This window comes from Trichomycterus rosablanca, chromosome 1 (genome assembly GCF_030014385.1).
Source record: "Trichomycterus rosablanca isolate fTriRos1 chromosome 1, fTriRos1.hap1, whole genome shotgun sequence".
Taxonomy (NCBI): Eukaryota; Metazoa; Chordata; class Actinopteri; order Siluriformes; family Trichomycteridae; genus Trichomycterus; species Trichomycterus rosablanca.
This window is the reverse complement of record NC_085988.1, coordinates 32,641,931-32,701,918: the sequence shown is the minus strand read 5'-3', so window position 1 is coordinate 32,701,918 and position 59,988 is coordinate 32,641,931. Positions and strand designations below refer to the sequence as shown.

Here is a 59,988-nt window from a genome sequence, read left to right as displayed (position 1 = left end):
GTGTTGGGCCAAGTTTAAAATTAGGCTCATCAAAAAGGTGATTTACACCATCCAATCCTTAAATTTATTTGCAAACTGCTGCCTTCTTTGCTTATTGTAGATTTCGGCCCTGCCCCTAGAATCAAACTACAATGAATTGGCTGTCATACATGTAAAGGTGCTGATTTAAGGGCATCTTAAATCAGCATCAAGTGCTGCATATACACTATATTGCCAAAAGTATTCACTCTTCTGCCTTCACACACATATGAACTTGAGTGACGTCCCATTTTTAATCCACAGGGTTTAATATGATGTCGGCCCACCCTTTGCAGCTATAACAGCTTCAACTCTTTTGGGAAGGCTTTCCACAAGGTTTAGGAGTGTGTTTATGGGAATTTTTGACCATTCTTCCAGAAGCGCATTTGTGAGGTCAGACACTGATGTTGGACGAGAAGGTCTGGCTCGCAGTCTCTGCTCTAATTCATCCCAAAGGTGTTCTATCGGGTTGAGGTCAGGACTCTGTGCAGGCCAGTCAAGTTCTTTCACACCAAACTCACTCATCCATGTCTTTATGGACCTTGCTTTGTGCATTGGTGCGCAGTCATGTTGAAACAGGAAGGGGCCATCCCCAAACTGATCCCACAAAGTTGGGAGCATGAAATTGTCCAAAATCTCTTGGTATGCTGAAGCATTCAAAGTTCCTTTCACTGGAACTAAGGGGCCGAGCCCAACTCCTGAAAAACTGGCCCACATCATAATCCCCCCTCCACCAAACTTTACACTTGGCACAATGCAGTCAGACATCAAATTGCCAGACGGAGAAGCGTGATTCGTCACTCCAGAGAACACGTCTCCACTGCTCTAGAGTCCAGTGGTGGCGTGCTTTACACCACTGCATCTGACACTTTGCATTGAGCTTGGATGGAGCTGCTCGGCCATGGAAACCCATTACATGAAGCTCTCTACGCTCTGTTCTTGAGCTAATCTGAAGGCCACATGAAGTTTGGAGGTCTGTAGTGATTGACTCTGCAGAAAGTTGGTGACCTCTGTGCACTATGCGCCTCAGCATCCGCTGACCCCGCTCTGTCATTTTACGTGGCCTAACACTTCGTGGCTGAGTTGTTGTCGTTCCCAATCGCTTCCACTTTGTTATAATACCACTGACAGTCGACTATGGAATATTTAGTAGCAAGGAAATTTGTTGCACAGGTGGCATCCTATCACTGTACCACGCTGGTAGGTGCTTGGTTTTATACACCTGTGGCCATGGAAGTGATTGGAACACCTGAATTCAATGATTTGGATTGGCGAGTGAATACTGTTGGCAATATAGTATATATGCAATTATTATTTATTAACTATCATAATTAAGTATTTCGTTACACTTAATTTATTTTGTTTATATTTAAACACAATGTGTGTGTAAATTGTGTCAAATACTGTTTGCCTAACTATAACAAATAATAATAGTGAAGAGAAATTAAATTGTTAATTGTAATGCTATGCATCAGTCTTCCAAGAACCACTTCAATCAATATTATAAGCAATCAACATTTTACAAGTACAGTATGTAGAGGAAATGTGCACATGGATTTTTCAGTACTGTTTAAATTTAAATAAAAGACTAGGCCCAGTGAACATTTACAGACATTGAAAGGTTTATTAATTCATCATTTTTCTGTGTAAAAAATGTACATCACTCTCATACAGTATTTAAAATATGTATTTACAAATTACTGTTTCACAAAAGCTGTTCATTATGTACTGAGCCAGCAATATGGAGTGTCATGTCAGAAGAATTGTGGCTCATCCTGTGTGCACAAGTGGTTTGCACCACCACAAGCAACAGAGAATTTTAGTAACATTTTTATATTCAAGCGCAAGATCTCTGACCCTGTTTACACTTGGTCATTTTGTGTGCTTTGATCAGGATTGTATCCAGATAGTGAGTGTGCATGTAGGACATAAATGCACCCAAATGCATTAAACTCCGACTCCAGCATCAATGTTTTTTTTGCAAACAGATGGCACTATGGCATATACCAGCATGTAAGTTAAATTTTATGATCCTTGACCTTGGGTATAGTCTGGGTAAAGTTTATGTTGGCCCTTGAACATTTCAGGTAGTCTGAATCTTTCCCTCCTCCAAAAAACATGCGGGCATGTTGATTCAACAACTCGAAACTGGTCTCTTTGTGTCTGTGTGTGCGATGCCCTGAGATGAATTGAAGCTGTCTAACAGGTATTTCCACAATGTGCCCAGTGTAATCTGGGTAGGATTCTGTAACCACCACAATCTTGACCTATTGATCAGAAGGTTTAGCTGCCAATCTGCAACTGTAGGTTCCTTGAGCAAGGATCTTAACCCTTAGTTGCGTGGATTGTATCACTTCTGAAATTGCATTGAATAAAAGCATCTAGCAAAGGCATAAATGTAAAATTCTGGCGATAAAGCCAATATATAAGTTTAATCAATATCTCATAGACATGTTTGACAATTAAAAACCTCTCCATCTTTTATCAAGGTGCACATTTGTGCACATCAAGTCCATTATTTTAGCATGGTACTTGAACTGTAAATTTAAGTAGTGTACAGTCTACTGGTTATGTTGATTAATGGCTTTATAAACTATGCAGTATACGTTGTTTTTAGATTCAGTTATAACCATGGCATGAATTTAAGAGCAGAACTACTGACAATGTTAACTATGAACAGCCATATGACAATTCATCAGCTTAAACTTCATGATCAAAACAGGCCTACACAAAACTGAAGAGAAACACAACAACTCCTTTTTACTTCCAATCTAGTCGTATTCAATTACCCCATTGGATTTCGCTTCCTTTCTACTGATGTTGACCTCCGCTCCTGACTGAGGAGAGCTGACTAACACATGCCCCCTTTGACACGTGTGCAGTACCAACTCTATCTTTTCACCTGCACCAGACGAGTTCATATATGGATCAGCTTTGCGCATGGAGAGTCTCCACTATCCCCCATCTCTGCGCAGGTGCCATCAATCAGCCAGCAAAGGTTGTCACAACAACTCTTTTGAGCATATTAAATGCACTTACAGTAACAGGATTTCAATCTGGCTGCCTAGAATACCATACAATAAAAAATATAAATGTGTAATTAAATGTCTTACCAAAATACAGTCCAGATACATAACATAAAATGACCAGGTGTAATTTGGGTCTTCATAAAAGCAAAATAACACAAATAACAAAAGCAAGGAATAAAGTAGCAAGCCATGTTCTCTCCCATAGCAGGTCTTTCTCAAGCTGTCAGTGGGCATAAACAACAGTCCAACAAGACATGCTCTGTGTTGGGTTAGGTCCATGTTACCTCCTACATGGAGGTATGCTGTGTATAGAGTAAGCATGTCAGAGCCCAATTTGGGCTGTTGTATGTTTCTCAGAAAAACAAAACAAAAAAAATAACACAGCTCTTCATTGCCAACATCGCTTCCATAGTAGGCATCCTCCTGTGCCAAGTAATGCCTTTTTTGATGATAAATTGTCATTTCTGACATTCACTGGGAGTTTTGCCAAAAGGCATCATTTTACAAGTACAATATTAAAATTAAATAAGTGTTGACAATTAAGAGAGGGAACAAGTATGTTCTCCGTTATACCATCGTGTTGCTTTCACCAACTTTATCCACCAACTGGAAAAAAAAAACACAAGACATGACATTTGTTATTTTTAACATTCATTAAATATAGTAAAAGACTTCAAAGTAGTTTTTTTTAAACTAGCAGTTAGGACAATTATTACAGCAGACTGTTAGAAATATTTGACTTCTAATATTTTTGCTTAGTTGGTTAATAAAATGTTAATTATTCAGTTTTGCTTATGTTTGATAAGGGTCATGGCAGGGACTGAGTCTTTCCAGAAACACTGGGTGCAAGGTTGTAATACACTTGGAACAGCAACTCAATGCATGGTGTAACACTTACCCTTTCACTCAGTTTTACCTTGGAGAACATTTAAAATTTGAGGTGGATGGAAACCAGAGATGCAAGATTCAGAGTGTTGGAGGGGGCATGGGTACTATTATTTTTATCAGTGTAAAAAAAGCTACATAAATCAGAAGACCTCTAATTATAAGGTAACTGTTCGTACTATAGCAAATATAGTAAAATATCTACAGAAAACAGAAGAAACAAAAGTAAAGCAAGTGTATTTCTATGCGCAAGTGTTGGTCTATGTGTCGTACTTGGTGTGGGCTGCATAAGTAGTTAACCCTGTAATGACTAGCCAAAGTTCTCTGAAATCTGTGAGAAACTGTGCAACATTATGTCATCAAAACTTAACCCAACTGAATGAAAGACTGAGACACTGCCTGCAGGAGTCTGAGTGGGAGTTATTGTGCCTGTATGGAACTAAAGAGTTTAAAGCCCACAACTGCCAGGGACCTTGTGTGTTGAGAACTTGTTGTTAAACCAATCCTCCAATGGCCAATTATGAAATCAGTCATGAAACCCTACAGTAAGCTCAAGCTTTAAGATTAAGTGTACATACACAAGCCTACAGTGTCTTTCATGCTGTATACACAAGAGTAAAACGCTGGACTTTCTTATGCACAGCATCTCATGCTGAAGAAGTAAACCATCATTTCAATTTTCTTTTGACAACACAAACTATATCGACAAAGGTACTGAGACACACCTCTTAATCACTAAATTAATGTGTTTCATTTAGTCCCATTGCCACAGGTGTATAAAATCAAGCACCAGGTCATGCCTTTACCAACATTGCTCACTGAATTTCGAATGGCACTGCTGCAACAAGTCAGTTCTTCCTTCCTAGATGTTTCACGATCAACCGTGTGTGGTATTATTGACAAGTGGAAGCTTTTAGGAACCACAGTGGCTTAGCCACAATGTTATATCAAATCACATGAAGTGGTTACAGAGCACGGTCGCAGAGTGCTGAGGTGCATAGTGCATAAAAGTTTTTACAGCACTTTAATGACTCAAACCTCCTATGGCATTGACATCAGCACAAAAACTGGAAGAGGCAAAAAAAATCTCTATATGTCATGATTGAAGAGTTGCATATTGGGTTTACCAAGTATCCAAAATCAACATTAGATGCCACTTCCATGCCAACACATTATCCAGTAGGATATCCAGGAAAAAGCCTTTTTTAAAACATCCATAATTTAAATACGTAGTCCTAAAATCATTAAAAGAGCTAGCATATGTACAAATGGGTGTTTGGCTAATGTTTTAATACACAAAACTTACTGAACTGATGCCTGGGAGATTAAGCAGGGATCCAATAATTGGTATTCTTCTGATGAAGCCCACGGCCACAGGAAAGAAACCCCTAAAGCAAAAAGAGTAAGATTAGGTTAATTCTACATTATTTCTGCCCACATCCTCCTGAAACTCTTATTTTATTAGTACTTAATATTTGTATATAATCCACAATGCATGAGGTCATAGTCAGAATCTTGTTTAACATCAGAAATTATTTTAATATGTATTTAATGGTCTATGAGCATAAAACAGGCCCTTTCAGTAATGTGTCTTTAAATTAATAAAGCATACAGTGGGGTCAAAAAGTATTTAGTCAGCCACTGATTGTGCAGGTTCTCCTACTTAGAAAGATGAGAGAGGTCTGTAATTTTCATCATATGTACACTTCATCTATGAGAGACAAAATGAGAAAAAAAAATCCAGGAAATCACATTGTAGGATTTTTAAAGAATTTATTCGTAAATTATGGTGGAAAATAAGTATTTGGTCAATAACAAACAAACAAGATTTCTGGCTCTCATAGACCTGTAACTTCTTCTTTAAGAAGCTCTTCTGTCCTCCACTCGTTACCTGTATTAATGGCACCTGTTTGACCTCGTTATCTGTATAAAAGACACCTGTCCACAGCCTCAAACAGTCAGACTCCAAACTCTACCATGGCCAAGACCAAAGAGCTGTCGAAGGACACCAGGAAGAAAATTGTAGACCTGCACCAGGCTGGGAAGAGTAAATCTACAATAGGCAAGCAGGTTGGTGTGAATAAATCAACTGTGGGAGCAATTGTAAGAAAATGGAAGACATACAAGACCATTGATAATCTCCCTTGGGGTCAAGATCTCATCCCGTGGGGTCAAAATGATCATGAGAACGGTGAGCAAAAATCCCAGAACTACACGGAGGGACCTGATGAATGACCTGCAGAGAGCTGGGACCAAAGTAACAAAGGCTACCATCAGTATACACACTACGCCGAGAGGGACTCAAATCCTGCAGTGCCAGGCGTGTCCCCCTGCTTAAGCCAGTACATGTCCAGGTCCGTCTGATGTTTGCCAGAGAGCATATGGATGATCCAGAAGAGGATTGGGAGAATATCATGTGGTCAGATAAAACCAAAATGGAACTTTTTGGTAAAAACTCAACTCGTCGTGTTTGGAGGAAGAAGAAGAACCCAAGAACACCATACCTACTGTGAAGCATGGGGGTGGAAACATCATGCTTTGGGGCTGTTTTTCTGCAAAGGGGACAGGACGACTGATCCATGTTAGGGGAAGAATGAACGGGGCCATGTATCGTGAGATTTTAAGCCAAAACCTCCTTCCATCAGTGAGAGCATTGAAGATGGAACGTGGCTGGGTCTTCCAGCATGACAATGATCCCAAACATACCGCTCGGGCAACGAAGGAGTGGCTCCATAAAAAGCATTTCAAGGTCCTGGAGTGGCCTAGCCAGTCTCCAGACCTCAACCCCATAGAAAATTTGTGGAGTCCGTGTTGCCCAGCGACAGCCCCAAAACATCACTGCTCTAGAGGAGATCTGCATGGAGGAATGGGCCAAAATACCAGCTACAGTGTGTGCTAACCTGGTGAAGACTTACAGGAAACGTTTGACCTCTGTCATTGCCAACAAAGGTTATGTTACAAAGTATTGAGTTGAACTTTTGTTATTGACCAAATACTTATTTTCCACCATAATTTACAAATAAATTCTTTAAAAATCCTACATTTTCTCATGTTGTCTCTCATAGTTGAAGTGTAGCTATGATGAAAATTACAGACCTCTCTCATCTTTCTAAGTAGGAGAACTTGCATAATCAGTGGCTGACTAAATACTTTTTGGCCCCACTGTATACCTGAATTAATAAACTTACCTGAATAGGAGAAAGAAGCCATAGATTTCTAGCACCACACCAACAATCGGCCATCCAATCAACACCACACATATACCTCCCAAAAAGAAGCCTGTAGCTTTTGCTTTATGCCGCTGAAAGAAGAATCTGAATGTACGTTCCAAACCGATGACAAATGAGAGTCCTGCAACAAACAAGATCTGAACACAAACACATCACATTTAACTTAGATGGAACTTAATAGGCCATGCCGATCAGGCACAACACAAATAACACATCCTTATTTCTACACTCACTGTCCATTTTATCAGCTCCACTTACAATATAGAAGCACTTTGTAGTTCTACAATTACTGACTGTAGTCCATCTGTTTCTCTGCATGCTTTGTTAGCCCCCTTTCATGCTGTTCTTCAATGGTCAGGACCTCCACAGGATGACCACAGAGTAGGTATTATTTAGGTGGTGCAGTGAGCCCTGCAGTGACACTGACATGGTGGTGGTGTGTTAGTGTGTGTTGTGCTGGTATGAGTGGATCAGACACAGCAGCCCTGATGGAGTTTGTGAACACCTCACTGTCACTGCTGGACTGAGAATAGTCCACCAACCAAAAATATATCCAGCCAACAGCACACTGTGGGCAGCGTCCTGTGACCACTGATGAAGGTCTAGAAGATGACCAACTCGAACAGCAGCAATAGATGAGCGATCGTCTCTGACTTTACATCTACAAGGTGGACCAACTAGGTAGGAGTGTCTAATAGAGTGGACAGTGAGTGGACACAGTATTTAAAAACTCCATCAGCATTGCTGTGTCTTATCCACTCATACCAGCACAACACACACTAACACACCACCACCATGTCAGTGTCACTGCAGTGCTGAGAATGATCCACCACCCAAATAATACCTGCTTTGTGGTGGTCTTGACCATTGATGAACAGGGTGAAAGCAGGTTAAAACAGTATGTAGAGAAATAGATGAGCTACAGTCAGTAATTGTAATATCTGCAGGGCTTGATTTTTGTCCAGTGGTCACAGTATTTAATATGTCAATTAAGAAAGACTTTACGCGAAAACACAAAAGTTAAAATCTAACAATTGTAGGAAGCACTATACAAATCAATTATACTTGGCCTAAACACATCTCTGGGTGGTGTCAGCTGTTACATCACAACTGAAGCAAATCAAGGGCTGTTATCAAGTCCTAATGGTTTAATCATGTTGTAACCCAACTTTAGATCATACAGAGACCAGCAGTAGGTTTTAAGATCAGCAATATTATGTAGTGATTGAATAATAATGACATGGCAGGTATTATTCTACATTATCGTTCAACTGATGAAGACTTTATTTTATTTTAAAGGATAAGTTATCTATATGTTACACATCCTTTTGGAAAGTCATACGATTTATTTAACAGATTACTCACATTTCCTATTGCCAGCAGAGCTTTATCAAAGAACAGTATCATCCCGAAGAAAAGGAAAAACACTCCAAAGCCTGTTAGTCCCATTCCTATTTCTGTTCACACAAAGAGAGACACAGAACGAAATAGCATTAGGTAAATCAGATTCAGTCCTGAAACACTCATGCAGTGACATATTCCTATTTGCTGTAGTATATATAATAATCGGTGCATATAGTAAAGCTGTTAGTGATTTGATGGAGCTGAGGAGAGTGCTTCAGGCCACACCATAACCTCATTCATTCAAACTACAGCCGCCCAATCACACTACCAACACATTATCTTCTATTGTGTAATGAGTACTGATCACTGGCTGTCTAATAAAGATAATGAAGTATCACTTACTCTGAGAGTCTGATAAGGAAATCATGGCTGCAGCTTATGAACTTTCTTTCCTCGTTAACCAAATCCAAACTGAAACCCACACCGTTAGCATTTACCGATCGCCACGTCTTCCGGAAACACGTAGCTACGCAATGAGATTTAAAAGAGTTATTTCCGCGTACATTTTGCGCATATCCCTTCTGCGATCTACTGACACATACACGTATATCTTATCAAGTTTGTAGTATTTTATCAGAAATTTAATTCAAACTTATATAAAGTTTAAAAATAAAAACGAATTACAAATGACAAATGTTATTAACCACATGGTATATTTAAATATTTTTTATGAACTCCTAGGAGAGAGTTGACGGTCACGAAGGCTTCCCATAAGACTCTTCGCTCCTTTTGGAATTGTAGTTTTCTAATTTCAGGCACTGACTGCTGTTACCATTAAAGCACAACCGATTGGACTACAATTCCCAAAGCACACACAAAATGAAGCGAAAATGAACGTGTTCATTGAACGCTTCTGCATTCATTGTCAATATTAGAGGGTTGTTTATAACAAAATGGGAGCGTTATGATAAGTGTAATTTATATATGATATTTACACTATCGATAAATATAAATTGCATATCAAGATGAATACGTTTTTTGCAGTGACTTTAGTGTTTGCGGGCTGCTGTAGCAATGTGGTGTTTCTGGAAGTTTTAGTAAGGTGAGTGGCAACTTCTCCTTTTCTTCTTTAGATCCTTCACAAAACAACACTGTGTAGTGATCACTCTGCTTTAGATCCTTCACAATCATAACACTGTAATGACCACTATGCTTCAGATCATTCACAATCAACAACACTGTGTAGTGATCACTCTGCTTCAGATCCTTTACAATCATAACACTGTAATGACCACTATGCTTCAGATCATTCATAATCTATAACACTGTGTAGTGATCACTCTGCTTCAGATCCTTTACAATCAAAACACTGTAATGACCACTATGCTTCAGATCATTCATAATCTATAACACTGTGTAGTGATCACTCTGCCTAAAATTATTCATAATCTATAACACTGTGTAGTGATCACTCAGCTTCAGATCATTCATAATCTATAACACTGTGTGGTGATCACTCTGCTTCAGATCATTCATAATCTATAACACTGTAGTGATCACTCTGCTTCAGATCCTTTACAATCAAAACACTGTAATGACCACTATGCTTCAGATCATTCATAATCTATAACACTGTGTAGTGATCACTCTGCTTCAGATCCTTTACAATCAAAACACTGTAATGACCACTATGCTTCAGATCATTCATAATCTATAACACTGTGTAGTGATCACTCTGCCTAAAATTATTCATAATCTATAACACTGTGTAGTGATCACTCAGCTTCAGATCATTCATAATCTATAACACTGTGTGGTGATCACTCTGCTTCAGATCATTCATAATCTATAACACTGTAGTGATCACTGCTTCAGATCATTCATAATCTATAACACTGTAGTGATCACTGCTTCAGATCATTCACAATCTATAACACTGTGTAATGATCTTAATTCGAGCTACATGAATATGTATACATGTATCACAATGTGTTATAATACATCCTAATGTAAACATATTCTTCATGTAAACACTTTCTTAGTGTACCACACTGAAATTGAATTTTGTATTATTTCTGTATTGCAAATTTCAAAATTCGATGTGATGCAGCCTCCTAAACCTTTTAAATATTGTTGCAAAAAGAAAGCTTTGTATTCATTTAATTATTAATTAACTGTAGTCCATTTATGATTTATTAACATAGTGCAATAGATAAGACAGCAAAGAACTTTTAGTTTCATAAATAAAAACAGTTTATTGCCTGTGAGTATTGCTCCCAGAAATTGGCTTTGTTTTTTGTGCGTAACTCAATACTTACTAAACAGTAAAAAGTGCAACAGAAAGTGCAATCACACAGCCAGTAGCTGACAGTTAGTAGAATGTTACAGTGGACAGTTGTGGTGTGTGTTTAAGTAATATTGAGCTTTGTGGTGAAAAGTTAGTACGTTCAGAAATATTTTAAAAAGCGATGTGAGTTGTTAGGATGGTTGTTTTTTGTCAGTGTAGCTGACAGTTAACTAGCATACAAATAATTGTAAGAGACCATTTAGTTCTGTTTTCTGTTAACTTTAAAGCAGTTGAATTACATCACACTGCATTTACTTTGAGACATTTAACAATAGGGACACATACTCTTTGCAAGAAAAAAAATTTGCAACATAACAAAACATCTAAGAATTGGAACTTTGTACATACATTTTATATTCTCAACCTCGACATAAAGCAACAGATTATTTATTTGGTGGTGGTGAAAATCTGTAATGTCATTTAACTGTCATTTACCTGTTGCATGACCTTGTAATACCTTGGTAGTGATTATGATTAATTACAGTTGTTGACTTATTTGTGGCCATATATATAAAGCTAGTTTGACCTCACAAATTAAAAACTATATAAAACCGTCTTTTGCCAAGAAAAAAATTTATGCTAAGAAAAAAGGTACATTTGTTAAAATGCAACAAAATCCAATCTAAGAATGTGTTGTATTTTGAATGAGAAGTTTTCCAATTAATTGAGCATAGTAACTAAACTAAGGTTTACTCTGCTTTGATTTCACAGGAATTTCCCAGGATGTGGAAACATTGTCACATTTGCCCAGTTTGCTTTAATTGCTCTAGAGGGCTTTATTTTCGAAACTAACTTTGGGCGCAAGAAACCAGCCATACCTATCAGGTAAAAACTAAAATCCTACCTGTCAAGTGAGATAGCTCATAGCCTGTAATAAACGTAATTCATTAGCTTACTGTTACACTGGAGCGTTCCCTAGTACTAATACTATTAATACAACCACTGTCACTATACCAATAGCAGTCATATTTGATGGTTTTCTGTAAAAGTTTAATAAACATCTGTTCTGCAGTCTTGCAACCTTTATGTTACTGTTGATTAAAGTAAGTTCATTTGTAGCAGCTTTCTTAAAATGCAGACAGTCTGTCTTTCAATCCTTTTCGTTGTGGCCCAGAGGTGACTTAATAAATAAGCATTTATGACATAAATTTTAAATGAACAAAGTAATTACTGCAGTATATTTTGCCAGGAATATTACATCTATGAGTCACATAGTTTTAATTGTTGTTGTTATTTGTCCTCTTGGCAGTAACTATGTGATAATGGTGACCATGTTCTTCACTGTAAGCGTAATAAACAACTACGCCCTCAACTTCAACATCGCAATGCCACTGCACATGATCTTTAGATCTGTAAGTTCAGTGTCTTTCATGTCTTTACACATGTCTTGTAATCTTTATACTGTATAACTTTGGGTTCTTTAATTTAGTTTAATAACTGACATATGTCTTTCTTTACAGGGCTCTTTAATAGCCAACATGATACTGGGTATCATCATATTAAAGAAAAGGTAGGTTAAGTTCAGCATATCATGTCATTATTCACATCACTTTTACCTTTTATACTTTTTTATACTGGGATTCTGTTTCTGGATGTGTATAATGTGCTTTGACATTTTTGTTTTTTAATGTTCTGTAATTGCCCTTAAATCATTTATTTTTTTAAGGTTTAGATGACTACACATCTCACCAGTACAGCAAATCATTTAGTTTTTGTGACAGAACAATTCTCTTTTTTTCACGTACCTACAGTCCCTGACAGAAGTTCTGTCGCTTATCCATGTTGTGGAAACAAAAGCTTATAACCTGACTTTAAATTCATCCATTGGTTTTAGAAATGACTCATATGAAAGCTGAAACCCTCCCAAATGAGGTTTAATTTACGAAAATAAATTTGCTTCACTGCAGAAATATTGATCATTTAATGAACACAGAAAGGTCAGATTTTGGCAAGACAAAAGTTTTGTCGCCCACAGAAAGTAATGTATAAAAAATCAAACAAATAATTTACTTCAAATACAAAGATATGTTTCATAACATTGGTGAATGAAGTTGTGGTGCTATTAGAGCCATATTTAATATTTTGTGTGACTTCCATGAGCTTTAAGGACTGCATCCATGCGGTTCGACAATGATTCATACAATTTATTGATGAAGTCATCAGGAATAGCAAAGAATGCAGACTTACATGCCTCCCAGAGTTCATCAAGATTCTTTGGTTTTGTCTTCCAAGCTTCCTCTTTCATCCTACCCCAAACATGCTCAATGATGTTCATGTCTGGTGACTGGGCTGGCCAGTCCTGGAGCACCTTGATCTTCTTCGCCTTGAGGAACTTTGATGTAGAGATGGATGTATGAGATGGAGCACCATCCTGCTGCAAAATTTGACCCCTTTTATGATTGGGAATGTAAGAGGTAGCTAATACTTCTTGATATTTTAGGCTATTGATATTGTTTTCCACCTTGCAAATGTTTCGCACACCCCCATACTGAATGTATGACCATGATCTTTCCACCACCAAACTTAACAGTTTTCTGGGTGAATCTTGGATCCATACGGGCTCCAGTAGGTCTCCTGCAGTATTTGCGGCGGCTGTGGTGTAATTCAACTGAAGATTCATCTGAGAAATCCACCTTCTGCCACTTTTCCAGCGTCCATCCATTTAGCAGGCTGTGGGCCTTGGCAAATGCCACACGTTTTTTTAATTGCCTTTTGCTTAGTGCTGGCTTCTGGGCACTGATTCGACCATGGAGGCCATTTCGAGACAGAATCCTACAAACTGTTCTAGTTGACACAGATACTTGAGGTGACCAGGCCTGGTGGAGCTCTGCTGCAGTGGAAGAGGGGCTGGCTTTGGATTTTCTAACCAACAAACGTTCCTCCTTAGCAGTTGTCTTGCGGGGTCTGCTGGACCTGGGCTTGTCAAAAACATCTCCAGTCTCTTCAAATCTTTTTTTAATTCTTTGTACTTGACGCTGAGACACATTAAAGGTGCCAGCCACCTCTGCAGTGGATCTGGTCTTCAGCCTCTTGATAATCAAGGCTTTGGTCGCAGGGTGGATTTTTGGCATGTTGTCAGAGGTGAAGTTGCAGTTCAAGTGAAGGTCTGGGGTGCTGGGGTTCTTTTTATACACACCCACTAATTAACCGATCAATTAGTGTGCACAGGTGAGGCTGTAAACTAGGATTGGGTGCATTATATGACAAGGCGACAAAACTTTTGTCTTGCCAAAATCTTACCTTTCTGTGTTCATTAAATGATCAATATTTCTGCAGTGAAGCAAATTTATTTTCGTAAATTAAACCTCATTTGGGAGGGTTTCAGCTTTCATATGAGTCATTTCTAAAACCAATGGATGAATTTAAAGTCAGGTTATAAGCTTTTGTTTCCACAACATGGATAAGCGACAGAACTTCTGTCAGGGACTGTACAGTAATTAGCATTTATAAACATTAGTCTGTTTGAATGCAGACATCATAGTGGTGCAGCAGGTCATGTGGGTGCTGCACAACACAAGGACCCTAGGGATTTAAGTTCAAACTTTGCCACCAATTATTGTTTTTGACATGCTCGGCCTTTACATGGGTTTCCTTTGAGTACACTGGCTTCCTTTCACCTGCTAAAACATGCAGAAGGGGGATTGGTTGCCTCAAATTGCTCAGGTGTGAGTGAATAAATGTGAAGTCTTCTATGAAGGATTCCTGCTCTGTCCAAGTTGCTTTCTTGCGTTGCATAGAAATAATAGAATGAATGCACACTACTTATTTAAGAAACTTGTATATTAAAACCTAAATTTTTCCTTAGAACCAAACTTTACTAACTAAAATTTACACTTAAATTAAAGCTCAATGACAAGTCTCTAAAAACGACCCAAAAACCCACAAAAAAGCAAAAGCCAAACTGTGAATATATAAAATAAAATATCATTAAAATATATTTAAAAAAATTAATTGCAATTGTATCACATTGTTTAGCACATAAATGTTTAGATTGTTTTTATTGTAATAATGTACCTTACACCCATTTACTGAAATGTAAGTTCTTCTCACCACTAACACAGTGTTTTGTTTCTGGTACAGATATTCAACAAGTAAGTATCTTTCCATTGTGTTGGTATCAGTGGGTATCTTTATCTGCACCATCATGTCTGCTAAACAAGTGGTAAGTTGTATAGAGACCACTGCTGTACTTAAACCATCACTGTGACACTCTCCTGAACTGTATTCTATCAGATTTGCTTTATGTTTTATGTTTGTATGATGGCAGCTTTTAAAGTGCTTAAAATATCAGTTTACTCATTTCCTATTCTAGAGTACTGCAAAGGGGACTTCAGAAGAAGACGGAGCATATACTTTCCTGCACTGGCTTTTAGGTAAACACTTTTTGCAAGGCTGTAGCCATGAATTAAATATTGAAGTGTGGGGGTTGGGGGGCCTTCCGTTCTAAAAAATTCCTGCCATGTTAACATATGATGGGAACACTGATGGGTCCTAATATTACACAATGCTAGTGAGTGGAATGTGTTTGTTTATACTTTTTACATCTGTATATTTGGGGAGCATTTGAGCATATCTAAATATTGGTGGGGACATGTCCTGCCAATAAACACCGATCAGCCATAATATTAAAACCACCTCCTTGTTTTTACACGAACTGTCCATTTTATAAGCTCCACTTACCATATAGAAGCATTTTATAGTTCTACAATTACTGACTGTAGTCCATCTGTTTCTTTGCATGCTTTGTTAGTCACCTTTCATGCTGTTCTTCAAAGGTCAGGACCACCACAGAGCAGGTATTATTTGGGTGGTGGGTTAGTGTGTGTTGTGCTGGTATGAGTGGATAAGACACAGCAATGTCGATGGAGTTTTTAAACACCTCACTGTCACTGCTGGACTGAGAATAGTCCACCAACCAAAAACATCCAGCCAACAGTGTCATGTGACCACTGATGAAGGTCTAGAACATGACCAACTCAAACAGCAGCAATAGATGAGCGATCGTCTCTGACTTTACATCTACAAGGTGGACCAACTAGGTAGGAGTGTCTAATAGAGTGGACAGTGAGTGGACATGGTATTTAAAAACTCCAGCAGCGCTGCTGTGTCTTATCCACTCATACCAGCACAACACACACTAACACACCACCACCATGTCAGTGTCACTGCAGTGCTGAGAATGATCCACCACCCAAAAAATACCTGCTTTGTGGTGGTCCTGTGGGGGTCCTGACCATTGAAAAACATGGTGAAAGCAGGCTAAAAAAGTATGTAGAGAAAGAGATGGACTACAGTAAGTAATTGTAGAACTACAAAGTGCTCCTATATGGTAAGTGGAGCTGATAAAATGGACAGTGAGTGTAGAAACAAGGAGGTGGTTTTAATCTTATGGCTGATCGGTGTATATTGTGATTACATTCTTGACTTTTTTTCAATATTAAAATACTTGTTTTTCATTTGTAAAAGATCTAAACTTTGTGTTTTTCTTGAAGGTATTGGCATGCTGACGTTTGCCCTAATAATGTCTGCTGTAATGGGCATCTTTCAAGAGACTCTGTACAAGAAGCATGGCAAGCACTCAAAGGAGGCTCTCTTCTACAATGTTAGTGCAGTTGCATGTTTTATGCTAGATATATTTTATCTGTACTGATTTTCTTTTTTTTTTGAACAATTTCTCTTTTTTTTCAGCATTGCCTGCCATTGCCAGGGTTTCTGCTGCTCTCCACTGATATCTATAACCATGCTGTACTGTTTAGTCAAAGCAGTAAGTCAGTTCTTATGCACTTCAGTTTTAATCCACCTTTGAGTTGCTCAGACAGCTGTGTCAGGCTTTGTCATCTGAATTTAAATGAGATAACTTGCAGTTCAACTAATATCCATGTCTGCAGTCAGAACTATGTGAATGAATATATTCTCAAATGTTTTGAGTAGGTATTACTCTCCTTAGAAAATACAAAAATCATATCTTTAATCATTTCCAGAATTTTAAATATTATGACATACCCCTTATTAATATTTTAATTACATTCATATTTGCCAAAAATAAACTACATATTTTCAGTGATTCCTCATCAAACCTCTCCCCTGTAAAAAATAGATTGCAATGTCAATATATTTTACTTAAGTGATAGGGTGGCACGGTGGCTCGGTGGGTAGCACTGTTGCCTCACAGCAAGAAGGTCCTGAGTTCGATTCCCAGGTGGAGCGGTCCGGGTCCTTTCTATGTGGGGTTTGCATGTGCTCCCTGTGTCTGCGTGGGTTTCCTTCAAGAGCTCCCGTTTTCTACCACAGTCCAAAGAGGTGAATTGGAGATACAAAATTGTCCACTTGACTTGAACTGATGAATCTTGAGTAACCAGTAATTACCTGTCCTGTCATGAATGTAACCAAAGTGTGTAAAACATGAGGTTAAAATCTTAATAAATAAATACTAAATGAATACACAACCTAGAATCAAGATAACTGGATTACTGCACTACAAAAATGAAAGAGCCAGGGAGGATTAAAAGCTTCAGATTTCCAGTAGTACCTCCTTGTCAGTCAACTTGAATACATAAAATAGATAAACCCAAATCAGACAGACAACCCTTAAATCAAAGCAGAACAATCAGTATGCAAATATACTAGCCGAACAAAACACTGTCAAGGTGCTGCCAAGGTGCCTGTTTTCATTTTCACATGTTGCCATGGTCCTTTACATGCTATTTCGTGGGCTGCCATATGACTTTTACTCAACAGTGGCTTCTGTCTTGCCTATCTGCCATAAAGGCCTGATTTACTGAGTGCTGCACAGATGGCAGTTCATATATGAAGTTCTCCTGTCACTGCACATGACCTTTTTTGAGTTTTTAAGTTGTTGTGTACTTTTTTTCTCCCTGACTACGACTTTTCTTGTGTGGATGGCCAATTTGCCAGGCACCCAACTCTAGGAAGGTTTAAGGTTGAGCCAGACTTCTTTTGTTTCAAAATTACTGAGGCCATTATGATTCTGGGTACATATATTACCTTAGATATAGACCTTAGTTTTCTATCATTGCCCTGGCCTATGCCTTGTCACAATGTGATGAAGAAGAATTGCTTTATTTGTCATATATACATATACAGGTGTACAGTTCAATAAAATTATTTTTCCACATATCCCAGCTTGTTTGGAGCTGGGGTCAAACCGCAGGATCAATCATTGTATAGTGCCCTTGGAGCAGACAGGGTTAAGGGCCCAAGGGTGGCTGCATAGCAGAGCATAGATTTAAACCACCAGTCTTCCCACTGATATATAGCTCAAAGCTCTGCTTACTAGCCTTCCACTGTATTGAAGATCCACAGAAAGACAGGTTCTTGGACGTCTTGGTGTTCGTCCGGACAATGCAGTCTAAATTGTGCCTTTCCAGATGTCCAATCAATGCAGTTGCAACAAGTGGACTCCAGTTCAGTTCTAGGCACATTCCAAGGTTAATTAAAGCAAACAGGAGGCACATGACCACAATCTAGAGTGTTACAGCAAAATAACTAATTTTTTACTTCTGATGACCTTTATTCTGATTACTTGCATTGCTTTTCTCCTGTAGCTCTAGTGGAAATCCCTGTGATTGGTTATTTGGTGCCTGTCATGTGGGTGTTTTTAGCACTGAATGTCATCACACAGTATCCTTTGACATAAATTTGAAGTATACACTTTTATGATATAAAATGCAAACAGCACAAATTGTATTATTCTTCAACTCGAGTGTAAGTATCAACTCAGTGTATTGTTTTTGTTACTTTGGGTTATTTATTTTTTATCAGTATATTTGCCTTTAACTTTGCTGCTCAGATATGTGTGCATCCGGGGTGTGTTCATCCTGACCACAGAGTGTGCCTCCCTCACTGTCACGTTGGTAGTGACTCTGCGCAAATTCCTGAGCCTCATAATTTCAATACTGTACTTCCAGAACCCCTTTACAAGCTGGCACTGGGTGGGCACAGCTGTGGTATTTCTGGGCACGCTGCTCTACACTGAGGTGTGGACCAGCATCCGCACTGCTGTGAAAGGGAAGAAAATAGACGACAAAGTAAAGTAAAAACTGTGAATATGATGAAGATACCTCTTAGTGTGTGCTTGTGTGTGCTTGCAGTGGGATTTTATGACAGACAGTATGTCTGTTACCAGGTAAACAGATCAGGTCTTGATGTGTGTTTATATTTGTGTGTGTTCTATCTCTTGATCACCACATGTTTTTTGATGCCCTAAGGATGTGCTTGAGCTTGTCTGGAAGCTTGGCTCTGGCCACTTCTGTCTATTTGTTTAGGTATTGGTGCATATTCAGTATTATTATAAGACATAAAAGGGAAAAAGATGGTTTATGGTGATGGAACTGGTGTGTTATAAACATAAACTTGTATGTAAGTAGGCTACATGCTGCATTAGGCCTTTAGTAACTGAATGGAATAGAGATTTATGATTTATGAATCGAATCCCTCATGAGATTTAGAACACTTTACACTTGGAATAGGAACTGTGTAATAAAGAATAGCATTGGCTAAAGTGTATTAAATGTTTTAGGTCTCTCAGGAGTTAATTTTTACATGGTAGACTTTTAAAATGTATTCCTGCATAGTCACAGTCAGTGTTTAATTTTCACTAATCTCTGAAACAGAAATATAATTGTCTTAACAGTCCACTTTGTATCTCTCATTAAGCACTCCTTATTGCCCTTACCCATTTTGCAAGTATACAGTAAATAATGTAGGCTGCATAAATTTGAAATAGATTTTTAATAGAATTTGAAATAGACACATTTAACATTCTCAGATCAGATGTCTTTTAAATTGAAGACTCATCTCCATTTGTATACAAGCATATGTCTAAAACTTAATCTGCATAGACTTGTAAAAAGAGGACTGTTACACATTAAACATCTTTGTGATGGAACATTGGTACTACCCTTCTGTTTACTTGACTTTAAAATATGCATTGTTATGATCACTGTTCAAATATACAGGGTTATTTGATAGAAACTAATCAAGTTTAAGTGCTAAGAATTAATAAAGTTCACTTTGATTACAGTGTTTCACTATTCTTGTGTTACTGTGTTGCCCAATATATAATAAGATTTAAGATTTTCACTATGGAATAAAATAAAGTTAGCCCCTTACACAGTTCAGATAAGGAAAAGAAGCACTTTTGTTATTGATGCCATGTATATTAATGCCATGTAAGTATACAGATACAATCAGATATATTTACCCCCAAAGAAAATAAAGATATCACTTTTTTTTTCTGCAGAGGGAAATTATTTCAGTTGAATTATACAGCAATTGAACAAAGAGAATGAATTATGTAGTACTTCTGAGTAACATATTTTAATACTGTCATGTCATGGTTATTTATTCCCTACATAATATTACTGATCTTAAAACCTACTACTAGTCTGTATTAGCTAAGGTTGGGTTACAACATGAATAAACCATTTTAATGTCCTGAAGAGGCCTTCTCAGTATCTAGATTTAAATGCCACAAAAGATCTTTGGTGAGATTTGTAGAAGGCACTTCTAGCACAAAAGTCATCAAACCACAATAAGCTGGGAATCTGGTGAGATCTCAGTCCATGTAGGGCAAAGCTAAAAACCACTGTTAAATGTGTGTAAGCTTTCAGATGGCATTGCATGAGAAAACATCCCGCTACTTTGATAAATATAGCCACATGGGCTCAGGAGTACTTCAGAAAACTATTATCACTAACACAGTCTGCAACTGCATCAAGAAATACCACCTGAAACTTTTAGATTACACAAAAAGAAAGTCATGCATCAATTCTGTGCAGATGTTCTGTCTAGAATTCTCTGGGCTCAAGCTTATATCCGATGATCCAGAAGACAGTGGAAACGTATGTTTTGGGAAAAACAGACATCGGGTACCATCCAAGGACCATCCAAACTGTTATCGGTGAAAAGTGCACAAGCCAACCCAACATCTGTCATGGTATAGGGGAACATCAGTGCACATGGCATGGGTGACTTGCATATGTGTGAGGGTACTATTGATGCAGAGGCGTATATTGGGATTTAGAGAGTCGTATGCTGCCATCAAGGTGACGACTATTCCAGGGAAGTCCATAATTATTTTAGCAAGATGATGTCAGGCCTTATTTTGTATGCACTAGAATGCATGTGCTTGGCTGACCTGCCTGCAGGACCTGCCCATAACAACCCAGAGAAAACAGATTAGGGTTGAACTACAGAAACTCCTGCAAGTAGAGATGAAGACAGCAAAGATCCAGCAACAGTAAGATTCATGTCTTATCCATATTCAAATCCAATATGCAGTTACATTTTACACATAACACATTATTTCTTACTGAATCCTAATTAAATGCAGACAAAAGACTAACACAGTGGTTGTATGTGCTTTAGACTGGAAGTGGAATAGGCATGTGTGTGGCCTGAAAACCAAACTGAAGTACACATTTGTGTATGCGGTGTAATAAATTAAGTAAATAGTGGGTTTGTTGCTAGGAATATTTTTAAAAGAATAATTGTGCAAATGACAACATTGGCAAATAAATTGGTATTATGTAAATGAGGTTTTGTGAGTGCTATACTTTTCACCCTTTGATAAACATAGAAAGTTCAGCGAAGAGCCAGCACAGGCTAGAACAGAAAGAATAAATGAAAATAATTGCTTTGTAAGGCAATGGATGATTGGCTCTTCGCTTTGTGGGGAGATAAGGGCAATCCTTTCTCCCCTATCAATTATGCAATGCCAGCCAATCCTTTGCCCGGGGGTTTCAATCTGCATTCTGTAGCAGGCACACATTGTGTGGTTTTAATCAATAATGTGTTACGCAACATAAATGACAATAACTTTGTGTGCAAGAAAAACTGTTGCTGTATTATGCTCCTGATGTCTTTCTGCCACATTAGCTAAACAGTAAAATAGCCTTTATTTATGCATTCAGCATTTTCTAACCACATTTGGTCCCAGTGCATGTTTATTTGGGCAAATAGACATTTGGATGTGTTATTTTGCTTATTTGAAAATCATAATTCTTCATAGATCGTATGTGTTTTATATTCACAAGCAGTTTAAATCCTGGTCTGACCTCAGTGTACTTGTGTTATGGTATAATATATGTGTTATTTATATGTATTGTCTTTACAAAATGTAAAACCTTCCCTGAGAGTGATTGGAAACTTAAGTTTTGTTTTAATATAATTTATTTAACTCACATAATTCATTTTGCCATTAAGCTAACCTACAAGAGGCTTTTCGATTCCAAACCATTATGAAAAGAGTGAAAAGCTGGTATTCATTTCATACAGTTTTCTACCACCAGCAACAACATAAATATGTAAATATGTCTTAAAATGAATTAATATGTCTAGTTATAATTTCTCCTTATTTCTTCCTTTGTCTAGATTTTTTTCAAAAGTAAGCTCAGTTTACCTCTGTTCTGCCTACATAATGCTTTATATTATTCTCAGCTTGTTCCAAATAATTTTCATGACATATCTCTTAGCTGTACTGACGCTAGTGTATTTGGGATGACTTCAGTAGATCTAATTTGAAACAGATTCAGAAGATGTTGAAGAAAGGTAGAGATCTGGCTAAGAAGGAATCAGTCTACAAGGAGCGGATTGTAAAGCTGGAGGAAAAGGTAGAACATCATATATCAATCTAGGCAGCATGTTTGTATCAGAGAACACACTGCTACCACAGTTTTCCTTTGTTCTTTCTCTTGTTCTTTAGACTGCACAGTTCATCCGAGTTACAGCAGTAAGCTACAAACAGGGTTTGGTGGACACTCACAAACGCTTTAAGTAAATCATCTTTCGTTTTTGATTTCAGTTCTATTTTTACACTGTTGCTTAACCAGTGCTAAAAATCGCATTGAAGAAAATACAGTCCCTTGCAAAAGTATTGGAACGGTGAGGCCAATTTATTAGTATTATTTTGCTCTACACCGAACACATTTACAACCCCAAATCAGAAAAAGTTGGGACAGTATGGAAAATGCAAATCAAATAAAAATGCAGTGTTCCTTACATTTACTTTGACTTTTATTTGATTGCAGACAGTTAGAACCTGAGATATTTCATGTTTTGTCTGGTCAACTTCATTTCATTTGTTAATAAACATCCATTCCTGCATTTCAGGCCTGCAACACATTTCAAAAAAAGTTGGGACGGGGACAAATTAGGGCTAGTAGTGAAGTGAAAAAACTAAATAATGATGGGATACCAAACAGATGATGTCAACAGGTGATTGTAATCATGGTATGGGGCTGTGTCAGTGCCCTTGGCAAAGGTAATTTACACTTCTGTGATGGCAGCATTAATGCAGTAAAGTACATTTAGATCTTAAAGCAACATATGCTGCCTTCAAGACGTCGTCTTTTCCAGGGATGTCCATGCATTTTTCAACAAGAAAATGCAAAACCACATGCTGCACACATTACAAAGGCATGGCTGCGGTAGAAGAGGGTACAAGTACTGAACTAGCCTGCCTGCGGTCCTGACCTATCCCCAATAGACAATTTTAAAACGAAAAATGTGACAACGAAGACCCCGTACTGTTGCACATCTTAAGACGTGTTTGCAGGAAAAGTGGGACAGAATAAAAGCTGAAACAATAAATCACTTGGTTTCCTCGGTGCCAAAACGTCTTTTAAGTGTGGTGAAAAGTAATAGCAACATTACAAAGTGGTAAATGCTTTACAGTCCCAACTTATTTTGGAATGTGTTGCAGGCCTGAAATGCAGGAATGGATGTTTATTAACAAATGAAATGAAGTTGAGCAGATAAAACATGAAATATCTCAGGTTCATCCTGTCTGCAATCAAATAAAAGTCAAAGTAAATGTAGGAAACTCTGTGTTTTTTATTATTTGCATTTTCCATACTGTCCCAACTTTTTTTTATTTGGGGTTGTAGGTTTGTGTTTAAAAGATGAATATAATAAAAGAGTTTCAGCTTTTATTTCCTGGTATTTACATCTAGATGTGTTAAACACCATACACAGATGCCCCAATTTATCTGAGTAAAACGGAATTTAAAAAGTAGTTAATCATGTAAAGTTGTTCTTTTATTAATCACAAATTCATAGTCATTTTAGAAAGCCTGCACAGTTTGTATACATGCTTCTCTTGAACTGATCAGATTATTATTTACACATTCAGATCATTCTTTGTGAAATATGTAATTGTGTAGCCATAAGTACTTTGATTTATTACCTTACACAAATAAAAACTCAGTTGAAATATTTTGCTTGGACAGTGTAGCCAGTAATTGCTGCATGAAACTGGAAATTATAATTACAACATAATTTATGATTGCTGAAAGGATTTAAATCGAGAAGTGCACATTCAGTACTTGGGTACTCATATGAATCTAATTATGGATTTGAGACTTTAATTTACACAAATTCTTTTGAAGCCCTTTGTATTATCAGATAAGCTCTTCCAATAGGGAGTGAAGTGCAGTAACTGACTAGGAAAGATTTAATTCTACTTACTGCTGCGTTGAGCATATACAGTATAATAAATTACAAAATAACATAGTATGTAATATGCAGTTGTAATAATAATTATAATAATGTTTGTTTATGTAGCACCATGCCTTACATTTATTTTAAATATAAAAACACCTGCTCATTTAATATAGAGTCCTAAGTTTGAACCAGCCCTCCAGTCACAGTTTATGGGCTTGTTCCCCTGCGTCTGTGTGGATTTTCTCTGTTTTTTTCCACCACATAAATACATGCCAGTATGTGAGCTGAGTAATAATCGGCTGAATTTGTGATTCCCAGTGATATATTAGCATATCTGAGTTTTGGGTAGGCTCCAGGCCCACCTTAAACCTGAACAGCATGAAGAGATGAAGGAAATACTACAATGTACACAGACATGTTAGGTCAGTGAAACATAAACCTTTGTAGTGAAGTCAGCAGCTTGTTTGAAATGCCACAGTATGCAGGCTACTTATACAAAAGCCTGAACAAGAGCAGGGGTTGTACACAGCACATGGGCAACATCTCTACCGCATGTTACCTACTCTCCTATCTGTTTGATGAATGATGTCCTCCTGTTCTGATAAAACCTGAACACTCAAGGCTTTCGAAAAATAGTTTTGCATTACTTTCAGATTGAAGTGTTAACCAGTCTTTAAACATACAGTGTATCACAAAAGTGAGTACACCCCTCACATTTCTGCAGATATTTAAGTATATCTTTTCATGGGACAACACTGACAAAATGACACTTTGACACAATGAAAAGTAGTCTGTGTGCAGCTTATATAACAGTGTAAATTTATTCTTCCCTCAAAATAACTCAATATACAGCCATTAATGTCTAAACCACTGGCAACAAAAGTGAGTACACCCCTTAGTGAAAGTTCCTGAAGTGTCAATATTTTGTGTGGCCACCATTATTTCCCAGAACTGCCTTAACTCTCCTGGGCATGGAGTTTACCAGAGCTTCACAGGTTGCCACTGGAATGCTTTTCCACTCCTCCATGACGACATCACGGAGCTGGCGGATATTCGAGACTTTGCGCTCCTCCACCTTCCGCTTGAGGATGCCCCAAAGATGTTCTATTGGGTTTAGGTCTGGAGACATGCTTGGCCAGTCCATCACCTTTACCCTCAGCCTCTTCAATAAAGCAGTGGTCGTCTTAGAGGTGTGTTTGGGGTCATTATCATGCTGGAACACTGCCCTGCGACCCAGTTTCCGGAGGGAGGGGATCATGCTCTGCTTCAGTATTTCACAGTACATATTGGAGTTCATGTGTCCCTCAATGAAATGTAACTCCCTAACACCTGCTGCACTCATGCAGCCCCAGACCATGGCATTCCCACCACCATGCTTGACTGTAGGCATGACACACTTATCTTTGTACTTCTCACCTGATTGCCACCACACATGCTTGAGACCATCTGAACCAAACAAATTAATCTTGGTCTCATCAGACCATAGGACATGGTTCCAGTAATCCATGTCCTTTGTTGACATGTCTTCAGCAAACTGTTTGCGGGCTTTCTTGTGTAAAGACTTCAGAAGAGGCTTCCTTCTGGGGTGACAGCCATGCAGACCAATTTGATGTAGTGTGCGGCGTATGGTCTGAGCACTGACAGGCTGACCCCCCACCTTTTCAATCTCTGCAGCAATGCTGACAGCACTCCTGCACCTATCTTTCAAAGACAGCAGTTGGATGTGACGCTGAGCACGTGCACTCAGCTTCTTTGGACGACCAACGCGAGGTCTGTTCTGAGTGGACCCTGCTCTTTTAAAACGCTGGATGATCTTGGCCACTGTGCTGCAGCTCAGTTTCAGGGTGTTGGCAATCTTCTTGTAGCCTTGGCCATCTTCATGTAGCGCAACAATTCGTCTTTTAAGATCCTCAGAGAGTTCTTTGCCATGAGGTGCCATGTTGGAACTTTCAGTGACCAGTATGAGAGAGTGTGAGAGCTGTACTACTAAATTGAACACACCTGCTCCCTATGCATACCTGAGACCTAGTAACACTAACAAATCACATGACATTTTGGAGGGAAAATGACAAGCAGTGCTCAATTTGGACATTTAGGGGTGTAGTCTCTTAGGGGTGTACTCACTTTTGTTGCCGGTGGTTTAGACATTAATGGCTGTATTTTGAGTTATTTTGAGGGAAGAATAAATTTACACTGTTATATAAGCTGCACACAGACTACTTTTCATTGTGTCAAATTTTCATTTTGTCAGTGTTGTCCCATGAAAAGATATACTTAAATATCTGCAGAAATGTGAGGGGTGTACTCACTTTTGTGATACACTGTACATCTTACTTTCTAGGAAGTACCAGATAAACCTCGGAGCTGCAGAGTGAGATTTTGAGATATTACTTATGGAATAATGAAAATCCCCTGACTTGAATTTTTGCAAATGACTGTTGATTATATCTCAATGATTTTAGTTTTTTTTTTAAAGCAATACTAAGTGACTAATTCTGTAAATCATTTCCACACTTAAATGACTCACTATCTAATCTTAAAATATGTAATATAAGTATCACAAGAGATATCAGGAGAATCAAAGATGAAAGAACAAATGAAAAAACACAGGACAAAACCACAATTCTTTAAATATGTATCAACAAAAGAACATTAAACATCTTCATTAAACCATTTTTGTTGTTTTTGTTGTGAAAATTTTGAGATTTATATAATTTTCATATAAATTGTGTTGGAAATTTTTTGTGTTGGTGTTTTATAGGAATATCTAAACGTGTATAAAGTGTATTTACAGATGATGCTGAGTAACTCTATGTAGGTAGCATGGTGCCCTTTGCTCCAGTTACTAAATCATAATTTTTTTCCAGGAGATCTGGTTCCCTGTCTGATAGTTTATTGTAGTAGTTTATTGGTTTAATTTGAATAAGAACATGTATACAAATTTTTCTTTTAGCTGCTCTTGTATTTATTGGTCACCACACAATTGTGGACCACATACCTGATGTGGCACAGTTTTTACACGGGATACTCTTCCTAATGCAACTCTTCTTATTTTTATTTAGCCTTGGGACTGACACTCAAAGCGTGATGCATCTCTTAATGGCCAGGCTATTCGGCCATACCTCAGACATAGCCAATCATGTCTGACTGGATAAGAGCACCGCTGAGATGTGGGGTAGTGGATTAATGTGGATTAATGTGCACCACCCAAGGAACATCTCTCTGTGTGTATCACTTTAGCATAGATCCAATGCACACTTTCTTATACACCCCAGTACATTATGTACCCTCGTGTGTGTCAAATCACTTGTCTTGTTGCATCTTACCACAAGGCTGTGCTGTGGTATAAGTATTTTCACCAACATTCATTTTAGTGTACTAGTGCTTTTCAGAATACCTATAAGTGCTATGTTTATATTTATAGATCACGCAACATGCTGTTTAGTTTGCTTCTAAATAAAGTCATACATCCAGTGTGGATTCAACAATCCAAAACTGACTTAAGGTGATTGATTTAAAAATGAACAAGAAGCAGATCTTTGTTATGGTTACATTGCTGTGCACTTTCTGTGTGATGTATGATGCAACAGAATAACATATTTTTCCCATATCTGCACTACATTTTACTGTACTGTGGCACTGCACAGTTTGTTCAATCAGTTTTAAACATACAGTGGTGTCTACAGTAACCACTTTTTGCAACTGTAGTGATTAGAACAGCAGCACATCAAACCTTGAAGTGGATGGGCTACAGCAGCATCACAATGGGTTCCACTTCTACACACCAAAAACAAAAAATCTTTCATTTAAACTAGACAGATAAATATTGATAAAACATTGCATGTTCTTTATTTTTGCTGTGGCTCATAGATAGTAAAGCCAGAAACTGCATGTTCTTGGCTGACAAGAGTAATCAGGACAGTAAGTAACTGCAAAATGAATAAATGAATACATTATATTAGTTTAACAGGCACTCAGAATTAACCCAGTTCAAACCCAACAATTCAATGCAATGACAGAAATACAGACATGGCATGAAAAGACACAGTGATGTTTTCTCTCAGTGCTGCAGAGCTAGAGGGCATTGTCCCACTTTGCTGCCTCTGTATAACACTTATGTTATGATCTGATAAAGCCGGTCGATGCTCTCGCACACACCCACTCACTTGCACAGAAAAATCACGCGAGATCACACATTCTCTCTCCCCGTCCTTTCTTACTTTGATTTGCACATTTCTGCACTCACACATGCCATTCTGTACTGAAATATGTTTAATCAATTTTTGTCCTTCCCTGTACAAGCTAAAAAGAACAAGATCACTCTGACATTTAAGAGAAAAGCTTTGTAATCATATAGAGGTGACTAAGCTAATGACCTTTTTTGATTATTCTAAAAACCAAACATCAGAGTCAATAAAGGCCATGATAGGTAGATTGAATCCCTTATTACATTCTGTTATTTGCAGTTTGAATGAAATGACCTTGATCAGACAGGGAGCTGAGGCATTTTATTAGGCATGCAATATACCTGCACATGGAACAGCTGCGCTCAAAATAGAAAATGAACCCCTGCTGTTCTGTCATACGATTCTCATCTGCATTTGTCTGGGTTTTTACATGTGCAAAAATAACTTTTCTTCTAAAACATATTTCTTTTTCTGTATTTTGTACACATGTGAGTTAGACAGCAGCATTAAACATTGACTACCTACACTGATCAGCCATAACAATAAAACCACCTCCTTGTTTCTACACTCACTGTCCATTTTATCAGCTCCACTTACCATATAGGAGCACTTTGTAGTTCTACAATTACTGATCTGTTTCTCTGCTAGCTTTGTTAGCCCCTTTTCATGCCGTTCTTCAATGGTCAGGACTCCCCCAGAACCACCACAGAGCAGGTATTATTTGGGTGATGAAACATTGATTTCAATTGTGTGAAGGCAGCCAAGCTAGTAACATGTGCCATGCCTTAATACTGATCTAAAGGCTTTCCTAAATTAAGCCGTTTTACTAGGCTTGGATGTGCATCATAGGAAAGAAAACACAAGTTTGAGTAACGAATACAAAAATGCCCTTGAATGAAAGATAAAGCTGTCAGTGTATCAGTGTGGAAAATAGGGTGAATGACTAACACTTTCTAATATCCAGCAGGGCTGAAATAAACCAGACATTTGCTTTGTACACAGGTCACTTGGCTTAAGACTACATGGCAATTTCTTAATCTCAAGAGAGGGTTTTTTGTCTGCTTGCTTTTCTATCAATTACTCTAGTAAATTATGCTGACCAGTGAGATTCCTGACCAAATAGCAATATAGTATACACCGATCAGCCATAACATTAAAACCACCTCCTTGTTTCTACACTCACTGTCCATTTTATCAGCTCCACTTACCACATAGAAGCACTTTGAAGTTCTACAATTACTGACTGTAGTCCATCTGTTTCTCTACATGCTTTGTTAGCCCCCTTTCATGCTGTTCTTCAATGGTCAGGACCCCCACAGGACCATCACAGAGCAGGTGTTATTTAGGTGGTGGATCACTCTCAGCACTGCATTGACACTGACATGGTGGTGGTGTGTTAGTGTGTGTTGTGCTGGTATGAGTGGATCAGACACAGCAATGCTGCTGAAGTTTTTAATTACCGTGTCCACTCACTGTCCACTCTATTAGTAACTCCTACCTAGTTGGTCCACCTTGTAGATGTAAAGTCAGAGACGATCGCTCATCTATTGCTGCTCTTTGAGTTGGTCATCTTTAAGATCTTCATTAGTGGTCACAGGACGCTGCCTACGGGGCGCTGTTGGCTGGATATGTTTGGTTGGTGGACTATTCTCAGTCCAGCAGTGACAGTGAGGTGTTTAAAAACTCCAGCAGCACTGCTGTGTCTTATTCACTCATACCAGCACAACACACACTAACACACCACCACCATGTCAGTGTCACTGCAGTGCTGAGAATGATCCACCACCTAAATAATACCTACTCTGTAGTGGTCCTGGGAGAGTCCTGACCATTAAAGAACAGCATGAAAGAGGGCTAACAAAGTATGTAAAGAAACAGATGGACTACAGTCAGTAATTGTAGAACTACAAAGTGCTTCTATATGGTAAGTGGAGCTGATAAAATTGACAGTGAGTGTAAAAACAAGGAGGTGGTTTTAATGTTATGGTTGATCGGTGTACATAGAAGCTTGCTACTCAAAATGAAGAAAGTAAATCAGGAGGAGGACAATGAGTGTGTTTACTCGTACAGACCAAACTGATAAGTGCACAAAATTAGATTTCGGCCACTGTTGGGTTACATGCACTTCAAGAGTATAAAATAATACCATAACGATAATATAAAACGCAGAGTCTAAATGAACCAATTAATTAATAGATTTTTTATAATAGTGTGATCACTTGTTTTAAACTGCTTACTGTTCAGTCATGAGATGGCAGCACAACTGAGCAATTTGCTTATAATTAAACTAATGCATCAACGGTAGCAATAATAAACCATATTTCATTTTATTGTCTTAAAGTACATGATACAATTTTTAGGGCTACTATATTGGGGCAGCACTTCCAATTCATGTGTATTTCATTTACAACAACTGCTTACAGGTATAATAATTTAAATTTATAAAGAAATTATATATAATATAGTTTAGGGAACCCCCTTTCATGTTCTAGCAGAACTGTACCTCTGTGCACAAAGCAAGTTCTATAAATACATAAAGAAAAGCTTAAAGAAACTACAGTGGCCTGCACAAAGCCTTGACCTCTGCCCCAATAAACAGCTTTGGAATGAACTAAAACCTCAACTGAGGCTTTCCTGACCAGCATAAGTGCCCAGTCATGCAATGCTCTATTAACTAAATAGGCACAAATTCCTATAGAAATGCTTCAAAGTCTAGTAAGAAGCCTTCTCAGATTGGCTATTGTTACAGCTGAAAAGATCAAATAGAGGTCATTCTATTCTAACAAATTATTTGCTTTTGAACTATGCTCACGATCAACCCTAAGCTCATGGTCAGGTGTCCATATATAGTAGCTAAAGCTACTAAATCAACCAGTTAACCAAATTAAACTGACAATTTAATTTCACTAGCCACAAACAGGTATGATTACTGCCAGACCTGTTGAATTAAAACATCACTTAAATATAATCTGTCTGGAAATGTGATGCTCTATAGAACGTGATGCCATGTTTTACATACATTTACAGTGTATCACAAAAGTGAGTACACCCCTCACATTTCTGCAAATATTTCATTATATCTTTTCATGGGACAACACTATAGACATGAAACTTGGATATAACTTAGAGTAGTCAGTGTACAGCTTGTATAGCAGTGTAGATTTACTGTCTTCTGAAAATAACTCAACACACAGCCATTAATGTCTAAATAGCTGGCAACATAAGTGAGTACACCCCACAGTGAACATGTCCAAATTGTGCCCAAATGTGTCGTTGTCCGTCCCTGGTGTCATGTGTCAAGGTCCCAGGTGTAAATGGGGAGCAGGGCTGTTAAATTTGGTGTTTTGGGTACAATTCTCTCATACTGGCCACTGGATATTCAACATGGCACCTCATGGCAAAGAACTCTCTGAGGATGTGAGAAATAAAATTGTTGCTCTCCACAAAGATGGCCTGGGCTATAAGAAGATTGCTAACACCCTGAAACTGAGCTACAGCATGGTGGCCAAGGTCATACAGCGGTTTTCCAGGACAGGTTCCACTCGGAACAGGCTTCGCCAGGGTCGACCAAAGAAGTTGAGTCCACGTGTTCGGCGTCATATCCAGAGGTTGGCTTTAAAAAATAGACACATGAGTGCTGCCAGCATTGCTGCAGAGGTTGAAGACGTGGGAGGTCAGCCTGTCAGTGCTCAGACCATACGCCGCACACTGCATCAACTCGGTCTGCATGGTCGTCATCCCAGAAGGAAGCTGACGCACAAGAAAGCCCGCAAACAGTTTGCTGAAGACAAGCAGTCCAAGAACATGGATTACTGGAATGCCCTGTGGTCTGACGAGACCAAGATAAACTTGTTTGGCTCAGATGGTGTCCAGCATGTGTGGCGGCGCCCTGGTGAGAAGTACCAAGACAACTGTATCACTGGCCCAACTGTAACTGGGCCAGTGATAGCTCAGTGGTTAAGGTACTGGACTAGTAAACAGAAGGTTCCCGGTTCAAGCCCCGCTTACCACCAAGTTGCCACTGTTGGGTCCCTGAGCAAGGCCCTTAATCCTCAATTGCTCATTGTGTGTAAGTCGCTTTGGATAAAAGCGTCTGCTAAATGCTAAAAATGTAAATGTAAATGTAAATGTATCTTGCCTACAGTCAAGCATGGTGGTGGTAGCATCATGACCTTGGGCTGCATGAGTTTTGCTGGCACTGGGGAGCTGCAGTTCATTGAGGGAAACATGAATTCCAACATGTACTGTGACATTCTGAAACAGAGCATGATCCCCTCCCTTCGAAAACTGGGCCTCATGGCAGTTTTCCAACAGGATAACGACCCCAAACACAACCTCCAAGATGACAACTGCCTTGCTGAGGAAGCTGAAGGTAAAGGTGATGGACTAAACCCAATTGAGCACCTGTGGCGCCTCCTCAAGTGGAAGGTGGAGGAGTTCAAGGTGTCTAACATCCACCAGCTCCGTGATGTCATCATGGAGGAGTGGAAGAGGATTCCAGTAGCAACCTGTGCAGCTCTGATGAATTCCATGCCCAGGAGGGTTAAGGCAGTGCTGGATAATAATGGTGGTCACAAAAAATATTGACACTTTGGGCACAATTTGGACATGTTCACTGTGGGGTGTACTCACTTATGTTGCCAGCCATTTAGACATTAATGTCTGTGTGTTGAGTTATTTTCAGAAGACAGTAAATCTACACTGCTATACAAGTTGTACACTGACTACTCTAAGTTATATCCAAGTTTTATTTCTATAGTGTTTTCCCATGAAAAGATATAATAAAATATTTGCAGAAATGTGAGGGATGTACTCACTTTTGTGATACACTGTACATAGAATACAGTCTGGAAAGGGTTATCAAGTTATTGCTAAGGCAAACTGCAGTAAAAACCATCAATCACAAATAGAGAAAACTTGGAAAATTGGTGCACCTTGCCAGGAGTGGTTGGCCTACCCCAGTTTTACCAAGAACACATCAATAAATCATCCAGGGGGACACAAAAGAACCCAGACAAACACTTAAACATGCAGTTCATGCTTACAAACCCTCCAGTGTAGCCAAGTTTAAACAATTCTGCAAAGAAGATTTTTCTGTAGTTGTTACTGTCAATCTGGCACAATCATTTATTAGGTTTAGGGTCAATTACTTCTTCACAGGGTAGTAAAGGTTTTGAATAAATCTTTATCATTATTAAATAGAATGGTCATTTAAAGCTTTTTAATTTTATCTTATATTAAAATTAGCTGGAAAATCTGAAACATTGGGCAAATTCTTTTTTCACAGCACTGTATGTTTAATTAATCTGTTACATATACATAAAAGCTGCAGTATGTCATAATTTTTTTCTTCAGAAATGAGTACTAGTACAACCCCAAATCAGAAAAAGTTGGGACAGTATGGGAAATGCAAATAAAATAAAAATGTAGTGTTCCTTACATTTACTTTGACTTTTATTTGATTGCAGACAGTTTGAACCCAAGATATTTCATGTTTTATCTGCTCAACTTCATTTCATTTGTTAATCAACATCCATTCCTGCATCTCAGGCCTGTAACACATTCCAAAAAAAGTTGGGATGTGGGCAATTTAGGGCTAGCAATGAGGTAAAGACGTGTTTGCAGGAAGAATGAGACAAAATAAAAGCTGAAACTCTAAATCACTTGGTATCCTCGGTGCCAAAACGTCTTTTAAGTGTGGTGAAAAGAAATAGCAACATTACAAAGTGGTAAATGCTTTACTGTCCCAAGTATTTTTTGGAATGTGTTGCAGGCCTGAAATGCAGGAATGGATGTTTATTAATAAATGAAATGAAGTTGAGCAGATAAAACATGAAACATCTCAGGTTCATCCTGTCTCCAATCAAATAAAAGTCAAAGTAAATGTGAAAAACTCTGTGTTTTTTTATTATTATTTGCATTTTCCATACTGTCTCAACTTTTTCTGATTTAGGGTTGTACGTAAACATGTATTGACTAAGTACTAAGCTCATAGGAGTCTATATGCATATGATGTCTATAAAAATCCAACTGCTGCTAAGATCCATTGTTCGAATCCTTAGCAGTGCTTTCGGCTTGTGGAATGTCTACATACAGACATGACTGGCTATGTTGGCAGGGTGGTCGAGGCACCGCGATGGATTGGCACAAAGTCCAAATGTGGTACTGCATTGCGCCCAGTGATTCCAGGGAAACTGGACCCACCACGACCCTAACCAGGATAAAGCGGTGGTAAAACAGAGAAAATGTATTTCTTACTGTTTGGTTCAATTTTAAATTATCTCAGTGCTGTTGGCTTTCAGTGAGTGTGTGTTCTGACACATAGTGCTATTTTTCTTTAAGCTGTCTCTATTTTGGTCCAAACACTAAGGCTGCATTCACAAACTGTTAAACAAATCACAAACTACAGTAGTAAATAGCATTTCACTAGTGATGTTTGATGTGTGAAACATGGAGGTTTTTTGCACATATAAACACCGATCAGGCATAACATCATGACCACCTTCCTAATATTGTGTTGGTCCCCCATTTGCTGCCAAAACAGCCCTGACCCATCAATGCACTGCGTATTCTGACACCTTTCTATCAAAACCAGCATTAACTTCTTCAGCAATTTGAGCTACAGTAGCTCGTCTGTTGGATCAGACCACACAGGCCAGCCTTCGCTCCCCATGTGCATCAATGAGCCTTGGCCGCCCATGACCCTGTCACAGGTTTACCACTGTTCCTTCCTTGGACCACTTTTGATAGATACTGACCACTGAAACACCCCACAAGAGCTGTAGTTTTGGAGATGCACTGACCCAGTCATCTAGCCATCACAATTTGGCCCTTGTCAAACTCGCTCAAATCCTTATGCTTGGCCATTTTTCCTGCTTCTAACACATCAACTTTGAGCTTAAAATGTTCACTTGCTGCCTAATATATCCCACCCACTAACAGGTGCCGTGATGAAGAGATAATGAGTGTTATTCACTTCACCTGTCAGTGGTCAGAATGTTATGCCTGGTCAGTGTACGAGGGATCTTCAAAAAGTTTCCGCACTTTTATATTTTGGTTGGAAACAGTGAGGGCGGGAGTAGTAGTAATCGGTCATGTCTGAGAGACTGAGAGAGAGCTTATAGTCCGGATTTAGTGCCATCTAATTTCCACCTTTTTGTACCCCTCAAAGAAGCTTTAAGGGGAAGAAGATTTTCATGTAATGATGATGTGAAAGCAGAGGTGCATCAGTGGCTATGCGCTCAAGCAAAAACATTTTTGCTGTCATTGCTGGCAATAAAAAGTTGGTACACCGCTGGGAAAATGCATCAGAAGGTGACTATGTAGAGGAGTGATGTCATTTGTTTTTGAAATTCTTAATAAATAGAGTTAAAAAAGTGTGGAAACTTTTTGAAGAACCCTCATAGAAATGTAAACTGAATTCAATAAAGAGTAAACATACGCTTAATAACATATTGGAGTATTCTGGTTATAACACTGATTTCTACTGATGATCAGTACATGTAAACACACTTATTATGGTAGCAGAATGGGAATTTTATTAGCAGGGATTAAAGGAGAGTTGAGGCTGAGGTCAAGATCTGTTTTCTAGTGGTAAATGCTTTCTAGCAGCAAATGTACATTTTCTGATTCTCTGAGACATAGTTTCTGCCTAATTTATAATAAATACCAGTATGTACTGTATATCCTATTTATTCTAATATTAGTACATTCAGTAGTTTGTAAAGTGTACATACACAGAGCATCTGAATATTTAAGTATACACAGTGTTATAAAAACATGCAGTTTTTAACACCACAGTGAATGTCATCCTATTGTACTAAACTTGCAGTTCATATAAATAATATTAAATTGATATGTATCATATATGCACATCCAACAATTGTTATTCTGATTTAAACAGTCTTTTCCTGCAGTGGCAATGACCTTATTGAAAAGTTCCATATCTGAGGCTTTTAGCAAATATCAGAACTTAGTCGACACCTTCAGATGACAGACACTTTTGCCTGGCCTCATGATCTTCAAATGTCACTTTTTTATTCCTCCTGGAATCAATCCATGAATTTTTTATGACTGAATTGGTGGGCATTGGATCTGTTTCAATGATGGACACTACCCGCTTTTTCATCTTACTTTTTAGTACCTTTTGAAATTTCTGCCGTGTGAAAGCATAAAGAAGTGGATGGAAGACTGTTGTTCCATAGGCCATGACCAAAAGGCCGAGGCGTAGCTTCACATTAAGGTCACTGGGTCCTGTGCTGAGTATTATGCTGTTTAGCACTGTAATTGGGGTCCAGCACAGCAGGAAAGTAGAGATGATGAGTAGGGACATGCGGAACACCCGTTTCTGTCTCTCCCGCCGCTCGCGGTGGCGTTTCACAGCTCTCCGCAGTGCAATGATCACAGACACAGAGGTTCTCATGCCCAGTGGCACATTGCCACGGTTCCCACTGCTGCCCTGAGAGCCATCTGTGACCTCAGGCAGCTGCTGTTGGGAGGCAGACATGAGGGATATGTTCTTTTTCCATTGCATCTTTTTCTTTTTCTGTGAGGCATGGAAGCGTGTGCCAATGCGGATATTCAGAGCCTGCAGGATTTTTGAGTAAGTGAACAGCATGACCACAGCAGTAAAGCAAAAAATGGGGATCTGTGCCACTAGGTGGTAATACAGGCCTAACTCAGTGTAGTACTCATTCACATGGACTACAGTGGTCTGGTTAGCTTTGGTCGGCTCTGGTCCTAAGAAGCCCACCTCGATAAAGGGTACCAGAAAGCTGAGAAAAGACAGGACCCAGATACCTCCCAACAGAGCCACGGCTCGGCCCATGGTCAGCACACGATTGGCAGGTTTGACCGAGATATCATAACGATCCAGAGTGATGGCTAGCACATTAGCTGCAGTAGCCACGCTAGCAAAGGACACGCAGGCCTCATGAAAGCAGCAAACCAGCACAGTGTCGCCTTGCAGTGAGAGCAGCAGCACGACGATAGTCAGCGGGATGCAGCAGATGCACACCAGCACATCGAGCACATGTAGGTTCATGGTGACAATATTGCTGACAGAGTTGACCAGGTTGGACTTCATGCAGTACAGGACTAGAACGGTGAGGTTGCTGCTCAGGCCCAGCACTATCTCCAGCATGAGGAAGCCGGTCAGGGAGACCTGAAAGCTCAGAGGGTACGAGCGAGTTTCGTCCGCCGTCATGGCTGGGCTTACAGACTCTGTGAAGTCCAGGACTGTGACGTTGCTCATGGTGCCGTCTTCCACCTGTGATGAAGAAATAGAATAAAATGGAGTAGAATGCTTTTATTTGTCATATATACATATACAGGTGTACAGTACAACAAAATTCCTTCTTTGCATATCCCAGCTTGTTTGGTCAGAGCACAGGGTCAGTCATTGTATGGCGCCCCTGGAGCAGAGAGGGTTAAGGACCTTGCTCAAAGGCCCTATAGTGGCAGCATGGCAGAGCTGGGATTCAATCTCTCAACCTTTCAGTTGATAGTTCAAAGCTCTACCCACTAGGCTACCACTGTCCCAAATATCTTATTCAAGGAAAAGCATGGAAGCTTTACATACATCACAGGGATGCATAGCAGGTATTGTGTTAACAACTACATGAAACAATGCATACTGTTACTTTAAAAATACAGTAGACCCTTGACTTACGAACCGTTTACCATTCGACATTAACATTTTGGGTTACAAGCGATTTTTTTTTCAACTTAGCGTACGAACAAATTCCGGATTACGAACCGAAATTCGCAAAACACGTGACGTCACGAACAAGTTAACTCTGACCGGCTCTTTCTAAATATATACAGTGAGCAAACATTCGAAGAGCGGATGGTGTTTTTCCGGTGTTTTCTTTATATTTTGTAAAATTCAATATTAAAATGACCCAAAGAAGGTGCAGAGAAAGTGTTGTGTTGTATAATTACTCCTGCCAGTAGTAGTGAGAGAGAAGAAGGAATTCGGCTCAGTAAACTATTCTTTCTTTTGTGCAGTTACTAAATACAACATTATTGAAATAAAGAAGGAAATAATAGAGAAATATGAGAGTTATTGTTGTTTCTGGTAGATACATTTTATAAAAAAGAAGGAAATGTATTATGGTGTATGATACAGCAGACATACTGTACTGAAATGTGAAATGTGTGTTTTTTATGTACAGTACTACTGTGTATTGTTGTTTATTATTGTTTATTACAGTATTCTATAATTTAAGATTTAAGGGAAAATACAGTTGTATTTATAACAAAAAAGAGCATTTAAGACATTAGAAAGGTTAGGTAAGGGGTTTGGGAGGTCTGGCACGGATTAATCCTGTTTACATTATTTCTTATGGGAAAAATAGGTTTAACTAATGAACATTTTGACTTAAGAACAGCCCTTCAGAACCAATTAAATTTGTAAGTCAAGGGTCTACTGTAAGCAGCTATGATAAATAGGAGAATCAGTAATCAGTTGTTTTTTATTTTATTATTTTTTTTAAACAATGGTTGCAAGGGTGTTACTACAGAAATAGGCATCTACCATTAAATCACTCCAGAATCCAGGTAAATTTGCATGATGGAAATGCAATTTCACTAATTCACCAACAGCTGTCATTAGACCATTCACATTGATATGGGTGTAATTATACACATTATGATGTTCCTTTTTTTAAACATGGCGGCTGAGAGTTATTATGCACTGTAAGTCAAATAGAGTTTCATGTTTTCTGCAGTGAGGAGAACACATGGCATGGCAAATTTGAGACAAAAGATGTAGAAACAAACAAAGAGAATCAAATCATGAGATTTAATTGGACTTGTATTTTTTTTTCTTCAGAGTAATCCTGGAGCAATTTTAAATGTCTAACGCCTTCTATTACACTTTTTCTCTCTCAATAAGACCACATGCAGTGAGTCATTTTTGACACAGCCTGGGTGTTTACATCACTTTCTTACAGTGTGCAAGTCATGACCATTAAAGGCATTTTAGTTTACACGCTGCATTAAACTCGATTATATTAAACTACATTTCACTAGCTCAGTAACTTTGCTGTTTATGCTAATATCTTAGCAAAGCAATAGTCACACAATGCCACTGCAGCATTCAATCTGTATAATTCAGATACAGTATATACAGATGAAATTAGTGGGGACTTTTGACTTTGTACCTTTAAATGTAAACAAAAAAAGTATGTATTTAGACACCATACATTAATTACATTAATACAAAACTGTTGACAATTGCAGGTAAACCATCTAAAATAAAATAAAAACATCAGTAAAATAAAAATAATAATATCTAGCCCTGTGGACCATTGCGACTTAATTTCTGCCTATTTTGCTTGACAACCTGACTTTAATTCCTCAGGGCAGCATGGTGGCTAAGTGGGTAGCACTGTCGCCTCACAGCAAGAGGGTCCTGGGTTCGATCCCCAGGTGGGGCGGTCCGGGTCCTTTCTGTGTGGAGTTTGCATGTTCTCCCCGTGTCCGCATGGGTTTCCTCTGGGTGCTCTGGTTTCCTCCCACAGTCCAAAGACATGCAAGTGAGGTGAATTGGAGACACTAATTGTCCATGTGTTCAATATAATCGTGTGAACAAAAAAGTATGTATTTAGACACCATACATTAATTATATTAATACTTTTTTACAAAACTGTTGACAATTGCAGTTAAACCATCTAAAATAAAAATAAACCATCAGTAAAATAAAAATAATAATATCTAGCCTTCTGGATCATTGCGACTTAATTTCTGCCTATTTTGCTTGACAAACTGACTTAAATTCTTCAAGGTTATGAGCCTTGTGATAGACCCGCTATTTTAAAATCATCCATAGATTTCAATAGGATTCTAGTGTATAGGTAATGCAAGCAGTTTTACTTATTTTGATTAGGTTTGAGGTTTTTGTCTTAAAATGGTGGCTTTAAATTATCCTTCAAGATTAAATTATCCTGTAATTTAAGATAACTGTGAGCTTTCTACATCACCTATCATTTACCATGTACTGGCCATCACTACACTTGTCTGTGGTCTAGTCTTCTTTAATGACCTTTTTTAGATTAGAAATGTATTTTGTATTTATTGTACGTCTTTGTATTTATTGTACTGTTGTTTATCTGCACTGTGTATATTGTATTGTCTTGCACTTTTTGTTCTATGTTGCACCCTGGTCCTGGATAAACTTTGTTTCATTTCAATATGTACTTGTATATAGCTGAAATGACAATAAAGCCTCTCTTGAACTTGAACTCTTGAAACCCACATTTCAGATCAGTTGGGACATTAATTAAAATGCCACACACTCCAAAATGAGACAGAGGCATGTTTAGCACTGTGTTCCAGCACCTTTCCTCTAAATGAGACTTTTTAATGGTTTGCAAGTGAAATGTTTCTCAGTCCTTTCTTGGATCTTCAGCTGCTTAACAGTCTGTTTATCCTTGTCTTATTCTCCTCTTTATGATGCACTGTACATGTTTAAAATAAGAGAGATTTGGACTGCAGGCAGTCAACTGAAGCACATGCACTCAGTGTCTATAAAGCCACACTGTTGTAGCATATGCAGAATGAGGACTGGCATTGTCTTGAAATCCCAATCTACACCTCTTCGTTAATGGTGCCTTCACACATATGCAAGTCACCCCAAACCTGACACATGCTGGCTTTTGCACCTTTCACTAACACAGTTTGGATGGTCCTTTTTGTTTTTGGCACTTAGAACTTTAATGTCAGTTTTTTCCCAAAAACAAGCTAAAATTCTGTCTGAGGGCTTGAACGTCCTGCACATGTAACAGTGGTTTCAAGCCTCTACCATACATAATATTGTAAAAGATTCAGGGAATCTGGTAAAAGTCTATGTAAGGGAAGGCCAGAGACCTGGAGAAACATACATGTCATAATCATGCTACCATTCATGCATCATTGCTCACGGCATGGGTGACTTGCATACTGTACGTGTGAGGATGCTCTCACAGGATGTTAAGCACCTCCCAACAGAAGTGCCAGGTGAAACCTCGAACCTGTGAGATGTTAAAAGGAAATATTGCAGGATTCTTACCATGGAGGGAAATAATGGCTAAACAAATGAACAAGATAAACACAGACCAAGACCAGAACTATTAACTGTTGACTGAAGCAGTATAAGAGAGAACACAGACAGGTAATCAGACTTATTGGAGCAGAAAGTACAATATTCCATGGAATCACCAGGAAACAACAGAAAAGAGGAGACAATCACTCTACATTGTGTAATCGACGATTGCCTAGAAACAGAGAAAAAAAACAGAGATTAACTAAAGGAGAAAATAAAGAGAACAGCACTGGATTGAAGCTGCACCAACTACTCGACCTACCAGCAAGCTAATACCCAGGTGCTCAGAAAAGAGCACAGAGAAAGGAGGAAACCCAATACACAAGTAGGAATATTAAACACAAGCACTGCTATGCCATCACTGAACACCACTCGCATCTAAGTGCTCTTGACCATGTAGAAAAATAGACCACAATGCAAAAAGACCGCCAGGTCACTGCAGGATGTGGCTTGTGCCACAGGTGGTTTTGTCCTGCAACAGTTTTACACAGAATTGCAGGTAATATTATAAGATAAAAACACAACACCAGTAGAGTGCCCAGAAACCAGATCAAATGCCTACAAAAAAGGGGCTGTGAGAAAATCCAGGTGGTCTTAAAGTCCTACTGTTAGACTGGCACATCAGTCCAATCAAACCATAAACAGCAACAAACTAACAAGTAGGGAACAGGCACGTAACAACCAAGAGCTGAATCATGAAGTCTGTTATAAAGGACTACTCCCAGCTGAGGTGAATCAGGCTTAATTAGATACACAGACAGCTTTGAAATGTCATTTCAAGGAACCAGCACTATCAGTAAATCTGGCCTTCATGCTCCCTGCTGGCCAACAGCAGCCCCACAGGTGGACATTTTACAGGAGCCACTGGCATTGAGATGACATATTTTCCTAAAAGACCATGACCACAGACTGTTGAGAAGCTGTCTCTGAAGTTTCAAGTGAGAATGGGCCAATTTCATTTTTAGTATCCTCAGTTCCACAATCAGTATCATCAGTTCTTAAACTATTAAAAGCTTAATTAAAGATAATGTAACACTGGTAAACATACCTGTCCCAACCTTTTCTGAATGTGTTGCAGGCATCAAATTTACAAAATACAATTTTGGTCACTGAAAACATTGAAAATCCACTTTTGTCAATTAACTACATATGCAAGGGAATTAACAAATGGACAGCTTCTTTTTATTTAATTGGTCACAAAATGTACCAACTTTTTTCAGAAATGGACCCCCACTGACCAGATGATGTTTAGGTGGTGTACAATTTTCAGCACTGCAGTGACACCAACATGGTAGTGTAGCAGTATTGTTGATTTTAAACGCCTCACTGTTAATGCTGGTAGAAGAATAGTGCTCCAACAAAAATGATAAAGCCAACAGTGTCATGTGATCCGAAAGTGTCCACTTATAGAAGACTAGAGAAAGATTAACACACATTGTGCATGATGAAATAAAATAGCTAATTATTAACAAGTGCTATTAGGGTATATGTGCCTAATAAAGAGTGAAGTAAGAGTAAACAACATGGCTACACCTGATATTCTTACACCAGACCAATGCTAACAACCACATCTTTACCATGTACAGTAAGTGTCATTGCAGTCCACAACCCAAACATCATCTGGTTTTTTGGGTTCCTGTCAGGGTCCCTTTTCCTTGTTTCTACAATCACCGTCCATTTTATCAGCTCCACTTACCATATAGAAGCACTTTGTAGTTCTACAATTACTGACTGTAGTCCATCTGTTTCTCTGCATGCTTTGTTAGCCCCCTTTCATGCCATTCTTCAATGGTCAGGACCCCCACAGTACCACTACAGAGCAGGTATTATTTGGGTGGTGGATCATTCTCAGCACTGCAGTGACACTGACATGGTGGTGGTGTGTTAGTGTGTGTTGTGCTGGTGTGAGTGGATTAGACACAGCAGTGCTGATGGAGTTTTTAAACACCTCAATGTCACTGCTGTGACCACTGATGAAGGTCTAGAAGATGACCAACTCAAACAGCAGCAATAGATGAGTGATCGTCTCTGACTTTACATCTACAAGGTGGACCAAGTAGGTAGGAGTGTTTAATAGAGTGGACAGTGAGTGGACACAGTATTTAAAAACTCCAGCGGAGCTGCTGTGTCTGATCCACTCATACCAGTACAACACACACTAACACACCACCACCATGTCAGTGTCACTGCAGTGCTGAGAATGATCCACCACCCAAATAATACCTGCTCTGTAGTGGTACAGTGGGGGTCCTGACCATTGAAGAACAGCATGAAAGGGGGCTAACAAAGCATGCAGAGAAACAGATGGACTACAGTCATTATAGAACTATATACAGTATAGTTACAGTCATTATATACAGCAATTGTAGAAATACAAAGTGCTTCTATATGGTAAGTGGAGCTGATAAAATGGACAGTGAGTGTAGAAAAGAGGAGGTGGTTAATGCTATGACTGATCAGTGTAAGTGTTTAATGTGTGCATTTGTATTTCAACTTGTTAATTTAACAATAATGTTTTTTGTATGGTAGACATAATATACTGACTGGCCATAAGAATGCACTTCTCTGTACACACACACTTGGTTAGTAGGCAAAAATATTTCCACAAGTGGGAGCTATTGCCTCTAGTGCTTTATGAATGAGAGGATTTTATTTATAGTGTAAAACAGAACACTTGGGTATAATATATATCTTGTAAATTTAGCTGTATACGTTTTATGCCCTTACAGCATTTAGCAGACACTTTCATCTAGAGCAGCTTATAATTGTTAATTCTAACAATTCAAGCAATTGAGGGTTAAGGGCCTAACTCAAGGGCCTAACAATGGCAACCTGGCTTCAGTGTGGCTTGAATCAGCAGCCCTTTGATTACTAGTCAAGTACCCTAACCATTACATAAGCTAGCACTGCCCACATAAAGTCAATATAGGTTACATAGAAGGTATTAAAGCTAGGTCAGAAGCCTGATTGTTGTTACTGGGCTGTGAAGTCATTACATTTTGTAATGTGTCTTAATTCAGTTTCTATCTGTTTTAATGTCATTCAATGTCATTTCATAGTTTGGGAAACCAGTATTGTGTGGTATATTTGGAAAAGGAAAACTTTTGTAAAGCTGCCTACGAAACATCAAGAGTCAAAAAGATCTAGAAAGATAAAGAGATTGTGTTTGTTATACAGTGAAAAAGACCGGGGTGGGTGTTAGAGACAGTGTCTATTATGTAAAGCTGTTTCAAGGTTGCTGTATGGACAGCGACGGTCACTTAGAACTCAAGGTGACATTAGATTAAGGTATAGCTTGGTATTTCTGGCACAAACTGAATATAAAACTTTGATGGCTAGAACATTTTTGAAAATGCTGCCTATTGACAAATTCTCTTGAAACTTAAATAACCTGAAATTCAGAAAAAATAAAAATGGATTAGTGAATGTAATTTAGAGGACCTTACCCCTGTCCTGGGCTCGGTGTCTCTTAGAATCCAGTGCCTGTGGTTGTCCCAAAAGAGTCTGTCTGGAGTCCAGGTTGACCATCATTCCCTAGCATGGCTTTTTGAAGATGTATTTTACACCGTTTGTAATCCAGCTGGGAATTGAACTCCTGGTGTCCAAGAAAGCTTGGCAGAGTTTTAAAATAGTCTTTAAATGCTATTTTTTAATACTAAGAAGGCCAGATTGCTTATTTCCAAGGGACAATTTTGTCCTAGATATCACCTGTTTGAAAAACAGTCCCAGATTTATGCATTTGGGCAGCTAAATAAACTAATGGAGGGAATCCAATAAGTCATTTAAAAATTAAATAAAATCAAAATTGTATTCTTATATCCATGTTGGACTTAAAAGTAAAGCTCTGATCCATCTTCAGACTTAAAATCTCAGTTTTTTGGCTGTGCTGTATATCCATAATTACAATTTTATGGACTGAGCATCCTTATTGATTTGGTGACGTTTATTTATTTACATAAGCCTGCACGGAGGAAAGCAAGGGCACAGAAGCTGTGAGGTCGTTCATTGTGGTTACTGTTATGTCTGTGTGGAAAGGTGACATTTAAATCAGGATTTTATTATTGCTGCAATTAATAGTAAATCCATCCCCTTTTGAAAAATCTAAGTTGCATGTATACACATTCATTTAGGGATTCCATCCTGTTTGTCCTTGATAATATTAGTGTGTTTTAGATCCACTGAATAACTGGAGTCAAATTCATATGCTTTGTTGAGAGGTTGGTTGACTTGATAGGTGATCCTATAGCCAAGCATCCGTGGATCTTAGTGAGTCTCCATAAATGACTGGACCAGAGCTTGTATGGACCACACACTGACTTGAAAGTGCACTTCCTCTCAGATCCATTTCTTCAGAAACCTGACAGAAAAAACAGAGCAGATATACCTCAATGAGCAAAACCACCTGCACAGAGCCTGTCACTCGGGCTTTATCTAAAATGACCATGCATTACCCATACATGCTGCTGCTGCAGGCTGAGGAAGTGCATTGCCTCTGGATTTGATTATGGGCTGTGTTAAGGAAAGAGAAAAGACAGCTGCAGAAGAGAAGGACCAGAAGCTACCATCTACTGTATGTCCTGTGCAGCTTCAAGTCCTTTTTTGGAAAGGCATATATGATCTGATATGGTATTTAAATCTAACAAGCAATGTATGTCTTACTAAATCTGTCTTTTTATGTTTTTAATTTATATCTATGTAATATTTATTGCCATTATTAAATAGATTTTGTGCTTTATTAGAGATGCGTGACCTGTTAAAGCGCGAGTAGTTTCCCCCAAACACTACATTCTATCTCTTGTTTATCAGAGGAAACACAGAGCACAACCAGCCCAATTAAAGCTTAATATAAGTTTCTCAAAAATATGATTAAAAAGCTTTTTCAAACAATGATCTTTCATAAAGTCTTGCATTTGATTTGAGCACCACAAGAGGTTTAACATTAAATCCCAAAATGCATAAGCATACATTCTGCTGGTAATTCTTCTGTTGTTTCTGTATTTTTTTTTCTTTATCTTTTTAAGACAAGCTAGTGTATCCATGGGAACCCAAACTCCAGAGCCCTGCTTTTCAACGGACACCTCCAAATCTTTCTCCGACTTTCTTGGATAAGATTATGACAGTGAAACTCCATGCTGCTTAATAGTCAAGGTTGTAGATGTCATCAGCTTACCTTAACTAATGCAGAGTTCTAGCAGGTCCTCATTCCCCAAAAGTCATCCAGTTCCCAGATGAGATAAGAGTGATATGAGAGGTTACATATTGATATGTTTTTGGACATTTTGGTGTAGTAATTCTCTGAGGTTTCCAGAGTGTCCCTGGTGAGGAGGAGGTGTAAACATTCAGAGTCCTCTTTCCATCCACATCAACAGCCAAGAAATTGAGAAAACACAGGCAAACAGGCAAGTCCTCACACTTTCATTCAATGTCCTTTTTTCTGGCTTCTATCTCTACCCCATATTCCTGCATACATAAACACACACTGCTATCTCTCCGACTGTCTGTTGACACTATGTGTCAGTATATGTGTGAGCTTGGCTCATCTACCCCTGCACACTGTTGCACTCTCATCCCTACTCCTACTCTCTCTCTCTCTCTCTCTGGCTCTCGCTCGCTCTCTCCCTCTCTCCCTCTGCCTCTCTTACTGCGGAGGTTTTGCAGTGCTACTCCCTGTCCTGATTGGTTTGTTGTAATGGAGTTAACCCTTTTGTCTCCTCTGAGTGGAGAGCACTCTTGCTTTTGTTTTTCTTCCTTTCTCACCACGCTTTAATAGCTGTGCAGTGAGATTCGGACACGCTGTTGTATTGTCTGCTTTTGATTCTACTCCATAATCTGAATAGGTGCCCTTTAGAGACAATGTGTACTAATGACTGATGAGTAGACTTTTTATTGTATTTGTATATGTGTCCCGACATGCACATACTTGTTTGTGTATGCATGTACACGTTTGTGTGTTAGTGTCTGTAGTGCCTGTACTAATACAGTGGGTATCTGATTGATAGCTTCAATTACATCCGCCTGTCAGTTGGCAGAAGGATCAGTCGACTTCAATTCATTTTGTATGGCTCATTTGCCAGGTGTGCTAAAATCGAAGTTGTAAGGCATAGCCTGCCATGTGAAAAGACACTTTCAGCATGCCTGCTTCATGTATGTGTATTCTGTGCAAGAGTTTCATTTAAAGCACTGCTAGCTGTAAACCCACGCTTCTCAGCCTCCCACTCCCAGCTTGCTTCAACAGGAGTTCAAATTCTTTAAGTAGGCATACAGGATTATGTCAGCAATAAAATGAAAACACTGCTGCTGATCTTGAATATAACATTAACTTATCCTTTATAATTGTGTTTGATAATTATTCATTAATTCAGTCTGGTCCAGGATATTGTGAGTCTGGCACCATGCAGAAACTCTGTGCCCAAGGCACAAAATACATCTTGGCAGGGCAACAATTACAAAGCAACAAGCTCACACATTTACTTAATCATTTATAACTTAATGAAATTTGGAGCAGTTATTCCACCTTCTGCTTGTTTTTGGAAGGTAGAAGGAAAACTTCTGTTTAAATAAGTGTGAATGAGACAACTGTGCAATGCTCTGTGATGGACTACCTATTTATCTAGGGTGTTTTTTTCAAATGGCAAATAGTGTTCCGGGACAAAATAAAAGATCCTGACCAGAATTAAAAAGTGAATATTAATAAAATAATTCATCAGTAACTACAGTATGTCTGATGCTGATGTTTGATACAGTCATAACATTTAAACCACCTCCTCGTTTCTACACTCACTGTCTATTTTATCAGCTCCTCCTACCATATAGAAGCACTTTGTAGTTCTACAATTACTGACTGTAGTAATTTCTATTTCTCTACATACTGTTTTAGCCTGCTTTCATCCTGTTCTTCAATGGTCAGGACCCCCACAGGACCACCACAGAGTAGGTATTATTTAGGTGGTGGATTATTCTCAGCACTGCAGTAACACTGACATGGTGGTGGTGTGTTAGTGTGTGTTGTGCTGGTATGAGTGGACCAGACACCGCAGCGCTGCTGGAGTTTAAATACCGTGTCCACTCACTGTCCACTCTATTAGACACTCCTATCTAGTTGGTCCACCTTGTAGATGTAAAGTCAGTGACGATCGCTCATCTTGCTCATTGCTGCTGTTTAAGTTGGTCATCTTCTAGACCTTCATCAGTGGTCACAGGACACTGCCCACGGGGCGCTGTTGGCTGGATATTTTTGGTTGGTGGACTATTCTCAGTCCAGCAGTGACAGTGAGGTGTTTAAAAACTCCAGCAGCATTACTGTGTTTTATCCACTCATACCAGCACAACACACACTAACACACCACCACCATGTCAGTGTCACTGCAGTGCTGAGAATGACCCACCACCCAAATAATACCTACTCTGTGGTGGTCCTGGGAGAGTCCTGACCATTGAAGAACAGCATGAAAGGGGGCTAACAAAGTATGTAGAGAAACAGATGGACTACAGTCAGTAATTGTAGACCTACAAAGTGCTTCTATATGGTAAGTGGAGCTGATAATATGGACAATGTTTGTAGAAACAAAGAGGTGGTTTTAATGTTATGGCTGAGCAGTGTAATTGTTTTCAATAAAATTTTTAGGTTTTGAAGATGTAGCAGTTGGTGATGTTGCCACACAGCTCCAGTACCTGGGTTTATTCCTTGCCATTGATTTTTACTATGTGACCAATAACATGTTTTCCTCTTTTTGTCTGCATAGGCTTCCTTCATGTACTTAGGTTTTCTTTAACTTCACAAAAACATGGCATGGAATTAGCTATTTTACACAGCTCCAGAGTACCAGGTTCATTTTCTTCATTAGTTATCTGTTTGAAGTTTTGTTATGCTCTGGATTTCCTTCTAGATCCAGTAAAATATGCCAGTAAAGTTGATAGGTTTTCCTACATGCCTCTAGGTTTAAGGGAGTGTGAAATGGTGAGAGGTGCTCTGACAGCACCACAGCATGTTAAAAAGGTAAAACATAGTATTGATTAGTTGAATAGATTTTTTAGTTAAATCGTTTAATTTTTCTAGTTTAATGGTTTGAATATTGTGTATGTCCTTTGCAGCCTTGTATGTGTTTACATAAAGCATGTAGGTTTTCAGATTGGTAACTACACCTTGCGGTGCCCTTTGGTTTCTCTGGAGTGCAGGTATTGTATTATTAAGTGGCTGACATAACAGACAGTGCACTTTCTCCAAACTTTTTACTAAAGAAAACTTTAATATTTAATTTCCACATTAATATTTCAATTGAACCTTCCTGCAGTCCCAAGAGACTTTTGATGAATATTATTCCTAGTCATAATCATTTTGTCCTGCAGTGAAAGCTAGACGAAAGCGCGCAACCAAGTGGAGGAGCATGCTGAAGTCAAACGTTAAATACACTTAGGCATTCCCTAGGCATTTTGCACACTTCATTAAGTTGTTGTAACATGCCCACCTGCCAGGCTCATTTTGGCCCGCAGGGGGCGAGAAGGCACAGTTATTTCCAAACTGCATTTTGAAGCATTTTGCACCTAATTTAGCGTGATTCACTTTAGCTGGGAGTCAGCCCTTTAGAAGCAGCCTTTGAACTCAGCTCAGTGTTGAGTTCTTTTCTTTGGCCTGCTTGTTTGTCTGTGTTTCTATTTTTTGGTTTGTTAGGCTGCTATGACTCGCTGAAGGTTAAACACATTGACCTGCCTGGCTTCTCTCACAAGACCTTTTGTCACTGTCCTTTCGATGTGGTTTCCAGGAACTCAGCCAGTAGTGTGGTACTCTTCTTGTGTATTATCATCTGCATTTCTGAGTGTAGCTGTGATGAAAGGACCATCTTGGATGTGAGCTGCCTTCAGAGGTGGCATGGTAGCATATCCTGTTTTGAGAGACCCATCCTGGACACAGGTGATGTCCAGTGGTGGCATGACAGTCTTCTTGTGTTTTTTAAATATACACTACTGTTGTGTTGACTTTCCATTCCTTGTTTAGTTTTTAAAAGCTTGGGTTGTTACTTGCTGGTGGATCGAGTAGCTGGCAATAGTGGCAATCCATCTCCCCTGTATTTCTCCTCCAGTCTGTCTCTGTGTTTCCTGTGTTTCCTTCCTTCCTTCCATGTGTTGCTTTGCAATTGGGGTTTACGTGATTGTGGGCAAAGGAGGTGATCGCATGATTTTTAGTGATTATTATTGTTTTTTTCTGTTCTCATCTACCACTTTGGGCTACATGCTCTGCATTTATCTTAGGTTTTAGTATGTTGTTCATTAAGCCCAGATATAGATCCAATCAATCAACTATAGGGACTTCAAGATGGTTGTTCACATATGCTTGCCTCACATATGCTTGCCTCCATCAATTTGATGGAGCTTAATAGGATGTGCTTGAAAGGATGAAGAATGGGACCAATTGCCCAAATCTGGGTGTGCAAAGCTTTTAAAGAAATACCCAAGAAGACTGGAAGCTGAATTGGTACCAAAGGGGCTTCTACAAGTTATTGAATAAATCATCTAAAACATTTGAGCATAAGATATTACAGTTTAAAATGTTTTATGAATTTTCTACAAAAATGTATTATACTGTGTCTGTGTAGATTCATGAATAGATATGAAATTCAAAATTAAAATTCATTCAACACAAAGTGTGCAAAAAGTCAAGTGGTCTGAAGACTTTCTAGAGCCATTGTATGGGGTGGCACAGTGGCTAAGTGGGTAGCACTGTCGCCTCACAGCAAGAAGGTCCTGGGTTCAATTCCCAGGTGGGGCGCTCCAGGTCCTTTCTGTGTGGAGTTTTCATGTTTTCCCCGTGTCTGCATGGATTTACTCCGTGTGCTCCGATTTCCTCCCACAGTCCAAAGACATGCAAGTGAGGTGAATTGGAGACACTAAATTGTCCATGACTGTGTTTGATATAACCTTGTGAACTGATTAATTTTGTGTAACAAGTAACTACCGTTCCTGTCATGAATGTAACCAAAGTGTAAGACATGACGTTAAAATCCTAATAAACAAACAAACAGATCCATTGTATGACATCGCATAAGATTTTACAACTGTTCCTTTTCTTTGAATTAATAATTGGAACACAATTTTTGTCCAAAGACATTCGATTAGTTTTAGTTAACAATATGCAGGGTCAAAAATAGGCATACAGCAAATTATGAATATGGTGATGTAGAAGGTAGATGGTGATTTATACTGTAATTTAACTTTTTAGCAAGTACCCTTAATTTCTTGCCAGTGCTTATGATTTAACTAAACAATGTACATGAAACAGTGGAGGAGCTCAGGTCTTGTGTGGGGGTAGTGCAGGCCACAGAGGAATTGTAGTGGTTAATTGAAAATGACTAGATTGTGGGGAATAGTATTTTGTGTTGAATTTAGTTGTGTTGATCTATTTAAATTGTTCTTGTTTGATTGGTTTATTGCAAACAGCAAAAGGTGTGCAAATTTTGCTTATAAGCCTAATTTAAAATGGGGGTTGAATAATTTTGACTGCAACTGTAATGTTACACTGAGTGTAACAATCACCACTCTCCGGCTCCCCAGCTGTGACTTTATTATATTAGCTTATTAAAAGTTAACAGTCCTCTGAATCCTACATCCATATCTACAAATTTGCTGCACTAGAGTGAAACCTCTGGGTACCTGAAACTCTGCATTGCACTCTGGAACATAATAGGTTACTTTAATATTGCTGCAGAATGCTAGATTTTGTCAAATCTATTTTTCCTTGTGTGCTCTGAAGCCTGAGGGTGTGTAATCCCCAGTAGATTAGCCACACGCTAATAGAGCTGCCTGCCTTTATTTCACTGAAGAGCCTGTCTATGTTTAATCAGTAGGCTTTTAACAACTACTGTAAATCTAAATGTACAATACGAAGGTGCAACAGGGGCGGTGAGAAATGCAGAAATAGACTCACCACCAAAGTGATTCTGGTCCCAGGTGCAGAGAACTGGACAAAAATCAATCAAGGAGGGAAAGTGATAAAAGGAAAAAGTTAATAGAAAAACACAAAATGAACTGTAGGGGAAGAAAATAGAAAGATCGTGGCAAGAAATAGGATTCGATATGTGGTCTTAAAGCATTATACGCTCTACTCTGTTGGCCAAATGGTGGCCTGGTTACTTACAATTATGACTGATTAAAATTTGAGCAATTGAGGTTTAAGGGCCTTGCTCATGGGCCCATCAGTCCATCTGCTGAGCTACCACTGCCCACTACAACTTGAGAGAGAAGTGGAACCATGATCACAGTCAGCCAACCAGCTAATCTGTAGCCAAAATTCAGATGGGGGGCTCACACATCTTTATAATACCAGTTTGAGGAATGAAACATGGAAGATTGGGTTAATCCACATGGACAGAGGTAGCTGGAGGATACAGTCTACTGGGTTAACCTCTCTAAACATTTTAAATGGTTCCATGTACGTTTGGGTCCCAACTTCTTTAACTTCAGGGGGAGAGTTTTTGCCACACTCTTTTGAGTTGCGGCAGCTGTTCTGAAGTGTGATGCAGTAGTGGCTTGGAGGATGTTGCGTTCCTTCTGCCAAACTTTCTTGCAGCGCCTGATGAATCCCTTTGCAGAGGGCACGCTGATGTCTGTTTTTGCTCTGGGAACATGGAAGGTGGATACCTGATTTGGTGCTGATGGACAAGTGCTATACGGTGTTGTGAGCTTATTCCACACAGAGCAGATGATTTCACCAAGACATAGGATTGGTCGAGGTTAGACACATGCATTCAAGGTCTTGGTTGACCCTCTCCATCTGTCTGTTGGACTGTGGCAGACAGAGAACAGGGCACATATGGCCTGGCAGAGGCTGAGACATTTGACCTGTTATATGTAGGCCAGATTCTTATGGTATGTCCAAACTACAATTTGGTGTTTTGTCCCCTCCAGCCACTGTTTCCATTTCTCAAGGGCGACCTTTACTGCTAATAACTTCCTGTTAACAACATCGTAATTTCTCTCAAACAAGGTCAGTTGGCAAGAAAATTAGACACAAGGGTGTTGTCTATTGTCGAGACCTGCACATTGGATTAGAACGGCACTGACCCCAACATAAAAGGCATTGACCTCTACAATGAAAGAGACCTTGGGATCACGCAGTTTCAGCCTTGGGGCGGTCATGAGGCATTTCTTTATTTCATCAAACCCCCCCAGGCTTCCAGCATCCACCTTAACCTGCACACAGTTTTCTTGATTAGGAAAGTAAGGTGTGCTGCTTCAATTATGAAGGAATAACCTAAATAAATTGCCTAACCAAGTCTGACCAGCCTGATCAAGTTGGAATGAGGCCATTTAGTTATGGCCTTGGTCTTTGCTGGACCCATTTGCAAGTGGCCCCTGGATATGTCAAAGCTGCGGAAGGCTATCAAACTGGCATGGAACAGGTTTCTGCTATAGATCAATATGTCATCAAGGTTGACAAACATGTAGTGCCTCATTAATGAACTAGTGAAAGATGGTGGGGGCATTCATAAGCCCAAAGGGCATTACTCGGTACTCATAGTGACCATAGTGACCAGAAGCTGTTTTCCATTTATCCCTCTGCCAATCTCAGATTAGGTTGTAGGCATTGCACAGGTCCATCTTAGGGAAAATGGAAGCCTACTACAATGATTCAAATGCTGAGCAGCAGTGGGTGGTGGACCTTAATGGTGATTAAGGTCCTCAATACTGGGGTCCATGGACCAGCCCTTTTTCTCCACAAAAAAAGAACCTGGCCTTGGCCAGGGATAAGGAGGGGTGAATATGCTCTTAAGCCACGCCTTCCTAAATATTCTCATCCATGGCGTTTTGTTCCAAAAAGTATAACCTGCCTTAGAGGTTGTGCCTGGGAGCAAATTGATCGTACAAATGAAAAGGGCAAGAAGGTGGAAGTGTCAGTGCTCTGCGGTTGCTAAAAACTGCCATAGTACTCTGGGGAAACCATCGACACATCGATGACTTCTGATTGTCCCTCTGCTGGGAGAGGGGAGGTCAGTGCCTCTCTGAGACACGTCTTTTGACAGAGTGGTGACTTTAGAAATATTGAACATGTGCAGCAGTCGATCCTGGGGAGGTATTGTTGGAGCCATGGAAATCCCAGGATGAAAGAAAAGTAAGCAGCTGTGGTTACCCAGCTGGAATATTACTGGTCAAGTTTGTTGCTTTGGACCCCAGTTCTAATGGGTAACAAAGCCTCAAGGGTTGTTGTGGATGTGCCCAGTTCACTACTAGGGTAGCATCCATGAAGCTACCCACAGAGTCAGAATCAATTAACGCTGTAAGGTGTTTCTGTTGCTGGACTCTACAATAGAGGATCAACCTTAAAAATACCCCTGAGGTCTGGAGGGCAGATTTCTGGTCGGTCACAGGTCCCTGTCCAGAGATGGACCCTGTATTTTACATTAGGCCCTGCGTTAGGGTGCCAGGAACTCTCCCCTTTGCCACTAAAACAGCTCACCTCACAGACCTAAATGAGTTCAGAAATGTGCGATTTAGATGTTATCAATCTGCATGGCCTCTTCTCCCATATTGACAGGGCTAGATGGAGATGGAAGGGTAAGGGGAGCTGACTTGGAAGGGCTGTTGTCTTGTTTTATTTCCCAGGGGGTCATCCAGCGACTGTGTTTGCACTGTCAGAGACAATTATCCAAGCGGATGGTAAGCTGATAGAGGAGCTCCAAGGATGTTGGTGGGTCACTGGTGGCCAACTTATCATTCAGCTGCCACTCCTTAGCAGTGTGAGTGCGGAAACTGAGTTCTGACCTACCACAGGGCAAAAATCTGTGGAAGGTCTGCAGCCCTCTAAGGAGCATAGATTGGGCTAGTTTTTACCAGATGCCTGGGTGATAATGTGGGTAACCTTTGACCATTTGGTAGGGAACTGGCACTTAAATGCCAGTGGGCACTGCAAGAGGAAACCCCTACTTTTTGGGCTCCTAAACTGACACCACAGATGACATATGACAGATTGTGGGAGGTGAGAGGGTTAGGTGCAGATGTTGCGGTCTGGGGCAGGTGTTGCAGCAGTGTCAAAATTTGTTGGAGCAATTGTTTATACTGTACTAGTATGGATCCATGCTGCTCCTGTGACTTGCTCCAGCTCTCCTGGGTCCATTGGGTCCTTCTGTAGTAGTAGTAATAATAATAGTAACAATAATAATAATAAATATATGTCTTTATTTATCATATATTTATATAGACAAGTACAGTACAATTAAAAGATCCTTTCACCCACAGCTTGTTTGGAAGCTGGGGTCAGACCGCAGTGTCAGCTATTGTACAGTGCCCCTAAAGCTGAGAGGTTTAAAAGCCTTGCTCAAGGGCAGAACAGTGGTTGCATGGCAGACACTGCACATTATAATCAAGAATACATAATAATGAAAACATAACATCTAGGCTAATTCAGAGATACACTATATGGCAGTATGTCAAAACCTAACCATGAACTTGTTGAACATTCCATTACCTTCTAAAAGCTTGACCAACTTATGACAGTCTTTGCTAGTCTAAGAAAGCTTTGAATGTGTCTGATTTGTGGCATTTCAGACTCTGCTTTTATAAACCTACCTTGCTTTGGTCACAGGGCACAGTCATACTAGAACAAAAAACGGCCTTTCTTCAACGGTTGCCACCAAGTTAAAATATCACATTTTTATACAGTGTATCACAAAAGTGAGTACACCCCTCACATTTCTGTAGATATTTAAGTATATCTTTTCATGGGACAACACTGACAAAATGACACTTTGACACAATGAAAAGTAGTCTGTGTGCAGCTTATATAACAGTGTAAATTTATTCTTCCCTCAAAATAACTCAATATACAGCCATTAATGTCTAAACCACCGGCAACAAAAGTGAGTACACCCCTTAGTGAAAGTTCCTGAAGTGTCAATATTTTGTGTGGCCACCATTATTTCCCAGAACTGCCTTAACTCTCCTGGGCATGGAGTTTACCAGAGCTTCACAGGTTGCCACTGGAATGCTTTTCCACTCCTCCATGACGACATCACGGAGCTGGCGGATATTCGAGACTTTGCGCTCCTCCACCTTCCGCTTGAGGATGCCCCAAAGATGTTCTATTGGGTTTAGGTCTGGAGACATGCTTGGCCAGTCCATCACCTTTACCCTCAGCCTCTTCAATAAAGCAGTGGTCGTCTTAGAGGTGTGTTTGGGGTCATTATCATGCTGGAACACTGCCCTGCGACCCAGTTTCCGGAGGGAGGGGATCATGCTCTGCTTTAGTATTTCACAGTACATATTGGAGTTCATGTGTCCCTCAATGAAATGTAACTCCCCAACACCTGCTGCACTCATGCAGCCCCAGACCATGGCATTCCCACCACCATGCTTGACTCATAGGCATGACACACTTATCTTTGTACTCCTCACCTGATTGCCGCCACACATGCTTGAGACCATCTGAACCAAACAAATTAATCTTGGTCTCATCAGACCATAGGACATGGTTCCAGTAATCCATGTCCTTTGTTGACATGTCTTCAGCAAACTGTTTGCGGGCTTTCTTGTGTAGAGACTTCAGGAGAGGCTTCCTTCTGGGGTGACAGCCATGCAGACCAATTTGATGTAGTGTGCGGCGTATGGTCTGAGCACTGACAGGCTGACCCCCCACCTTTTCAATCTATGCAGCAATGCTGACAGCACTCCTGCGCCTATCTTTCAAAGACAGCAGTTGGATGTGACGCTGAGCACGTGCACTCAGCTTCTTTGGACGACCAACGCGAGGTCTGTTCTGAGTGGACCCTGCTCTTTTAAAACGCTGGATGATCTTGGCCACTGTGCTGCAGCTCAGTTTCAGGGTGTTGGCAATCTTCTTGTAGCCTTGGCCATCTTCATGTAGCGCAACAATTCGTCTTTTAAGATCCTCAGAGAGTTCTTTGCCATGAGGTGCCATGTTGGAACTTTCAGTGACCAGTATGAGAGAGTGTGAGAGCTGTACTACTAAATTGAACACACCTGCTCCCTATGCACACCTGAGACCTAGTAACACTAACAAATCACATGACATTTTGGAGGGAAAATGACAGGCAGTGCTCAATTTGGACATTTAGGGGTGTAGTCTCTTAGGGGTGTACTCACTTTTGTTGCCGGTGGTTTAGACATTAATGGCTGTATATTGAGTTATTTTGAGGGAAGAATAAATTTACACTGTTATATAAGCTGCAAACAGACTTTTCATTGTGTCAAAGTGTCATTTTGTCAGTGTTGTCCCATGAAAAGATATACTTAAATATCTGCAGAAATGTGAGGGGTGTACTCACTTTTGTGATACACTGTACATCTAGTAATGTTATACAATGGGCATGAACAATCAACTCACTGAACAATCACTGAAACTTGATTCACTCAGCATTTACTCTGCTTTTTTAATCCCATCCATGTTTTAGACTAAGCCAGCACTTTGTGTTATCTTAACTTTAGAAAATCACAAAATCTTTCATATAACATGAGCTATCCTAGAAAATAATGTGCAATTTATAGGGACTGTGCAATAACCTTCTTCTTTTTTCTTTAAAGTTCTTTAAAACCACACGTGTATTTTTTTGTATCTAGATGTGTATATGTTTATTTGTAAATACATGTATATATATATATATATATATACAGTATATATATATATATATATATATATATATATATATATATATATATATATATATATATATATATATATATATATGTGTGTGTGTGTGTGTGTGTGTGTGTGTGTACATACATGTACCGTCAAGGAGCTGCTCAAAAATTTTGTTGTGCACTGTGCAATGACAATAAAGGAATTACTATTACAGCTTGTTTTACTAAAGCTAATTGAAGATAGAATTGGGGATGAATGATGAATAGAATGCTGTTTTATTACTTCAGACATGAAGTGCAAAGTTAAAACGCACTGTATAACAATAAAATTATAGTTATTCTGGTAGTTTTTTAATTAATCCACCTTGTGCTGGCAAACTAATCCCAAACAGGAGAAATGTTAGAACATGTAAATAACTGAGAAATAAAAATAATGCTGGTAATTTACCGGCTATTAATTATTTTGGTAGTTGGTACAACATAGCTGATTTTGTAATTAAAATAGTAAAAAATAAAGAAAAGCATGTTTACCTCTGTGTTAAATCACTGTAGTAACATGCAGATTAAGGCCTGGTATTGTTTTATTAAAATTACCATGGACTTTTTGGAAATTATGTTGCATTGCTGGTGGCATATGCCTCTCTAAAATCCAAACATACACCTCTGCATTAGTAGTACCTTTATATACAGTGTATCACAAAAGTGAGTACACCCCTCACATTTCTGCAAATATTTTATTATATCTTTTCATGGGACAACACTATAGAAATAAAACTTGGATATAACTTAGAGTAGTCAGTGTACAGCTTGTATAGCAGTGTAGATTTACTGTCCTCTGAAAATAACTCAACACACAGCCATTAATGTCTAAATAGCTGGCAACATAAGTGAGTACACCCTACAGTGAACATGTCCAAATTGTGCCCAAAGTGTCAATATTTTGTGTGACCACCATTATTATCCAGCACTGCCTTAACCCTCCTGGGCATGGAATTCACCAGAGCTGCACAGGTTGCTACTGGAATCCTCTTCCACTCCTCCATGATGACATCACGGAGCTGGTGGATGTTAGACACCTTGAACTCCTCCACCTTCCACTTGAGGATGCGCCACAGGTGCTCAATTGGGTTTAGTCCATCACCTTTACCTTCAGCTTCCTCAGCAAGGCAGTTGTCATCTTGGAGGTTGTGTTTGGGGTCGTTATCCTGTTGGAAAACTGCCATGAGGCCCAGTTTTCGAAGGGAGGGGATCATGCTCTGTTTCAGAATGTCACAGTACATGTTGGAATTCATGTTTCCCTCAATGAACTGCAGCTCCCCAGTGCCAGCAACACTCATGCAGCCCCAGACCATGATGCTACCACCACCATGCTTGACTGTAGGCAAGATACAGTTGTCTTGGTACTTCTCACCAGGGCGCCGCCACAGATGCTGGACACCATCTGAGCCAAACAAGTTTATCTTGGTCTCGTCAGACCACAGGGCATTCCAGTAATCCATGTTCTTGGACTGCTTGTCTTCAGCAAACTGTTTGCGGGCTTTCTTGTGCGTCAGCTTCCTTCTGGGATGACGACCATGCAGACCGAGTTGATGCAGTGTGCGGCGTATGGTCTGAGCACTGACAGGCTGACCTCCCACGTCTTCAACCTCTGCAGCAATGCTGGCAGCACTCATGTGTCTATTTTTTAAAGCCAACCTCTGGATATGACGCCGAACACGTGGACTCAACTTCTTTGGTCGACCCTGGCTTTGGTCGTCCGAGTGGAACCTGTCCTGGAAAACCGCTGTATGACCTTGGCCACCATGCTGTAGCTCAG

General features: G+C 39.3%; 3 protein-coding genes across 3 annotated transcripts; 1 reads left to right on the top strand and 2 right to left on the bottom strand.

Annotated features, from left to right (window-relative positions):
* Positions 1–1,622: 1,622 nt before the first annotated feature.
* On the bottom strand, positions 1,623–8,953 carry golt1bb (golgi transport 1Bb). The gene is made up of 5 exons (XM_063001754.1): positions 8,909–8,953; positions 8,528–8,619; positions 7,121–7,299; positions 5,239–5,320; positions 1,623–3,653 (listed from the first exon to the last, which is right to left on the bottom strand). Exons 1-5 carry the CDS (start codon positions 8,931–8,933, stop codon positions 3,615–3,617), a joined length of 417 nt encoding a protein of 138 aa, XP_062857824.1. The 5' UTR covers positions 8,934–8,953; the 3' UTR covers positions 1,623–3,614.
* A 578-nt stretch (positions 8,954–9,531) lies between these two features.
* On the top strand, positions 9,532–19,859 carry slc35b4 (solute carrier family 35 member B4). The gene is made up of 10 exons (XM_063001743.1): positions 9,532–9,608; positions 11,565–11,678; positions 12,103–12,205; positions 12,314–12,363; positions 14,934–15,015; positions 15,166–15,226; positions 16,346–16,455; positions 16,542–16,617; positions 18,419–18,494; positions 18,664–19,859. The coding sequence occupies exons 1-10, from the start codon at positions 9,532–9,534 to the stop codon at positions 18,908–18,910; spliced, it is 996 nt and encodes a 331-aa protein (XP_062857813.1). The 3' UTR covers positions 18,911–19,859.
* A 16,459-nt stretch (positions 19,860–36,318) lies between these two features.
* Positions 36,319–45,116, bottom strand: gpr22b (G protein-coupled receptor 22b). The gene is made up of 2 exons (XM_063001734.1): positions 45,030–45,116; positions 36,319–37,808 (listed from the first exon to the last, which is right to left on the bottom strand). The coding sequence occupies exons 1-2, from the start codon at positions 45,114–45,116 to the stop codon at positions 36,477–36,479; spliced, it is 1,419 nt and encodes a 472-aa protein (XP_062857804.1). The 3' UTR covers positions 36,319–36,476.
* Between the last annotated feature and the right edge of the window lie 14,872 nt (positions 45,117–59,988).

Excerpts from the sequence above, each read along its gene's own strand:
- gpr22b (XM_063001734.1), bottom strand. The coding sequence starts at position 45,116 with ATGGTCAACCTGGACTCCAGACAGACTCTTTTGGGACAACCACAGGCA. Across the intron at positions 37,809-45,029 it reads GAGCCCAGGACAGGGGTAAG|CATTCTACTCCATTTTATTC; the intron begins GTCCTCTAAATT and ends GACAAATAAAAG.
- golt1bb (XM_063001754.1), bottom strand. The coding sequence starts at position 8,933 with ATGATTTCCTTATCAGACTCTCAGA. Across the intron at positions 7,300-8,527 it reads CTCTGCTGGCAATAGGAAAT|ATCTTGTTTGTTGCAGGACT; the intron begins GTGAGTAATCTG and ends GTTTGTGTTCAG. Across the intron at positions 5,321-7,120 it reads GGCTTCTTTCTCCTATTCAG|GGGTTTCTTTCCTGTGGCCG; the intron begins GTAAGTTTATTA and ends TTTTTGCTTTAG.
- slc35b4 (XM_063001743.1), top strand. The coding sequence starts at position 9,532 with ATGAATACGTTTTTTGCAGTGACTTTAGTGTTTGCGGGCTGCTGTAGC. Across the intron at positions 9,609-11,564 it reads TTTCTGGAAGTTTTAGTAAG|GAATTTCCCAGGATGTGGAA; the intron begins GTGAGTGGCAAC and ends TTGATTTCACAG. Across the intron at positions 15,016-15,165 it reads TCATGTCTGCTAAACAAGTG|AGTACTGCAAAGGGGACTTC; the intron begins GTAAGTTGTATA and ends TTCCTATTCTAG.